This window comes from Onychomys torridus, chromosome 1, assembly GCF_903995425.1.
Source record: "Onychomys torridus chromosome 1, mOncTor1.1, whole genome shotgun sequence".
Lineage (NCBI taxonomy): Eukaryota > Metazoa > Chordata > Mammalia > Rodentia > Cricetidae > Onychomys > Onychomys torridus.
The window spans coordinates 8,470,057-8,542,145 of record NC_050443.1 but is presented as its reverse complement, the minus strand read 5'-3'; the positions used below and the strand labels follow the sequence as shown (position 1 = coordinate 8,542,145).

General features: G+C 41.2%; 1 protein-coding gene across 1 annotated transcript; it reads left to right on the top strand.

The window, feature by feature from the left end:
* The first annotated feature begins 27,375 nt into the window (after positions 1–27,375).
* Positions 27,376–29,013, top strand: Crx (cone-rod homeobox). The gene is given in 3 exon segments (XM_036171308.1): positions 27,376–28,062; positions 28,430–28,487; positions 28,490–29,013. Coding segments are annotated over 3 exon segments (1,269 nt in total).
* The last annotated feature ends 43,076 nt before the right edge of the window (positions 29,014–72,089 follow it).

Genomic DNA, 72,089 nt, shown 5'->3' with positions numbered 1-72,089 from the left:
ACTGAATGCCCACATAAAAAGCTGGAGAAATATCACGCTAGTGACTTGACAGCACACCTGAAAGCCCTTGCACAGGAAGAAGCAAAGTCTCCCAGGAGGAACAGATGCCAGGAAATTATCAAATTGAGAGCTGAAATCAATAAAATAGAAATAAAGAGAACAATACAAAGGATTAATAAAACAAAGACTTGGTTCTTTGAGAAGATCAACAAGATAGACAAGCCCTTATCCAAACTAACCAAAAGACAGAGGGAGAGCATCCAAATTAACAAAATCAGAAATGAAAAGGGGGACATAACAACAGACAATGAGGAAATCCAGAGAATCATCAGATCATACTTCAAAAACCTCTACTCCACAAAACTGGAAAATCTAAAAGAAATGGATAATTTTCTGGATAGTTACCACATACCTAAGTTAAATCAAGACCAGATAAACCATTTAAATAGTCCAATAACCCCTAAGGAAATAGAATCAGTCATTAAAATCTCCCAACCAAAAAAAGCCCTGGACCAGATGGTTTCAGTGCAGAATTCTACCAGATCCTCAAAGAAGACTTAATACCAATATTCTTTAAATTGTTCCACATAATAGAAGCAGAAGGTATATTACCAAACTCCTTCTATGAGGCTACAATTACCCTGATTCCTAAACCAAACAAAGATGCAACAAAGAAAGGGAACTAAGACCAATCTTCCTCATGAACATTGATGCAAAAACACTCAATAAAACTCTGTGAACAGACTCCAAGAACACATCAAAACAATTATCCACCATGATCAAGTAGGCTTCATCCCAGGGATGCAAGAGTGGTTCAACATACGAAAGGTTTCATTCGATGTAATACACCATATAAACAAACTCGAAAGAAAAAAACCACATGATCATCTCACTAGATGCAGAAAAGGCATTTGACCAAAATCCAACCCCCTTCATGCAAAGGTCATGGAGCAATCAGGAATACAGGGCACATACCTAAACATAATAAAGGCAATCTACAGCAAGCCACAGCCAACATCAAAGTAAAATGGAGAGAAAAATCAACAGCAATACCACTAAAAATCAGGAACAAGGCAAGGCTGTCCCCCTCTCCCCATTCTTATTCAAATAAGTACTTGAATTTCTAGCCAGAGCTATAAGACAACACAAGAGATTAAGGAGATACAAAGTGGAAAGGAAGAAGTCAAGCTTCCATATTTGCAGATGACATGATAGTATACATGAGTGACCTCAAAAAATTCAACCCAAGGAACTGATACAGCTAATAAAAACCTTCAGCAACATTGCAGGATACAAGATCAACTCAAAAAAAATCAGTAGCCCTCCCCATATACAATAGACAAACAGGCTGAGAAGGAAATCAGTGATACATCACCATTAAAAATAGCCCACAAATTGAAATAAAATATTTTGGAGTTATTCTAACTAAATATGTGAAGGACCTAAATGACAAGAACTTTAAGTCCCTGAAAAAAGAAATTGAAGAAGAGATGTCAGAAGTGGAAAGATCTCCCATGCACTTGGATAGGCAGGATTAACATAGTAAAAATGGCGATCTTACCAAAAAGCAATCTACAGATTCAACGCAATCCCCATCAAATTACAAACACAATTCTTACGATCTGGAAAAAATATACTCAACTTCATATGGAAAAACAAAAAACCCAGGATAGCCATAAGAATCCTGTACAATAAAACAACCTCTAGAGGCATCACAATCCCCAACCTAGAGCTCTACTATAGAGCTACTGTAATAAAAACAGCTTGGAACTGGCATAAACACTGACATGTGGACCTATGGAATCGAATTGAAGACCCTGACATTAACCTGCACACCTATGAACATATAATTTTTGACAAAGAAGCCAAAAATGTACAATGGAAAAAAGAAAGCATCTTCAACAAATGGTGCTGGAATAACTGGATGTCAATGTGTAGAAGGCTGCAAATAGATCCATATCTGTCACCATGCACAAAACTTAAATCCAAGTGGATCAAAGACATCAACATAAATCCAGTTACTCTGAAAGTAATAGAAGAGAAAGTAGGAAGTACTCTTGAACCCATTGGCACCAGAGATCACTTTCTAAATATAACACCAGTAGCACAGACACTGAGAGAATCAATCAATCAATGGGACCTGTGGAAACTGAGAAGCTTTTGTAGAGCAAAGGACATAGTCAACAAGACAAAGTGACAGCCTACAGAATGGGAAAAGTCTTCACCAACGCCACATCTGACACAGGGCTGATATCCAGAATATATCAAGAACTCAAGAAATTAGACATCAAAATGCCCACAGTCCAATAAGAAATGGGCTATAGAACTAAACAGAGAATTCTCCACAGAGGAAGTTCAAATGGCTGAAAGACATTTAAGGGATTGCTCAACATCCCTAATATCTGGGAAATGCAAATCAAAAGGACTCTGAGATACTACCTTACACCTGTCAGAGTGGCTAAGATCAAAAACACAGAAGACAGCTTATGCTAGAGAGGATGTGGAGCAAGGGGAACTCTCCTCCACTGATGGTGGGAATGCAAGCTTGTACAGCCACTTTGGAAATCAATATGGCACTTCCTTAGAAAATTGGGAATCCATCTCCCCCATAACCCAGCTGTAGCACTCTTGGGCATATACCCAAAGAATGCTCAATCACACCACAAGGGCATTTGCTCAGCTATGTTCATAGAAGCATTGTTTGTAATAGCCAGAACCTGAAAACAACCTATATGCCCTTCAACTAAAGAATGGATGAAGAAAATATGGTACATATACACAATGGAGTATTACTCAGCAGAGCAAAAACAAAGACATCATGAGGTTTGCAGGCAAAAGGATGGATCAAGAAAAAAATCATCCTGAGTGAGATAACCCAGACTCAGAAGGACAAATGTGGTATGTACTCACTCACAGGAGGATACTAGATGTAAAACAAAGATGACTAGACTGCTACACAACTTCAGGGAGGCTACCTACAAAACCCTAGGAAAGAACCAGGGATCACCCAATGACAGAGAAATGGATGAGATCTACATGAACAACCTCGATGACAGTGGGATTAATGAAGGGCAAGATTTGAGGGAAAGACAGTTTAGGGGAGCAGGAGATCCCAGCTGGATCAAGAACAGAAAGGAAGAACAAGGAATAACAGACCATGACAAATGAAGACCACATGAGAACAGGAATAGGCAGAGTGCTCGAGAGGTCCCCAGAAATCCACAATGATACATCCTCTGTGGACGGCTGGAAATGTTCGAGAGAAAGCCTGATCTGACCTAGACTTGTGATCAGATGACTAAACACCTTAACAGTCGTCTTGGAACTCTCATCCAATAACTGATGGAAGTGGAGGCAGAGATCCTCAGCCAGGCCCCAGGTAGAGCTCCAGGTTTCCAACTGTCAAGAAGGAGGAGGGACTGCAAGAGCATGAATTGTTGAATCCAAGATTGCAAAAAGCACAGTGATAAATAGCCAGTTGAATGGAAGCACATGAATTATGTACCAAGGGCTGTGTAGCCCCCAGCTGGATCGGGCCCTCTTGATAAGTGAGATAATTGAATAGCTTGGTCTTTTGGGAGACTCCCAGTCTGTGGGACCGGGACCTGTCCTTGGTGCATGAGCTGGCTGTTTGGAACCTTGGGCTTACACAGGGACACATGCTCAGCCTGGAAGGAGGGGACTGGACCTGCCTGTACTGAATCTACCAGGTTTAAATGAGTCCCCAGGGGTGTCTTGGTCCTGGAGGATATGGGAATGGAGGGGAGGGGCTGGGGAGAAGGTGGGGTTGGGGATGGAAGGGGGGAGGACAGGAGAAACCATGGCTGATGTATAAAATTAAAACACATAATAATAAAAAAACAACTAAAAATATAAATAAATAAATAAAATGTTTTAAGTGATTTCAAGGATTACTACGTTTCAAACTTGATCCTAAGTCTCTACATATCACAGTGATTTGGAGCTAAGATAATACAACTGAGCAGAGCAGTGGTAGCCTATGCCTTTCATCCCAGCAGGAACAGGTCAATCTTTATAAGGTATTTGTTTTCCTCTTTTTAAAAGATTTATTGATTGATTGTGTATACAGTGTTCTGTCTGTATGTATGCCTGCCGTTCAGGAAAGACTGCTAGATATCATTACAGTTGGCTGTGAGCCACCATGTGGGTGCTGGGAATTGAAATCAGGACTTCTGGAAGAGCAGCTAATTCTCTTAACAGCTGAGCCATATCTCCAGCTCCTTTATTTGTTTTCTAAATTCGAGAATTACCATGAACATAGTGATGGTGGCACATGCCCACCACCCAAGGAGAAATCTTAGGTACAGATCCTAGTTTATATGTTTACACACTAGAGAAATCAGATTCCATATGTATAGATTCTCATCAAAGGAGTTTGTGCCTTCCCACACTGACATGGCTCATTTTCCCATATTACTCATCCCTAAACCACTCAACCCTTCCTCAAAAAAGGCACCTATCCAACTGTGGGGACCAATTTATTGGTCACAACATTTAGATAATGCACTTTACAATGGCTCATCAAACACAGATGGACCCAAACTTAATGAAAAGTGACAGCCTGTAGACTTGAGGATGTAATGATCAATAATGAGGAAGGAATCAAAATATCAGTGCATCATTATTGGGTATAAGGTAAACAACTAGGAAAGCAAAAGGAAAATCTCCACCTTCTCCAAATTATGGTTCATGTGAAATGGTATAGGTATATATACGGTCATTACAATGTTAAACCACTAACTGGCAGATGAATGGCAAAGATTTCTAGTCATGGGAGGCATGATTGATAATTGCAAAACCTAGGAAAACTTAGCAAAGGTATCAAAATATATGTGGCTCATACAGGCAAGACATATAAAATATCTGCAAATAATGAAATAGTGTGAAAGTTACAATCATATTTTTTAAAGATTTATTTATTTATTATATATACAGAAGAGGGTGCCAGATCTCATTACAGATGGTTGTGAGCCACCTTGTGGGTGCTGGGGATTGAATTCAGGACCTCTGGAAGAGCAGTTGGTGTTCTTAACCTCTTTTCCATCTTTCCAGCCTGTTACAATCATATTTAGTTAGAACTAGAACATTAAAATTTTCCAGGGAACAAATTCAGAATAAATCAGCAAGAATGATAGATTACACATTTGAAAAGCTTGAAATTTTACACATGAAACTAAAAATTAAGGACAAATGGAACCCATATTAAAACAGGACAACCATTTGAGAATAACTATTATAAGAATTCCATAAGCAAGCAGTGGTTCACCCTTTAATCCCAGCACTTGTGAGGGACATGCCCTTGATGACAACACTTGGGAGTCAAAGAGAAGCACATAAGAATTAAAGTGAGTTAAATTTAAAAGCTGATTGCAAAAGGCTGGCTGAGCCGGGTGTGGTGGTGGATGCCTTTAATGCCAGCACTCAGGAGACAGAGCCAGGAAGATCTCTGTGAGTACAAGTCCATCCTGGTCTACAAAATGAGATCCAGGACAGGCTCCAAAACTACACAGGGAAACCCTGTCTCAAAAAAACAAAAACAAAACAAAACAAAATTGGCTGGCTAAAATTCAAAGTGAATGTCCATTGTGATCTAAACATATATACACTTAAGCCTTGAATTTACATGTAAAGAGAAAGGGGAATATAAGTATATTAATCCACACATACTAAGGCATATTAATTAAAAAAAAAATTTTTTTTTTCGAGTCAGGTTTTCCTCTGTGCAGCATTGCACCTTTCCTGGATCTTGCTTTGTAGACCAGGCTGGCCTCAAACTCACAGAGATGCACCTGCCTCTGCCTCCCGAGTACTGGGATTACAGGCGTGCGCCACCACTGCCTGGCTAATTTCAAAAATTTTTTAAATAAATAAAGATATTTATTTTTTAAATAAATAATATATTTATTTTGTAAATAAATAAATTTATTTATTTACTATGTATACAGTGTTCTGTCTGTATGTATACCTGCAGGCCAGAAGAGGGCACCAGATCTCATTACAGATGGTTGTGAGCCACCATGTGGTTCCAGGGAATTGATCTCAGGAACTCTGGAAGAGCAGCCAGTGCTCTTAACCTCTGAGCCATCTCTCAGCCCTAATTTCAAAATTTTAAAATAATTTTTAAATTGAAAAAAATTTGTTGCTGGCTCTGCAGCTGGGGTCATGCTGTCTCTGATCTCCAGGATAGGGAGTGAGCAGATGCAGAACCAATGACACAGGCTCTGGGATGTTTGTAAGCAATCTCATTTATTAAACAAAGGGCTGAAGTTTACAGATGAGGCTTTTCAGAAGTCTATTGCACCTAGCTACTGTGGCATTTCTTGGTTGGCTCCAGGCTGAATATCATTGTTTCCAATCCATGCCTTTAATCCCAGGACTCAGGAGGCAGAGGCAGGTGGATATCTGTGAGTTCAAGGTCAGTCTGGGCTACCAAGTGAGTTCCAGGAAAGGCACAAAGCTACACGGAGAAACCCAGTCTCAAAAAAAAAAAGAAAGAAAGAAAGAAAGAGAAAAAAAAATCCTTTTTCCAACTTCATGTGGAAAAACAAAATCCCAGGATAGCTAAAATAATCATGAACAATGAAAGAATATCTGGGTGTTGGGGATTTAGCTCAGTGGTAGAGCGCTTGCCTATCAAGCACAAGGCCCTGGGTTCAGTCCTCAGCTCCAGAAATTAAAAATTAAGAAAAAAAAAAGAAAGAAAGAACTTCTGGATTCGCCATCTCTGATTTCAAGCTGTACTACACAGCTATAGTAATAAAAACATATGGTGTCAGTAGAAAAAGAGACACTTGATTCAATGTAATTGAATCAGAAACCCAGATGTAATTCCACACACCAGATTTTTTACTTTATTTTTTTATTTTTATTTCTTAGAAGCATAAATATTTATTTGTAACAAAGGAGTTTGTGTACAGTGTTGAAAATCTATAACTTCTTGTTAAATTCACATTTGTATGTCATTTTTTCAAACAAACACTTGTAATCATTATTTTATACAGATATAGATATGCAAAAACAACATTGAGTTCAGTGGGCCTCCAGCATTTTCCACTTAAATGTGTTTTTTTTTTAACATAAAAACAGGTTACAATTCCAAAGTCCAGAGTTATTTGAAACTGGAAAATATTTTCTCTGTAGAAAATAGTAAAAATGATAACATTTACACTTAGTGTTGCATTGTTGGTAGCCCCTTTCAGGTTGTTTTGAGCATATGGAAATTAACTGGCTAAACTGTATTGGAGAAAAATAAAATTGGCCTGAGGCGAAGGGAAGGTGCTTCAGTCCTTCACCCCTTGCGGCCATGAAAGGGTAGATTCACTCTTAAGATGCCTCTGAGTCTTCATTCCATGGATCCACTTAAACCCACACACTGGTGTCACTAAACATGATAGAAGAGAGAGTGGGAAATAGCCTTGAGCTCCTTGGCACAGAAGACTTTCTGAACAGAACATCAATAGCACAGGCACAAATATCAACCATTTATAAATGAAACCTGAAAAACTTCTGTAAGGCAAAGGATACCTTCATTCACACAAAGCTGCAGCCTACAGAAAAAGGAATGATTTTTGCCAGCTGCATATCTGATACAGGTGCAAAATGCAAAATACACATAGGACTCATGAATCTAGATATCAAAAAACCCAAGTATCCAATTAAAAAGTGGATAGAGTTCTAAACAGAAAATTCTTAAAAGAGGAGCCTCAAATGGATGAGAAACAAGGAAACATTCAACTTTGAGCTATCAGGGAAATACACATGAAAACTACTTTGAGATTCCATAGTACACCTATCAGAAAGGCTAAAATCAATAATCATAAAAGTGACAGCTCATGTTGGCAAGGATATGGAACAAGAGAAACACTCTTCCATTGCTTGTGGGGATGAAAACTTGAACAGCCACTTTGGAAATCAATATGGCTTTTTCTCAGAAATTTGAGAGTCTATCTACCTCAAGATTCAGCTACACCACTCATGGACCTATACCAAGGAATGTTTCATCCTATCACAAGGACACGTGATCAAGCAAGTTCATTGCTTCTCATAGCCAGAAATTGGAAATAACCTGTGTCCCTCAAGAGAAAAATACATTTTAAAAATGTGATACTGATGAACCAGCCTTACTCCATCTTAAGGACAGAAGCCATTTTGTTACAAGGGTTGAAAGAGTTCCTTTCTGTTTGCTGCAAAATTCAAAAATGACAGTGCCTTACCCTCTTTCTGGAATTTGACATGCTAGCCACCCTATGGTAATCATATCTTGAATATCCTTCTAAGATGTTCTGTCAAATAATTTTAAATATCGTTGTCTCTTAGAAGCTTATTTTTTTTTTGAATGCTGAATGTGGTTTACTGAAGGAGGGAGGAGTCCTTAAATGCAGTCTTACAGCACAATGAGGGAACCTGGAAGGCAGAAGTTTGCTTCTGGTGTTTTATAATCTTGCATCTAAGCTGTTAACGCCCAATATGCAAGATACATAGTCAAGGAGCTTCCCTTAAGTATTCAGGAGGGTGGAATCCTGCAGGGGATTAGCATAGGGAGGATATCAAGGTCAAGGTCAGCAAGCAAGGCAACAGTTACCCAAAACAGGGGCCAGGACCCTACAGGTTAGAAGCTTATTCTTTACTAATGAGAGACAGAAATGGAGTGGATCCTGATGGAAGAGGAAGAGGGGAGGAACTAGGAGAAGTAAAGTGGCCAGAAATTTTAGTCACAATATATCGAATGAGAAGAGAATCAATGTTTAATAAACGGGGGAAGGAGAAGTATAAAAACAATTCAATGTTGACTGCCTGTGATCTGCTCACCACTTTTTTAGATTAATAATGGGTTTATTCAAGATTAAAGAGTTAGCTAGCCAGGAGCTAAAGCCATATGCCATACAGTTTGTAATTATTTTATAAGCAGTTGTGGGATCATGGGTGGGAGAGATTTGTCCAGACTGCAGGCGAGGCAGAACCAGAGAAACTTCCTGCTACAACTGGCGCCCACTGTCAGGCATTTATACACATAGTCCTAGTTTCTATGTAGCTTTGTAGCCTGTCCTGGAATTTGCTCTGTAGACCAGGCTGGCCTTAGACTCACAGAAACCCACCTATTTATGCATCCTGAGTGCAGGGATTAAAGGCATGTGTCACCACTGCCTGGCTTTAAAAAAGGATTCTTAAGACACTGAAATGGAGCCATACTGGGCTTCCTGGTCTTGCAGTCTCATGCCAGCAGGATTGCAAGATGGAGCTGGATGCCAGCTGCCATGAGCTAAGTGGCATGGTGAGCTCCCACAGTCTCTCCTACAGGCTGTGGTACTGAGAGGATTCTCCCAGCCACTGTTGCTGCCTGTGCTCACCACTTTAAAACAAAAATTAGTATACAGTGTTCACTCTGCAGGTATGCCTGCTGGCCAGAAGAGGGTGTCAAATCTCATTACAGATGGCTGTGAGCCACCATGTGGTTGCTGGGAACTGAACTCAGGACCTTTGGAAGGGCAGCCAGTGCCCTTAACCACTGAACCATCTCTCCAACCCCTGCTCACCACTTCTGTGCTCCTTCACTATTGGCAGAGGCTATGATAGAAAAATAACCAAATCCAGGCTTCAATAGGAAGTCGTTATTTCTCTTGTTCTGCCTCTTCAGCACACACAGCATGTCTTCTGGTCTCTGGCTATCTCCACTGCACTATTGTGGTCATCCCATGGTCATCTCCAAAATATTGGGGTCTTCTGCTACAACTGGACTGCACTTTCACCAATATTCACTTCTGTACTTGCTTCAGAGACACCATCAGTCACACAGTGCCAAGCATCAGCTGCTCTCAATGACCGCCTCACACCTTCAATACCAGTATCACCCATGTGACTTTTACATTACCAAGTTCAGCTGCTAGCACAAGGTACAACCTTGGCCACATCTGACACACAGTGTGTGGAAACGCCCAGGAAAAACACTTCCTAGAAGATTTCACCTCAGTGATGCTAGTCTTGTTTGTTTGTTTGTCTGTCTTGTTTTTCTGTAGCTTTACTCCTTTCCTGGAACTCAGTCTATACCCTAGGCTGCCCTTGAACTCACAGAGATCCCCTGCCTCTGCCTCCTGAGTGCTGAGATTAAAGGTGTGTGCAAACACCACCTGGCATGGTTTTTTCTTAATCATTGCTAATTTCTCAGCTCTAGCTGACCAGCATTGAGTATCCCAGCAAAGCAAAGGTTTCACTGGTTTCGTGTGGTAGCTGCTTCTTCAGCTTCCTCTAATCAGAACCAAAGAATCTTAACTGAAAATAACAAATGGCACCTGTAATATTGAGACGCACTTTAAGTGTCTCTCTGAAACTTCACAAGCCAGGCCTCTGTCTTCTGCATTGCTCTCAACATCCTGACCTACCAAGCTCTGACAAAAGAGCTCACTGAGATATCAACACCCAATGCTTTTCTAATCCCAAGTTGAAAAGTCTTTCAACAGTCTTCTTCCAAACGTGGTCAGGTCTTTCATAGTAATATTCCACTATGCTGTTGACAACTTGTGTAGTTACAGGTACCTCTTGCTAGGACAAAATACCATGACCAAAGCATTTTGGGGAAGAAAGTGTTTATTTGGCTTATATTTCCATTTGACTATTCACTATCAAAGAAAGTCAAGAAAGGAACTCAAACAGGGCAGGGACTAGGACGCAGGAGAACTGATGATGCAGAGGCCACACATTAGGGCTGCTTATTTGCTCACACCTTAAAGCTTGCTCAGCCTGCTTTCTTTTCCCTTATTTTCTTTCCTTTTTCTTTTGTTTTCCAATACAATGTTTCTCTGTGTATCCCTGTCTGTCCTGGAACGTACTCTATAGACTAGACTAGTTTCAAACTCAGAGAGATCCTCCTGCCTCTACCTCCTGAACACTAGGATTAAAGGCGTGGGCCACCAAAACCTGGCTAATCTTGCTTTCTTGTGGAAGTCACGACCACCTGCCCAGGGGTGGAACTACCCACAATAGGCTGGGCCCTCTGCCATCTATCACTAATTAAGAAAATGCCCTTTGCCTTGTGTCAAATTGACATAAAATTATCCAGGGGGGATACAAGGTGGAGGAGCAGCTGAAGGTAGTGGTACACACCTTTAATCCTAACAATCAGAGGGAATAGTAGGAGAGTTTGCAGCCAGCCTGGCCTACAAAGTGAGTTCCAGGAAAACCAGAGCTGTTGTACCTAGAAATATTGTCTTGAACCTAACTGCAAAAGTAGAAGCTTAATGGTCTTGGTTGGAGAAGGCATTTAAGGCCAAGACCTTGGAGTAAAGCTTCAGTCATCAGGAGTGCAGAATGGGAGGGCCTACTGATATCCAGGGTGAGGTGGTCATTAATGCTCCTGTATAGATGGTGAGGATGAGATGGGGTGACATTGTCTTGCCTGTCTCTGGGTTCTGTCACTCCTTGTTTAGAGTCAGTGGGCACCAGGGTAAGGAGAGAAGACCTGAGACTTTTGAATTCTGAGTATGGTTTCTTCCCACTGCTAACCTCCAGGTTTCCAAATGCCTGAAGAGCCTGCAAGGAATCCACATCCAATAATATCCCCAGAAGTCCTGTGTAATCAAGCCCCCAAATGTATCCATGCCCTACAAGAAAACTATGACCTCCAGTGCACCCTGGAGCACCAATGTAACCAAGTGTTGGAATGCATCCAAGTCCCTCACAGTAGCCAGATCTCCAAGCCCAACACCAGGAAACAGTAATATGGAAACATATCTTCAGGTGCCCTCAGCCTCTAAAGGGAACCCCAATGGTCATGGATTCTAGGTGCTCTGGTTCCCTCAGATTTTCAATTGCTGCAAGTTTTCCCAAATGCTCTGAGATGCCAGCACAGGGAATACTTCAGATACACAACAAAGGATTCAAACGCCAGGTATACGATCAAAGTCTGAATCTCCTTGAACCAGAACAGCCACTCTTCCTTCAGTCCCTTGCATAGTTAACCAGAATCTCCACTCCAAGTGCTGCTACGTTGCTGTGGACAGGTAGGGGATGTTGTGGAATGGGGGCGTACATGAACCCAGGGCTGGACCTCACATTCTCTTCCACCTAGGTATAGCCTGGATCTATGCAAGAGCCCCACAGTGGCTCATGGACAAGGATAATAGGTCTCCAGTGAAACCCTGAATTTTCTACTGAAGTTTCTTTAGTTCCTGTTATGTCAGGACATACCCCCATCCTTTCTTCATAATTCATTTTTGGCATCAGGTTTCCTAGAGCTCTGAGTGTATGTGGGGGTCATTGACTAGGGCCAGCCTTTCCATTCATCACCTTGACATTGTGGTCCATGCTAGGGCACAAGGGTCTTCCTCAGATTCTTTCCATTATCCCTCCATATCTGGATCAGGAACCAACAAGCAAAATACAATCTGTAAAATCCCCAGAATCTTCAAAAAGAACCACCTGAAATGCATAGGTGCCCTTGACCTGGTATTGGGTCTGGCCATACCTGTGGCCACTGATCACTGCTCTACCAATGTACATTCTGAGAGTCCCAGAAAATCCATGAAGGACTCCATTCCCAAACTCATCCCCAGCCTAGAAACTTCACATGGTGATCAGGCCTGTGGCGGTGTTGGGCTTGGTTCCTAAGTATAGGTGCTGGATGGTCAGGGTCCACAGCAGCAGCAGCTGCCACCCCAAAGCTTTTGAAACAACATCTGTGGCAGCAGTAGCTGTAGGTGCATCCTCAGCCCAGGCTTCAGTTCCCACTTCAGCTGTAGCCTAAGCCCCAGAGGATGCTAAAAGCTCAGGCTCAGTGCTGAAGAGCACTCCCTAAGAGTCCTTCAAGATCTGGCCACTCTTATAGACCTGGTGATACTTCTTCACCACTCCCACTCATCCTTATCATAAAAACTCTTGGGTCAAGCCTAGAAATCAGTATAGCAAGGAAGAGGTGGAAGTGCAGACAATGGCCAGGACATTGCTGAATCTGAGGTATTGGGGGAATGAGTGAATGCTCCTAGGGACCACAGGTCATCTCCTGGTGTTGGTGTGTAGAGTTCAGCAGCTCAGACGAGCTTTAGAGTTTGTACACTGCCAACTTCACTGTGCTGTGCCTGAGATTTTACTTCACATTTTAGATGGATGGGTTGTCCTGTAGCTCCTAGCATTCCTGTCCTCCTGACAGAGTGAAGGACCTACAGGAATGTGCCAACACCACACCCAGATAAATTTCCTTTTTTTTTTTTGAGCTGAGGCTCGAACCCAGGGCCTTGGACTTACAAGGCAAGTGCGCTAACACTGAGCTAAATCCCCAACCCTAAGTTTGCTTTTTTGACACTGAGTCTAAATCTATGTTGCCAAGGCTTAGCCTTGAATTTTCTGTTAGCTACTTGCATTTCTCTCCTAATTCTTGGGATTCCAGCTGGTGACTGAGAATTTGTACAGAATTAGAAAGAAACTCCACATGCCAATCCTAGGGAGGAGGGGGAGGAAGGATTGTAGAAGTCAGAGGGGTCAAGGAAACCACAAGCACAAGGCCCACAGAGTCAAATAACCAGGGCTCGTAGGGGCTCACACAGACTGAACCAACAATCAGAGAGCCTGTATAGATCAGAAAAGGTCCTCTGAATATATGTTACAGTTGTGCAACTTGGTGTTTTTGTGGGACTCCTAACAGTGAGAGTGCTGTGAATATCGTTCTGTGTAAATAAAGTTCTGATTGGGCAGTGGCCAGGCAGGAAGTATAGGCGGGACAAGAGAGTAGAGCATTCTGGGAAGTAGAAGGGTGGGGAGAGACACCGCCAGCCGCCAACATGAAAAGCAACATGTAAAGACACTGGTAAACCACAAGCCATGTGGCAAAGTATAGACTAACAGAAATGGGTTAATTTAAGATAGAAGAAGGAGATAACAAGAAGCCTGCCACAGCCATACAGTTTCTAAACAATGTAAGTTTCTGTGTGCTTTCTTGGTTGGGTCTGAGTGACTGTGTCCTTTTCTAAACCCAGACATATTGCTAAAAGAAAAGGTTAAGAGCTTCTTGTGTCCCAAATCAGAAGAGCCCTCTGGTGTGGGACAGAGAAAAACCACTATTTTATTTAAAACAGGTTGATTATAAATGCAATCTCTTTCTAAAGATAAAAAGGGGGTATGATATAGATATGATAGGATGAAAGGTTAGATTAATGAACTTACTTCTAAAAGAGCAACAACTCATTTAAAATGATTTACATTGGTATAGATTTTAGTCTATTAATACAAACTTAAAGTTAATTTTGTTATACTGTGTATATATTTCTAATTGTGTTTAAGGTATTATGTTTGTATAGCTCATTTTAAATTGAAATGGATAATTAAAAATAGATTAATAATTAGTCATCTATGATAATCATACTTGAAGCCATGTTAGTTAAGTCTTCTAGATATACATAGACACATTTCAGATAGATAGGTAATCTTCAAATACTTCAAAGACCTACAAAATATGGCATTTAAAATACTTTCAAAATTTAGACTTTCTGGACAGTGCACCGATTTACTTCAGAGAGGAGGATGGGCATTTAAGACACTTCATATCTTATCTTCACCTTTGCAAAAATAGGCATTTGGGCAAGAAACTGTTCTTGCCTGGACTGCTTGATCAACTGGACATGCAGGACCCATAGAAAGGTGACCACTAAACTTTTCTTGACAAAATGGTCCTTCAGGTTCCTGCTTCGCAGAGGAAACTGCCAGACATTCTACAGGACACTGAGAGAAGTGACCAACAGACTCTAGCCCGTGGGCTAAAAACAGATGCCCCAACTTTACAAAGGAACATTAGGTGACTGTCCAGGCTACCAGCTGTCTCTGTCTACTCTTACAAGACTCCCAAAAAATGCTTGCATCCTTCTCCCGGTTCTCAGGTAATATTATATCCTTCTGAGGTCTTTGATGTGGTTAAAGACTAGATAGTTATAATTTCCTCAATTATGATAAAAGATAAGTTAGATATAAAACCTTAGACTCACAAATATAACAAGAAGCCTGCCACAGCCATACAGTTTCTAAACAATGTAAGTTTCTGTGTGCTTTCTTGGTTGGGTCTGAGTGACTGTGGGACTGGTGGGTAAGAGAGATTTGTCCTGACTGGGCCAGGCAGGAAAACTCTAACTACATGAGAGTGGGACTGTCTCTGACTCTTTTGCTTACTGCTGGGGCCCCCTGTCCTCCTACTGTGTTGCCTCATCCAGCCTTGATATGAGGGTTTGTGCATAGTCTTCTTCTAACTTGTGCCAGGTTTGGTTGTTATCCCGGGAGGCCTGCTCTTTTCTGAAGGTAAACAGAACAGAGACAGAGAGATAGAGAGACAGAGAGAGAGAGAGAGTTTGTAGTCCATGAGAGTCTATGTGAAGAATAAAAGTTAATGAATAAAAAGTCTGTCTGTCCTGGAACGTATTCTATAGACTAGACTAGTTTCAAACTCAGAGAGATCCTCCTGCCTCTACCTCCTGAACATTAGGATTCAAGATATGGGCCAGCAAAACCTGGCTAAACTTGCTTTCTTGTGGAAGTGACCACCACCAGCCCAGGGGTGGAACCACCCACAATGGGCTGGGCCCTCTGTAATCAATCACTAATTAAGGGCTCTAGGCATGCCCATGTTGTGCTGAAGAAAAAACAAACAAACGAACACAAAGAACAAAAGTTGACCTTGAAGCCTGGAATTTGGTCTAGCACCTTGTTAAGGAATGCCATAAATTTCTTTATCCAAGTTCCAGGGGCTAGGAAGCCATTTTCTATTCTAGGGGCACCCACATGCTGGACACAGACATACGCAAGCATAACTGGAAATGGAAATGAACCAGTGATAAAACATGATTTAAGATGCGTGTGGTAGCTCATGACTTTAATGCCAGGATTTGTGACAGCAGCAGTCCAACCTCCAGTTCAGCCTAGTCTTTTCTCCCAAAGCAACAGCCGAAGAGGTCATGGCTGTGGTGCACACCTTTAATCCTGACTCTCGGGAGTAGAGCCAGGTGGATCTCTGTGAGTTAGAGGCCATCCTAGTCTACAGAGCGAGATCCAAGACAGGCACCAAAGCTACACAGAGAAACACTGTCTCAGAAAAAAAAAGAAATTGAGTCAGGTGTCTTGGCACAAGCCTCTGATTCCAGCACTTGAGAGGCAGAGGCAAAAGGAGTTCTGTGAGTTTAAGGTCCACTTGGTTTATGTAGTGAGTTGCAGTATAGCCAGGGTTAGGTAGAGGCATTCTGTCTCAAATCAGTTTCTCTCTCACATTCTGTCTCAAATCAGTCTCTCTTTCTCTCTCTCTCTCTCTCTCTCTCTCTCTCTCTCTCTCTCTCTCTCTCTCATGCATCATGGTCATTCTCTATGGTTCTTGCTGACTTGGAACTCAGAGATATCTCTGCTTCTGCTACGTGAGTGCTGGGATTAATAGAATGCAATAACAGGTACGTTTTGGCAACTTACCCCTGGTTGATCTCAGTGTCACTCTGTAGCCCAGCCTGCCCTCAAACTTGCAACTCTCCTGCTGCAGCCAGCTTCCCAATAGTTAGGGTTACAGGTCTGTGTCCTCAGGCCTGGCTCTTATGTAGCATTAAGGTCATATAATTATTCCCGTCTCTTGAAAGCCTAGAGGCTCATGGGGAGTTTTGTCTGCTTTTTGGTGGTTTGTTGGTTGCTGGGAGCAGGGTCTTCTGTAGCCCAAGCAGGCTCTGGAACTGCTATGTAGTAAAGGCTATCTTGTAAGTTGATCATTGCTCCTCCTTCACTTGGTTTTTTTTTTTTGAGCTGAGGATCGAACCCAGGGCTTAGTGCTCTACCACTGAGCTAAAGCACCAGGTTTTTTTGTTTGTTTTGTTTGTTTGTTGTTTTGGTTTTTTCACATAGGGTTTTGCTGTGTTGCACCCCTGGCTTTTTTGGAACTTGTTTTGTATACTGTGCCGGCCTAGAATTTCCAAAGATCCATGTGCCTCTGCCTCCCAAGTGATGGGATTAAAGGCGTGGCCCACCAAGCCCAGCGTGAATTGTAGTAGGAATTTTAAAGGTACTTGTTGATAAAAATCAAACCCGAGGCCAGTTATTGGGGTGATTGCTGGAAATCAGAGAAGCAGAACAAGCCACAGTTTTCTCACCTCACCAGTTCCTCAGCTGGTCTTGTTTCCTCAGACTGCAAGCTTCTGAATCCTTATCCCAAAGGCTCTCAGCTGAACTGTGCTCGAAAGCTTGAATGCTTAACCAGCCGAATGCTTTACTCACTACATGCTTTTTTCTCCCCTAATTCCTGGTCCTCACACCTTAAATACTTTTCTCTTTCTGCCCCCACTCCCTGGGATTAAAGGTTGTGTTTCTGGGATTAAAGGCGTGGGTCACCAGGCTTAGCTGTTTCTAAATTGGCCTTGAACTCAGAGATCCAGCTAGCTCTGCCTCCCAAGTGCTGGCATTAAAGGCGTGCACCACCACCGCCCAACTTCTGTTATGGCTTACTCTTCCCATTTTCTAGCCACCATTTCTGGCTCTGTTCTAGTGGCTGTCTATTCTCTGACCCCAGATATGTTTATTTCAGGGAACACACAATATTTTGGGGAACACAATACAACCACATTGAATAATTTCTGTTTCCAAAATATGTTAATTCACTGTAAAAGCCCCTAATATCAGGCATATGGGGAATAGTCAGTCTTTGGCATCTGCAATACACACACACACACACACACACACACACATATATATATATATAGAGAGAGAGAGAGAGAGAGAGAGACAGAGACAGAGACAGAGACAGAGAGAGTTTGTAGTCCATGAGAGTCTATGTGAAGAATAAATGTTAATGAATAAAAAGTTAAAAGATAACAAAATGCCAGGAATGGTAGCTCACGGTTGTAATACTAACACATAGGAGGCTTATTCAAACCTCTGCAAATTACAGGCCTGTGTGAGCTCTGGACTGATACTTTGCCTTAGCAAAACCACAGAACCCAAAGAGATAAGGTGTACTTAAGTGGGCAGAGTAAAGCATCCTCAGCATCAAATCTATTCTGTGGGGGGCCATGCTGTTAATTGCTAATCACAACTCATATAGGTCATTATCAGCTTCAAAAAAAAAGTTATGGAGTAGTGATGGGGCATGCCTTTAATTCCAGCACTTGAGAGGCAGAGACAGGAATATCTCAGAGTACCAATACAGCCTGCTCTACAGAGAGAGTGACAGTACAGCCAGGTCTACTCAGAGAAATTTTTTCACAGAAGGAAAAAAATGATGAAAAAAGTATCACTAAAAGAAAAAAAAAACGTATCACTAGAGATATCACTCATCACATCTTGCAGAACAGAATTGCTCTCCTATCTCTGGCTTATAGAAAGAAAAGCAGCGGAGCCAGTGTATTCCCAGATGCTAAAGAAGCACAGATGAATTGTCCATATAGCATACAATGTTTCCAGAAAGGAAGCAGAATAAATATTCAATAAGGAAAGACTGTGGCAGCTTGGTAAAGGAGGCACACTCACATGTTCTGGGCCTCTAATCTTAGCATTTCTGAGATAGGGGATTAGAAATTCATGGACATCCTCAGACATACAATGAGCTTCACACCAGGCTGAGCTACAGAATCCCATGTGAAGTTATACTCTCTGGGAGAATACAAATCTTTGAGGAGAAATTTTGGGAGAAAACAAAAAGAATTGGAAGATCCAATTTTCTGAGAGATGACTCTGCTGGTTAAGGTTTTGTCACCAAATCTGAGAACCTAAGGTTTTTTTCTCAGGACACCCATGGTGGAAAAATGATTGCAACATCCACATGTTGTTCTCTGACTTTCACAATGAACCTAGAATGAATGTGTCCAGGATATATACACAGAATAAAAACATGTAAACACACCCAAAGGATTTTTCCATGTAATGTTGGCCATTCTAGAATTATTCTGTAGACTAGAATGCCCTCAAACTCAGAGATATACCTGCCTCTGCCTGATGAGTTATGGGATTAAAGGTATGTGCCAGCACAGCCTGGATGATTGTTTTTATTTATATATTTATTAAAGTATTTTGAATAAATACATTTTCTCCTTTGTTCATATTTCACCAAGTATTGGGGTTTTATCCCAGGATCTCTCACAAAGTAGGAAAAACGCTGTTACTGAGCCTCACCAATCCCTGCTTGATTCATTTTGCAATAATTTGATATTATAGTTAATTTTATTCCTCTGCAGATATCCAGAAAACTTCCAGGGAGTTGGCCCAGTAAACTGATGTCTTCCCTCACAAAGGTTTCCAGAACCAGTAATAAATCTTATGCAGTTTCCATATCACTGTAGGTGGAAGTGGCTAAACACCTGGGAAACAAGCTGAGGGGTCCCAGGTATATACAAAATCATTCCATTCCCTCAAAAAACATACTAGCAACTGTGTCTTGAACACCCCATTCATTTCAGGGCAAACCTGTGAACAGACAAGGCACTGTCAGGCCTGTGCCTTGAGCATTCTGTACAGAAGCATAGAGTTAACACTGGGACTTGGGTACTTCCAAGTGACCGGGTGGAGAAGAATGATGATCTAGATAGCCCAAGTGGTGGAGAAGTGTGGTGGTGCTATCATGACTAAAGAGATTCATAGTCAGGACCCTTCCACATCAAGAACGGGTAACCAAGCTTGGTGTGGTAGACCATCCTCACATACCAGCAGAAAGGAGACAGAGGCATGCAGATCTCTGTGATGGAGAAGCCAACCTGGTCTATATAGAGATTTAATACAGCTGGGGCTATGTAGAGAAACCCTGCATTAAAAAAAAAATCAAAAGCAAACTTCTTCCCTCTGGGGTTCTACCGTTGTGCTGTAAGCTGTATTTAAGACCTCCTCCCTCCTTCAATAAACTGCATTCAACATTCAAAAGAAGAAAGAGGAGGAGGAGAAGGAGGAGAAGAGGGGGTCAAGATCATGATGGGGAAACCCACAGTGATGGCTGACCAGTACTAGTTGGAACTCACTGATTCTGGGCTGACAGCTCGGGAACCTGCATGGAACAGAACTAGGACCACTGAATGCGGGTGACAGTTGTGTGACTTGATCTGTGTGTGGGGTCCCAGATAGTGAGACCAGGACTTATCCCAGGTGCATGAACTGGTTTTTTGGAGCCCATTCCCTGTGGTGGGATACGTTGCTTACCACTGATACAATGGGGAGGGGCTAGGCTCTCCTTCACCTTGGTATGTCAGACTTTGTTGACTGCTATGGGAGTGGATGGGGGTAGAGTTGGAGGGAGGTGAGGAGGCATGAGGGGGGGAGAGAGGAGCTGGGGTTGGTATGTGAAACAGAAAAAAATATTTAGTAGACTGTTCCATAGTGCAAGTTCCAGGACAGCCAGGGCTACACAGAAAAAAACGCTATCTCAAAAAAAAAAAAAAAAAAAAAAAAAAAAAAAAAAAAAAAAAAAAAAAAGCCGCACTGGTGGCACATGACTTTAACAGAACCACTCAGGAGACAGAGCCAGCTGAATCTCTGTTAGTTCGAGGCCAGCCTTGAAACCAAATGAGTGCCAGGAAAGGCACAAAACTATACAGAGAAACCCTGTCTCCAAAAACAAACAAACAAAAAAAAAACAGGAAGGAAGGAAGAGAGGAAGGAAGGAAGGGAGGAAGAGAGAAAGAAAGAAAGAGAGAAAGAAAGAAAGAAGGGTTGACACCAATGGGAGGTTTAGTAAGTATCTAGGCAGCCTGAGTGGAGGCTCATTTACTGATGATGATCACAAAGTAGAAAAGGCCAAAATTCAACTGGGCTCAAGTCCCAAGAGTAGAGGCGAGATAAGAGGAAGTGGCAAAGGATGTGTTAGTGTTTTAGGTCTCAAGAAAATCAGCACTGAGTATATCTACTCCTTAATGAAAGATATCCTCACCTATCAAGCCTCCATAGGGTGGGCCTGTAAACTGAGTGAGGCTACAGGGTGGAAGGTTCTGAAAGAGGTGATGGGATTAAAAGGTGGAGGATGTGGGAGGGTCCTGGGTAGAAAAGAGATTTCAGGCCATGTCCTTGGAACAGAGTTTCAACAACCAGCAAGGATCTGGTCAAGATGGGAGAGCCAGCTGATATCCAGGGTAAGAGGGCCATTATGTCTCATGGGTAGACAGTGAGGGGTGGCTGCCCCAGTTTGCTCTCCCAATAGCAATGAATAAGTGTTCCTTCCCCTCCACATATTCACTTCAGGGGCTGTGGTTTGTTTTATTTATCTCAGTGTTTCTGACTGAGATAAAAATCTCAAAGTAATTTTCATTTACATTGATTTGGTGGCTAAAGATATTGAAGGTTATTTTGTCTATTTGTTTGTATTTTTGAAGCCCGGTCACTGTAATTTAGTCATGGCTGCCCTGGAGCTTTCTGTGTAGACCCGGCTGTTTAAGACATAACAGATATCCTCCTGCCTCTGCCTCCTGAGCACTGGGAGAAGGCATGTACCATCACACCTAGTCTGTTTTACTTTCTTTCTTTCTTTTTTTTCTTTTCTTTGAGACATTGTTTCTCTGTGTAGCTTTGGAGCCTCTCTTGGAACCTGCTTTGTAGACCAGGCTGGCCTCAATCTCAGAGATCTTCCTGCCTCTCCCTCCTGAGTGCTGGGATTAAAGGTGTGTGCCACCTTGGCCTGGCTTAACATTTATATCTGATACTTTTGGTTTTTGAGACAGGGTCTTTCAGTATGGATCTGGATGCTCTGTATCTTTGTCTTTGTGACAGTTGTTAAATGGGCCTCACTTCTGTAATACTTCAAAGATTTGTCAATTAACTGTGAAATCTACCAAGGGATGAATATGGGGAAGCTTCACACAATGTTTCCTTCAGTTCATGTATGTTTCATACATATATTTCTAATGAGACCTCATGAATAGAATAAAAATTAGCCAATAAATTAAAAATATAATAAAACTAAAATTCTAGTGCTGTGGCCCATAGCAGTAATCACTGTACAAAGTGGCTCATCAGCAAGACCTCTGCATATCCCTGGCCAGAATAGACTACAGACTGACATTGTGACTCAGAAATACAGTCCAAAATGGGTGAGTTGCAACCCACTGGGCTGAGTGGTCTCCAACCTCAGAACCATGTCTGTTCCTGGCCTTACTGCTAATTTCTAATCTCAGCTCCTCAAGATTACTTTGAGCTACACAGGAATTTCAATGTCAGTTTAGGATACTAAACATTCAATTAAAGAAAAAGGGGGCTGGAGAGATGGGTCAGTGGTTAAGAGCACTGGCTGTTCTTCCAGAGGTCCTGAGTTCAATTTCTAGCAACCACAATGTGGCTCACAACCTCTTGTAATGAGATCAGATGACCTCTTCTTTCCTAAAAGTACACATGCAGCCAGAATACTGTATGCATAATAAATAGATAGATAGATAGATAAATCTTTAAAAAAATGATAAAGGAGTTTTAAAAACGTTCTCAATAAAGAGAACATTGATCACCTCTTCTAGAACAGAATTGCTCCCCTGTCTTTGGACTATAGAATGAATTGTTCTAGGACTAGTGCCCTCCAAGTTGTCCAAGAAGCAGTACAACATGTCACCCTGGACCCAAGGTTTCCCGAAAGGAAGCAGAATAATTATCTAATTAGAAAGAATGTCACCATGAGGAGGAGCTTAAGGGTGTGGCAAAGGTACCAACAAGGGGTCTGATTGTCTTTCTCAGAGTGTTTGAGGCCAAGGGATGAGAATTTTATAATCATCCTCTGTCATAGAGTGCATTTGAGAGCAGCCTGAGATACAAAAACCTGGTGTCAGTCTCTGCTCTCTCTGGAGACATACATAACCCTTAGTATCAAGAGCTGTGAAGCTTGGATGTTGGTAAAGGGAAAACAAAGGCCATGTCACCAAGCCTGATAACCTGAGCTTTATTTCCATGGTCCACAGGGTAGAAGGGGAAAACCAACATGATTTTTTCTGACCTGCACAAATGTACTCTCTGGCAGGATCCTGTATTTGGGGATGATGCCAGGATCTCCACAAAAGCTGAATAAGCACTCTGCCAATGAGTCTCAACTGATGCTACTTCATTAAACTGGGGAATCTGGGTAGAGACCACAGGGTCTATAGAAAGCTAGGGGACTTGTTAGAGTTTCTGGGTAACCCAAGTAGGGAGAAGGTTGTTGGGAAATGTAGCCAACTGTGAGCTCAAAGAATAAGCAGGCACTTGGCCTCAAAGAAATGGTGCCTAGCGAAAGGAAGAACTGTGTAGGATCCCTGGAAGCATGCTAAGACAGTTCCATTTCCTGAGATGGTGACTCACAGGTAGTGTACCAGTTTCTTCTGGCCTGAAGTCTCAAAAGGGAAAGGCCAATTACTGAGAGCCACTGGTAGCTAAAATCCATGAGACCAGTGAAAATTAGAGTTCAGAAGGTCAACCTATCAGAACTAAGGGTTCTGTTAGAGGAAACCCTCATGTAAAGCATTATGGAATTACTGCCTTTTGAATGAATTGGCTGTCTCTTGTTGTAAACTTCTTGTGTAATAACAGCTATGATTCTCCCCATTTACTGTGCATTTACATGTTATGTGTACAGGTAATCTCAATTCCATCTCAATCTTGGGTACAATTTTCCCTACAGATGTGGGGTAATTGGATACCTGTCTCCAGCTGTGTTTATTTGTCATTAAGATATATCTGGCCAGGGCCATTCTCCAGACAAAAGTATTTCGGCAAAGATACCTTGTTTTCCTCAGAGACAATACTGACATAGATCAACATTAACTCATCTCACTCACAGATTCAAAAAAAGAACTCTAACTATGAAATCCGCAACTCCTTACCTTCACCCTGGTTATTTACACGAGACCCTAATTTAAGAGGTTTACTGCCCATATTCCTGGGATGAAGTTTTAGTCATTTGCTAGTTACTGAGTTAAGGCAGTTACTTCCCACTGACCCAAGGAGATTGCCTACAAGCCCAGGCAGGTGATAGGTGCCAAGCTTCTTTCTTGTGCAAATTAAGTATTAATTCCTCCTCAGCCAGGTACTATTCCTAGATTTTTCTCCTCAGCAATTACTCTGAAAGTGTTTTACTAACCACATACTACACGCTCTGACATAGGTTGCTTAGCCACCTAGCATATGTCCCCCTCCCTATGAGAAAGCAGCTGCAGCCTGGACCAGCAGAGAAAAGCGGTGCTAAAGACGGTTGACTTTCTTGTGACTTATTGACACCTTTCATTCTTCCTAGCCATTTCTAGATTATAGTTTGAGCACACAAATTCCCTAGCTGATCTTAGCCTGTACTTGACGCTACCAGAGAACTCCCTTTAGTCACTCCCCTTTGGGGTTGTAACTGGAAGCTGACAATTACTGCTTTATGTGTGGATCCCTATCACCTCTCTCTGTGACCCTGGAAACTTCAAGCCTCACATTGCTTTGCTTAAGAATGACTGTTTGGGTGTATATACCAGTTCTCTGAGTGCACTGGGGAGAATTGATGGAGAAGAACAAAGGAGAGGATGGAGATGGAGAGAACTAGGTAGAGATGAGAGAACAGCAGGAGGGACCAAGAGCAGCTAGCTAAGCATGAGAGCAGAAAAGAAACTGTGGAGATAGAATTGACTTAGACGAAAATCAATGGACTGAAGACCTCAGTGTGCTTAGATTCATTGAATATCCCTCAGATTAGAACCCTCAGCTGGTTGTTAGACTCTTCCATGGACCCTGGGTGCAAACAATCTAGGCTGGACCTATTATTGTTTGCGTGAGCCAGTTTTCCCTTAGGTTCATTTTCACACAAACCTGTCACTATTGAATTGTTACATAAAACATGATTGAATAGCAGAGGGTCTGGGAGACCCACTCCTTTAATGCCAGCAATCAGCAGACTGAGGAAAGTAATCACTGTGAGTTATGAGGCCAGCCTGTTCAAAACACTGAGTTCTTAGTAGCCTGTAGTAGTAAGTACTACAAAATATTTAAGTAGTTCTTAGAGGGCCTGACTCAAAAACAAAACAAAAGCAAACAGCTAGAATAATTAAATCAATGAGATTACTCATCCAATGGAGGGGGGCAGCAACCTGAGTGGCACAAGATAATGGATCTGAGGGTCTGCGTGGTGGGAGGAGCCAGAGAATGGTAGGAGATTTGAGTTTTCTGTTTGGAGAAGATATTTGAGCTGAGATTTTTTTTAAAGGGGATAAGAGGTGGTTTATTCTCTTTTTTTAAATAAGATCTTTATTAACAGTTAATTCACATAGTATACAATTTTCCTGTGTGCACAATTTGACAGACTTTAGTCCAGCCTCCTCAGGCCCATCATCACTTCGTTTTTTAGAACATCGCTGTGGTCAAATTCTTTCTTTCTTTCTTTTTGTTTTTTTTTTTTTTTTTTTTTTTTGTGTGTTGTTGTTGCTGGTTAATCGAGACAGTGTTTCTCTGTAGCATTGGAGGCTGTTGTCCTGGAACACTCGTTGTAGACCAGCTTGGCCTCGAACTCACAGAGATTCACCTGCCTCTGGCTCCCGAGTGCTGGGATTACAGGCGTGCACCACCACTGCCTGGCCCAAATGCTGTTTATTGAAGGAGGGAAGAGGTCTTTAAATACAGGCTTATAGCACAGTGGGAGAACCCCGGAGGGCAGAAGTTCACTTCTGATGTTTTACAATCTTGCATCTAAGCTGTTATCGCCCAATATGCTGGATACACAGACAAGGAGCTTCCCTCACAAATTCAGGAGGGTGGAATCAAGCTGAGGTTCTTAAAGTAGAAGTCCAACAGACAGTGGGTCCAAGCAAAGTGCCCTAACCTAGTGGTCCCTGGTTGAGTTGGTGGCATGAATGAAGTGTGCCTCCACACATATGGTGGGTGTGTGGAGAAGGAGGTATCTTGGTGGAAAAGAGTGGGTGATAAGGGAGAAAGAGTTTTTGGTAGAATTTTGGAGCTAGTATGTGTGTTTGGAAGGTGAGGTCTACCATATGCCCTGTATATGGGAAGAGGGTCAGATGTAACCTTGAAGCTGTTTGCAAGTTTATCCCATCGATGTGAGAATTGAGGACCAGAGAAGTACAGAGATTGGGGCATCCTTGGGAAGAGTGATTGTAAGACACCAGGGTGCTGGCCCGGGTACTATGCTTTTGTGCACTGTTCTCCTATCAAGACTTAAGCCTGATCCCGGTCTTGTATAGAAAGCCTAAAGTAATTTATGTGGAGCCTTGACTGTAGGATCTAGGGACTGTTATGCTTCTGATCTGTTTTCCATTAATCCCAAGCGCTCCAGCATAGGAGGAACACCCAAGGGTACCTCCAGTGACCTTGGGGACAAACGGGAGGCTCCAGATGGCACAGATAGACAGGGCTGAGTGTTGGTATTATGGCTGAAAAGAGTGACACCCAGAAAGATCTAAGGCTGAGAAGGCCCTCCCCTATCAAGAAGGGGTAAAAATGTTGCCTATGTATACAATACTTTCCATTCCAGTACTCAGGAGGCAGAGGAAGGGGATCTCTGAGTTATTTGCCAGGCTGGTTAATATAGTGAGATCCAGGTCAGTGTGGGCTATGTAAAGGGGCCCTGTTCCAATTTTAACAAAAGAGAAAATGAATGAGTGAATGAATTAAAGGATGGTAGAAGTGGGAGGACCACTTGGCAGCTAGTTGAGATAGTCACTGATCAATACAGGCCAAATTTGCTCTGCACAGGAGCTCCAAGTGGGCAGGAGACCCAAGAGGATGAATCCCTGTTAGTTTTTCAGCCTCTGGCCAAAACAGCCCTGTGTATATCTGCTCAGTAAAGAAAGACATCCTGAACTGGGCCAGAATTCCATAGGATGAGGCTGCAGACTGAGTGTGGCTACAGGGTTGGAGATTCTGCTGGATAGGAGGGGATAAAATGTGGAGGAGCTGGGCATGTCCTGGGTGGAGATACATTTACAGCCATGCCCTTGGAATACAGATTCAGTACTAATAGGGATGTGGGTTAGATGGGAGAGCTTGCTGATATCCAGGGTGAGTTGGCTACAAAGGTCCTGTGTACATGGTGAGGATGGAGTCAGAGCAACTTGACTTTGCCTGTTGCAGTGTCCCTTTACTGCTTGGTTGAAGAGAGAGGGAACCAGAGGAAGGGAAGAGGACCTGGAACTTGTAAACATTGCACAAGTTTTTTTCCTCACCGCCAGCCTCCTTGTGCTGACAGTGTCATATTGACAGAACTGTTTATACATTTTTTGTGATGTGTTGAAAACTTAGAGGCACAGGAGACATAAAGACAGGTAGATAGAAAGGTTGAGGCTCAAGAGAAAATGCTCCAAAGGTTGAATGTGTAAGAAATGGGGTGTGTGTGTGTGTGTGTCTGTGTGTCTGTGTGTGTGTGTGTAGCTTCTCTGATCCATTTCTCTTCTCCCAGGTTGTTCAGCACATGAACTTACTCCAATAGGATCATATTCCAGCATGCTTCCATGTCCACCAGTGTACAGGTATCTTCCAAAAGACCCAGCAATTTCTAGAAACTTAAGGCTGCATACTCCCCAAGTTTCTTCCTTGTATCCAGATTCTAATCTGCCTTCAAATGCACCTACAAAAACAGCTATCCAGGTTCCTCAAGAGCCTACAAGCAACTTAAGTCTGCAAATGTCTCAAAATCCCCTAATGCACCCAGGAATTCCAATGCAATCAAGGTTCCAAAATCATCTATCATCTGTAAACCAACTGGATTCCCAAGGTTCCCCATTTCATCCAGGAACACCAATGCAATCAAGTCTCCAATGGCATTCATATCCTGAAAGGAGCCAAGGCCCCCAAGTATCCCCAGGACAATCAATGATATCAAGTATTCCAATGCAACCAGATTTCTCAACACAGGAAACTATATCAGTGTACCCTAATGACCAGATGCCCTCAAGTTCCTTTGTGAGTTCTGGTTGTAAGGGTTCACTAGGTCTTATGGTGCCTTCAGATAAATATGGTGACCAGGAAGTTCGTCCTAAGGCTAAAAAGATTCAACGGAAGGAACGCACTGTGTACTCTGAGGAACAAAAGCTCCTCCTCCAAAAGTATTTTGATCAGAACAGTTATCCAAGCCCGGAGCAATATGAAGAACTGGCACAAAAGATTAATGTGACCAAGTGTGAGATCCAGGTCAGTCCGTCTGTCTCTCTCTCTCTCTCTCTCTCTCTCTCTCTTTCTTATCCCTCTCTCCTGTAGTCAGAATACCCAAGGTTCTTGTACACTTCTTAGAATCCCACACTCAGTGATTCTTCGATGCTTGGGGCAGCTTAGGACATATGTACATCCATGGCTGGCCCTTGTTATTCTTCTTCAATCTGGGTACTCAGAAATTCTTTCTAGCTGAATATTCTCTATTCCTTTTTGGTCAGACCATAATCAACTCTATCTTCCTACCTCCTTTTAGAGCCCCAAACCTCTGAGTTTATGTGGGTAGTTGCTAGAGCCAAAGTTTCCATCTACAGGGTACTCAGTACTTACTCTGACATTTTTTTTCCAGACCTGGTTCAAGAATAAACGTGCTAAGCACAAACAGATGAATCTAAAAAAGTTGAAAAAGAACTGCTAGAGTCAAGTGGAAGCTCAAAAGATGTTTCTGTGTCTACTCATTCAAGTCAAGAGCCCAAGTCTCCAGGCACATCTACTATGGCCTTCAAATCCAAACTCAACCCCAGCCTGGAAGCTTCTCTCCATGATGATCAGGACATAAAGGATGCTGGGTGTATTCCCCAAGAGGACTCCCTTGAAGTTGCAGCTCCGGACCCTGGTCAACCCACTGTAGTTGAAGGTCAGCCTGATCCAGCAATGGCTGAAGGGCCAGCCTCAGTGAAATCTCCTGTTCCCACCACAGCTGGAGCTCCTGACCTTGGTCTACTCATATTAGGTGAAGTCCAGACTGACAGTTCAGTGGCTGAAGAGCCAGCCTCTGTGGAAGCTCCAGTTCCCAGCACAGCTGCAGCCCAAGGGCCAGATGATGCTCAACACATGTGTCTATATTCTGATCAGCTCTGGCATTGGATAAGTGAGGATCTGGACACATGGAAAGACTCACAGTCTCAGTTACATCCCGAGTTCAAACAATAACTGGCAAAGCCCTGGACCAGTCCAGGCTGAGACATCTTTATAGTAAGGAATAGGTGTTGTGGATCATGTCCTTAGTTTAAGGATTTGTTAGAATGACGCAGTATAATCTGTATTGTTTTAGGCCAGTGTGATTCATATACTCAAAAATTTCTTTTTGAAAGACTATTAAGAGTCTTTTCAGCAATTTAAAAAATGATTAAGTATTTTCCTGTTACATCTCAGTTAAATAAAAGTAGAAAATATTTTCTGCATACATTTTTAACATTTGTTCTTTCCAGGATAGTTGTTTGTATGACTTTTGTGATTTGGTTTTGTTTTTAAAATATTTGTACATGTGGATGCCTGTATGCACGTATGTGCCATCTAGGGACTGGAGGCCAGAAGAGGGTGAGGATCTCCTAGGAGTAAAACTTCAGACAGAGTTGAGAACCCACATCTGGGGGCCTAAAACTGAACTCAGGTCCTCTGCAAGATTAGCAAGTACTCCTAACCACTGAGCTCTCTATCCAAGCCCATAGAACAATAATGGTTTAAAATCATGTGTGAGAATCCCTGTCACTGCCCATAATACACAGATATCATTGAGATAAAATGCTACCTTTTTTATATATTTCAGGTGACTGTGGATTCAGGTTGCATGGCGGCACACTCTAAGGGGTAACTTTGTTTCTAGGGACATAGCATATATCTAATATACATATTTGTCAGCACAACACGCAATCATATATATCTGTGGTGGGTATTGTATTCCCCAAAATATTGTGTGTTCCCTGAAATAAACATATCTGGGGTCAGAGAACAGACAGCCACTAGAACAAAGCCAAAATTGGTGGCTAGAAAATGGAAAGAGAAAGCTATAGCAGAAGTTGAGCGGTGGTGGTACACACCTTTAATCCCAGGGAGTGGGGACAGAAAGAGAAAAGTATATAAGGCATGAGGACCAGGAATTAGGGGAGAAAAAAGCATGTAGTGAGTAAAGCATTTGGCTGGTTAAGCATTCAGGCTTTCGAGCACAGTTCAGCTGGGAGTCATTGGGATAAGGATTCAGAAGCTTGCAGTCTGAAGAAACAAGACCAGCTGAGGAACTGGTGAGGTGAGATAGCTGTGGCTTGTTCTGCTTCTCTGATCTTCCAGCAATCACCCCAATAACTGGCCTTGGGTTTGGTTTCATTAATAAGAACTTTTAAGATTCCTACTACATATATCTAATACCCATTGATGCTATGAAGCACCCCACCACAGAAGTATATCCCGGCTTTCTTTAAAATAGGTTTTTGTGGCCAGGCAGTGGTGGCACACACCTTTAATCCCAGCACTTGGGAGGCAGAGGCAGGTGGATCTCTGTGAGTTCGAGGCCAGCCTGGACTACAGAGTGAATTCTAGGAAAGTCTCCAAAGATACACAGAGAAACCCTGTCTCAAAAAACCAAAAAAAAAAAAAAAAAAAAAAATTAGGTTTTTGTGTCTTCCAGTATTCAGATCACTATAGAGGTGGAGGTGTCAAAGGAGAACTTGTAGAAGTTGGCTTTTTTTTGCCCCACCCTCCTAGTCTCCCAAGTCACTAGCCTTTGTGGAAGCTCCTTTATTAGAACAGCCACTTCCTCAGCTTGGGGATTTAGCTCAGTGGTAGAGCACTTGCCTAGCAAGCACAAGGTCCTGGGTTTGATCCTCAGCTCTGAAAAAAAAAGCCACTTCCTGGGGCCACCTTTCCCTTTCTACTTGTTATTTTGACACAGGGTCTCACTAACTTGCCCAGACAGCTCTGAACTGCAGTCTGGCTGCCTCAGGCCTGAGAAACTGGCATTACAGACCTGTAACCCAAACCCCATTTTGTCAGAATTTTAGTAATTTGCATATTGTTTCTTTAGTCACTGCACTAGTTTAGACTCCCACCAGCAAGATATAAGTGTTCCTCATTGCCCACATCTTCACCAGCATAAGATTTCCTTTTTATTGGTCTTGGCCACTGACTAGATAAGATAAAATCTCAAAGTAGTTTTAATTTGCATTGGCTTCATTGCTATATGTGTTGTATACATACTTTCTGAGATAGACTTTCTGAGTGTAGCCTTGGCTGCCTAGTAAGCCAGGTAGACCTGGCTGGACTTGAACTCAGAGATCTGACTATATCTGCCTCTGCAGTGCTAGGATTAAAGGCATGCACCACCACTACTAGGCCCTTATAGGTTGTGAAAACTGGATAAATCAATCACAGTATTGTGTAGGCCCCACGTTCAGATCATAATTATTTGTCTTAAATGGACTCCATTTATTTTTTTTGTATGTGTATGACATTTCATTATGCCTATTTACCAATTTTTTTTGTTTGTATTTTGAGACAGGGTTTCTCTGTGTAGTTTTGGTGACTGCCCTGGATCTCTCCCTCTAGAGACCAAGCTGGCCTTGAAGTCTGCCTCCCAAATGCTGGGATCAAAGGCATGTGCCACCACTGCTCAGCCTATTTACCTATTTTTATGAAAGAGAATGGGACTGAAGTTGCATGGCCACAATGAGGGGAAGACCTGAGGGAGTGGAAAGAATATGATATTATGTTATTATAATATATGATATTATATACAAGCATCTATAAATGCACATTTGAGTATTTAGAACATTTTTTTTCTGTGTAGTTCCAGCTGTCCTGCAAAGTTATGTATACCATGCTATCCAGGAAGTCAAAGAGACCCTCCTGCTCCTGCCTTTTCAGTTTTGGAATTAAAAGTAGACCTATGCTGGAGTGATTAAAATATTTTATATAGCTGTGTGGTGGCACACGCCTTTAATCCCAGCACTAGGGAAGCAAAGCCAGGTGGATCTCTCTGAGTTGGAGGAGAGCCTGGTCTACAGAGTGAGTTCCAGGACAGCCAAGGTTACACAGAGAAACCCTGTCTTGAAAAAAACAGAAAAAAATATGTTGTATTTTTCTCGAAAGCCAGTAACAGCTTTTCTGTGTAACCCCCAGTGGATAACCATGTAGCAGCATTTGTAGAAAAAAATCTGCAATTTGTCTACTTTCATCCACTTGTGACTCCATAAACGTTATATGTGATAAAATATAATTTAAACAGTGTGAAGTACTCTTCTTGGACGGAACGTGTCTCTGAGGTTTAGAGAGCACTCATGAGAGAAAGGGTAGGCCTGAAGGTCCATCTCCACACATATCAGACCTTTGCTGTCATGCCTCTAGCCATGACTTTTTGACATAATCTAATCCTGGGCTGTTTTCTCTCTTTTCTTTGTCTCATCAAGACTGGAGAGTGAATCAGAGACCTTTTCATAGTAAAAATGTGTGGTACTCATATAAATTTCTTTTCTTCATCCCACTTTTGTTAAAATTACAAGTTCTGGTCACATATCCCTGCTTGACATCAAAGTCACTCTGTAGTACAGGCTGTCCTTGAACTTACAGTTCTCCTGGTGCAGCTTTCCAAGTAGTTGGGATTACAGGACTATGCTCACAGATTTTCCTCTTATATAGTCCTTGATAACATTAAGAGTGTATGATTATTCTTCTCACTTGAACCTAGTTACCCACATAGAGATTTTTCCTGTTTCATATTTTTTTTTCCTTTTGAGGCAGGAACTCCTGTAACCCAGGCAGTCTTTGAAGCTGCTGTGTAGTCAGGGCTAACCTTCAAGTCCTGAAGCTTCTTTCTCCATTTCCAAGGCTGTACAGGCATTTTGTACACCTTTGAGTATAGAGGCATTAAATGGGCCTGACTACTATAATGTTTCAAAGATCTGGCTACTAAGTGTAAAGAACATTTAGTTGGAGGCTATACATGTTTTAAATTTTTAGTTAAAATGAGAACCCTGCTGTCAGCCTCTACTGTCTCCAGAGACATAATCATGCAAGACTCTGAAGCTTGGAAGATAGCACATCTAAAACCTCTGTCTCAATTAAACAAAGAAAAAAGAAGAATGAAAGAAATAAGGAAAACAATGAAGTCAGAACAAGCAAGCAAAAAGGAAAGAAAGCAAGAAATAAATGCAAGGAAGCCAGGCAATGGTGGCGCATGCCTTTAATTCCAGCACTTGGGTGGCAGAGCCAGGCAGATCTCTGAGAGTTTGAGGCCAGCCTGGTCTACAGAGCAAGATCTAGGACAGGCACCAAAACTATATAGAGAAATCTTGTCTCAAAAAAACAAAAACAGGCTGGGCAGTGGTGGTGCACACCTGTAATCCCAGCACTCGGGAGGCAGAGGTAGGTAGATCTCTGTGAGTTCGAGGCCAGCCTGAACTACAAAGCAAGTTCCAGGATAGCCTCCAAAGCTACAGAGAAACCCTGTCTCAAAAAAACCAAACCAAACAAAACAAAACAAAAACAACAAAACAAAAACAAACAATGAAACAAAAAGATATGCAAGGAAGCAATCAAGATAAAAAGACAGCAATAACAGGACCCCTGGGCCACAAACTAAGTACATTCACATTTTCTGAAAAGGACAAGAATAAGTGGAGGCCATGTTATTTCTGAGCTGCAGCCCCAAGAGGGCACGAGTTCCATGCTTTGGCCAAGGCCCTGTTAGTTTGTAGGTTCCCTAGGAAACTAGCATTTATTATATCTGCCCAATTAAAAAAGATGTTCTAAATTGGATCCACAAGGTTGAGGTCACAGTGTAGGAAGATCTGCTGGATGTGAAGGGATAGAGTGGAGAGGCTGTGAGGGTCCTGGATGCAAAAGACATATAAGGTCAGGTTCTTGAAGTAGAGCATCCATCACCAGGAAGATAGGAGAGCCTGCTGATACCCAGAGTGAATTGGTTACAAATTCACTGTGTTAATGGGACACCTGGAATTGTCTGTCCCAGGATTTCTTCACTATTTGGTTGGAGACAGAGGGCACCAGGAAAAGAACAGAAGAACTCAGATGTTCACTCTGCGTGAGCTTTCTCTCCGTTTCCAGCCTTCCCCTGCTGACAGTCTTGTATTAACACAGGAGCTGTTTGTGTGTTCATTCCACTGTTTAGAAAACTTAGGAAACAGAATGTTAGGTACAGAGAAAAGATGAGGCACTGGTGGCATCCCTGCCACATAGGAAGTCTGGAATAAGCTTGCAAATGTTGGGAAGACTTGATGAGCAAAACCTGAGGATTGTGGCACTATTCTATCCATTTCCCACCTTCCAGGTTCTTCAGTACAAGATGGTACTCCAGTAGGATCACATGCCAATATGCTTCCATGCCCACCGGTATTGGTGAAATTATTAAGGCCACTCCACATAGTTAAAAGGGAGGTTTATTTGTGGGATAACTTACAAATGAAATAATAGGTAGGTTGTAGCATCTGGCAAAGGTAAGGCAGAGTCTGGCGGTGTTCCCTGGAGAACTCTGTTCGGTCTACCTCCACCGTCCAGGGTCCAGGAACCAAAAAGAACCCTTCCATCTTGATCCTGTGTCTTCAGTGTCCTCTCTCAGCCCTGCCTTGTAGGTGTGACCATTACCGAAGCCTCAATGGGTGTTGTTACTTTCAGGTGAAAGCTGGAATGGCTACCCACTACATCTCCCCCTTTTGTCTAAATAAGAAGGTTCTAACCTAATACAAGACTATATACAAAGGGATGGTTATCACATATTGTCCAGGAGTAATGAGGGATAATGACTTAGATAAGATGGAACTACAATCAATGCAAACAATATCAAGCAAGAAACACATACTAAAATCCAGGGAAGTCTAGAGTGTGAGTAGGTGGCATGTTACAAAGATCATTCCAAAAGGTGTCCTAAAGAACCTGAGTCTAATACTTAATATAGTCTATTTAAGATTACACACACACACACATATATGTATATACATATATGTATAGTAACTATAACTGCTAGTCTTTAACCTTATCAAAGACCTGAGAAAGAATATAATAATACCTGAGAAATGGGAGAAGGACGCAAGCAACTTTCGGGAGTCTTGCAAGAGTAGACAGAGACAGCAAGCAGCCTGGACAGTCACCTAATGTTTCTCAGCATCGTTGATGCATTCAAATTGTCTACAGGCATAGAGTATCTGACAGACTATTTTCAGAAGCAGGAATTCTAAAAGACCATCTTACCCTTTCTTGGCAGAGTACAGTGGTCACTGTCTTTGTGTCCTGCTTTTCCAGAAAGGACAGCATTCATACTGTCAGCAGATGAGGCAAGGGCAGTTCTTTGCCCAGTAGGCCATTTTGTGCCAAGAAGACGAACTTTCAAATGGAAATGTCTTAGAAGCCCAACATTCTCTTGGGATCAAATTGGTGCTGCCAGGAGCAATTGTGTCTCATATCAACAGAATTACAAGTTATTTAAATAGATCCATGAAGTTTTTGAAGATTATCTGTCTATCTGACCTATGTATTCATGAATCTGGATAACCTAACTAACATAACTATAGAGATGACAAGCGTAGGTGACTATAAATCTAGAAGTCTTGTCTACCTAAATAACCTAAGGACTAAGGCTTCATGTGAATGAGGCAAACAGTCTGTTAGCAAATGTACAGTAAAAGGACAGTGACTTTAAAATTGTGATAATACACAAAATATCTTTAACAGAGGTAGGAATGTATAGTGCTATATGCAATATGACAATAACCCTATATATCATTATACAGAATATCTTAAACAGAAGTAGAACATACATACAGTAAGACAGACATAAATTTACATTTATATCAATATACAAATATTTCAAATAAGAGTAAAAATATGTGTACATTATGACAAATATAGTTCTGTATTTGTATCAATATACAAATTATCATAAACAGGAATATAAAAATAGTTTATATTTGTATCAACATAAAAATTCATAACAGTGCAAATTATCTAAGGCTGCTGTTTTACTAAATTAGTTTACTAGTGTATACAATAATCTACCATAATAGCTTATACCTATCCATTCCATTTCTTCTTTTCCCTTTTTTTGAGACATTTTTTCTTTCCTTAAGGAAAATACTGAGTTTAATAGTTTCTTCCACCCCCAACACTAGAACCATCATCCATACCCCTGAGAAATATGAAACCTTAGGGATAAGTGGCATCATTTTCTTAGAATTGCTTCCTGCTGTTTAGGGGGAAATGTTATCTCTGTTAGGTACTGTGAGATAGCTCAGATAGTTAAATCTCAGTTAGACTAACTGCAGATTCTTCAGCAGGTCTCAGAGTAATGGGTAAGATTGTCTGATGATGATGATTACCATGGCATCAGTCTGGATTGGGTAGAGTTTTTATTATGGCCCCATATTCGTTCTGGAGACTTCAGAGATTGCTATTGGAAAAACTTATTTTTTATCAAAATGGAAAGTGTGGATTTAAAGATGAAATGACATGTAAGAATGGATTCCAAGAAATCAAGAGTGAGCATAGAGAGAATTAGAATCTTGAAGACAAGGTACCTTATTATTGGTTTCCTTCTGTCTCTCATCAGAGGGCTCTTCTGATATGGGACTGAAGAATCTCTCAAAGTTTTCTTTTATCAGTATGCTGGGTTTAGAGAAGGAGTGAGCCAATTCCATCTCCAAAGACAGCTTGGTTTATAATTGAATTGGAACCACAACTATTCTAGATTGATAAAGATATAGATGTTAGACAGTGAAATTTTACCTTGTGTAGATTGGTACCAATAGATACTTTCTGCTGTAAACATCCGGATATCCAAGGCCTTATGATTTCTGCAAGATGGGTATTTCCTGGAAAGACAAAAACAGAACCCTACCCCAACCTTTGATTGTTAAGTTTTTCTTACAACTTGAAGAGATGTCACATTGGTGGATGATCTTTTACTTCTCATCAAGGGGTTTCTCCTGTTTGAATCCAATTTTTATTAATTTTGTTGGTATCCATAGCTTTTTTTCTCCTGCAGAAACAAAAGCAAAACCCCTTCCCCAATGAAGGACATATCCAGGTTTCCATCCTGAGGTCAACACATCTTTGAAATGAACTGGTTGGTTTAGCTCAGGAGTTTTGTCTGTCATCCAATGTCTCTCCACAGCTGTTGTTCCTTTCTCATCAGCATTGAGAAAATTCAAGGTTAATAAAGCACTATGCAATCTATTTCTAGGAGTCATTGTTACCTGTTGCTGTTTATTTACATATCCTTTAAAGTTCGATTGGATCTTTCTGTGACTGCTTGATCTGTGGGATTGTGTGGGATTCCTGTAACATGCTTTATATTGTAATAAGCAAAGACCTGTCTCATTTTATTGGAGACATATGCTGGGGCAATGTCAGTGTTAATTTGTACAGGTATTCCCATGATGGCCAATGATAGAAAATTACATGTCCACACGTAGAAAATTACATGTCCACATGGTTGGGCTTGCCCGGTGGACCACCTAACTATTTCTGGTTCAAAATAGCCATCTCTAGGTCAGAAATCTCGTGGGACCAGGACTCTGTGGCTTTATGTGGTTGTGTAAAGCCTGCGCATGCAGCCATGTAATCTACACGCATATGTGGAATACCCACATGAGTTCCTGTACGCATGCGCTGCCCAAACTTTATAAAGCCGGCGCCATCTTGCATGAGCCCCCCTTATCTCCTCACCCATGTGTGTTTCACACAGGCCTGTCACATTTCTGTCCTCTTTAATAAAAACTCTTCTGTGGTCTTGTTGTGTTCAGGATGTGTTCCTCATGGGTAAGAGCGCTGAAATAACTAACATTGGTGTCATAACTCGTGTGACTAGGACTCAGTGGCTTTACATGGTTGCATAAAGCATGCCACATGCGGTCCTGTAAGCATGCGTGGCTCACTCTTTAAAAAGCCTGCGCCATGTTGCACAGGTCTCTCTCCTCCTCTTCTCTTCTCTTCTCTCCTCTCCTCACTCACATGTATGCTTCCCACAGGCCTGTCACCTCTATTCTCTATCCTCATTAATAAACAGCTCTTCTGTGCATTTGTCATGTCTGGGACGTGTTCCTTGCAGGGTAAGAGTGCCAAAATAACTAACATTGGTGCTGTGAGGGAACGGGTGCTTCCGGGCACTTTGCGCCTGGAAACCCGGGAACTGGGGAGGGAAACTCTGCGCTACACTATCCGGGAACTCTGCTCCATTCACAACAGATCACTCTCCATTTGCCTGGTCGCAGAAATCTGCATGCAACACAGCTACTGATTGGTGAGTGTTCCCCTTTTCGGCTAGCATAAACTGAATCCATGAGAACGACCATTGAGCATCTGGCGCCTCACTGGTTATTCTTGAGACCAGAGAACCCCCTGCCGGCCATGGTCTTCACTGGCTACAGTCAGCCCCCATCACAGGCCCAGATTTCCAGCCACCTCCCATGTCTGTAGCTTGAGATATTTTTTGCGATTGGACCACCACCTTCAGGTGCGTCCTAGGGCTGTGTGAAACTGGCACGTTCTTTGTGCCCGACCAGGCAGCTGGGCGTTGAGGGAGTCTGCCTCACACAGCACCCCTCCCCTCCCCACTTATCGGCTGACGAGCTGATAAGGTGGCTTGTGTCTAAGATCCGTCAGACTTCCGGGAAGTCTTAGCTGGATCATGTTTATTTTTTTAATTTTTTGTTTTTGCCTCTCTGCTGCAGACATGGGAAATAAGGCTTCCAACCCGATCCTTTAGGCTGCCTTCTTGAGGATTTGAAACCTCTTACCTTAATGCCTTACTTAAAGATTCCTAAGCTTATCCATCTCTGTACTGAGAGATGGCCCAAGTATGCTTTAAAAAATAACAAAAATCCCAATCTTTTACGGGAGTTATCTAATTCTGGCCAGTGAACAGGCAAATGGAAAGAGTTGCTCTTTATCTTAGCTTTCTCTCTCTCAATATAGCTCTAGAAAGGTAACCATGGCTTGTGATTCTTCCGCCAACCAGCACGCACGTCCAGCTGGCCGCTGTGGGTGGTGGCCAGCCATGAGAAGCACAGCTTTCCACTATTGATACTGCCATGATTTTTTACAGTGAGTCTGCTGTTCTAATGGCTGAAATCTGAGCTTTATGTTTGCAATGGACAATCCCAGGGGTTGTCCAGGTTGTGCTGGCATCGGTGGGCATATTTTTGCTCCTGACGAGAAGGAGCAAAAATGGCATCTGGGGTCTACTGGGTGGACCCACAGCAGCAGAGTCGCAGATCTTCCCATCCCTTGACAGGGGGGGGGGGTTGACCTGATCTTAGATCTTACTTCATTCTCAGGATGCCTGAGTTGAAGTCTGATTCTGGTTTGTTATTTTAATTTTTTATTTTCCACTCAGCTACAGCCATGGGACAGAGGGCTATACCACCCACTTACATTGGCAGATGGGGCGGGTACCAGTAAAGCCTGTTTTGTAAATTCTGGTTAGAAGATTGCAGAGAGAGAATATTTTTATGTAAGCCTTCATTGCTATCTTTTAAAGCCTATAAATCCTCTTTTAAAGCCTATATCAGTCCCAATAATGACTCATCTTTGTTCTTATTATTAAACCAGTGTTTGAACACTGTGTGAATCTGGATAATCTAACTAACATAACTATAGAGATGATAAGCATAGGTGACTATAAATCTAGAAGTTTTGTCTACGTAAATAACCTAAGGACTAAGGCTTCATGTGAATGAGGCAAACAGTCTGTTAGCAAATGTACAGTAAAAGGACAGTGACTTTAAAATTGTGATAATACACAAAATATCTTTAACAGAGGTAGGAATGTATAGTGCTATATGCAATATGACAATAACCCTAAATATACATTATTATACAGAATATCTTAAACATAAGTAGAACATACATACAGTAAGACAGATATAAATTTACATTTATATCAATATACAAATATTTCAAATAAGAGTAAAAATATGAATTATTACGATGAATGCCAAAATGGTACAGGCTAGATATGCCTTAGGGAGGTCGTATATTTCCAGGAAAATGTCATTCATCATACAGGCAAAAAGGTTTTTTAATTCTTGTGAGGTAATGTCATCAGCCATATTACAAGAATTACTCAAAATATGTTAGTCAGTTTTAAGGTATAGCTTTATCAAGTACTTTTATTTGAAGTAAGATGCTTGTTTGCCTAGCTTACCATTCTGTGGTTTTGGGGATGCAGTAGCACTTTTCAGCCAGCAGGAGGCATTGGTATAGCTCCAAAGCAGGGCCTGCTGGCAACCTTGGCTGGTGGCAGCTGAAGGCAGGAGCCAAGAAGGTGGGGAGCCAGCACTGAGGAAGGAGGGGGAACGCCTCAGTCACAACAGTTTTTCCACTGGTCTGGGGGCTAAGCTAGGGAACTGAGACCAGAATAGCTGCTCTCTTTTTTGGGAATGGGACCGTGTAGGCATTCCCTGGTTATATAGAACTTTGCAGGTGGGTTTAGGGTTTAGGGGAGGAAGCTGAGGGTAGGAGCCTCCCAGACCTTTGGAATTTGCCCTATGTGAGCGTCAGATATTGGTGAAATTATTAAGGCCACTCCACGTAGTTAAATGGGAGGTTTATTTTGTGGGGTAACTTACACATGAAGGTATAAGTAGGTTGTAGAGTCTGGCAAAGATATGGCACAGTCCAGCGATATTTTCTGGAGAACTCTGCTCAGTCTACCTCCAGTGTCCAGGGTCCAGGAACCAAAAAGATCCCTCCCATCTTGATCCTGTGTCTTCAGTGTCGTCTCTCAGCCCCACCTTGTGGGTGTTGGAACTTCCAGACCAAGACTGGAATGGCTACCTACTACACACCAGTTCATTGTTAAGTTCCAAAAGATCCAACCCATTCAAAAAACTTAAGGCCCCATATTCCCAAATTTCCCCCATTGCATCCAGATTTTTAACTGCCGTCATAGGCATCCATGGATCAACTTGGCTATTCTACTAAGACCTGGGTACTGCTAGGGAGCCATATGTTCACCTTGGCAGGGTCTCAGGGACTCAGACATAAGGGACCCTTGTAAAACACCAGACTTTCTAGCTGAAGCTTCCCTAGACCCTTTGTGTCAGATCTTTTTCTTTTTTGGTTTGTCAATTGTGTCAGATCTTAACCATCCTACCTTCCTACCTCCTGTTAGAGCTCCAGCCCTTTGTATTTATGTGGGTTGTTGCTAGATTTCTATCCAGCACTTTCACCCGGGCACACCGGTCTTCCTCTGACATTTTTTAAAAAATAGATCTGGTTCAAGAACTAACATGCTAAGTACACAGTTGTGAATCCCCAGAATGTTCAAGACGTACTGAGATGGTCAAGTGGAAGCTCTTAAGATATTTCTGGGTCAATCCATTTTCCATGGTAACTCATTTGCCCTTTCCTCTGCCAATGTAGAATCCATGTCTCTAGGCACATCCACTTTGGGCTTCATTTCCAAACTCATTTCCTGCTTCAAAGCTTTTCTCCATGATGATCAGGCTGTGAAAGATAATGGATGTAGTCCCCAAGAGGTCCTGCTTCATGGTCAAGCCACTGACATAACTCCTGACCTTGATAAACACATAGTAGTTGAAGTCAAGGCTGCCCCAGCAGTGACTGAAAGTCTAACTTCATTGAAAGCACCAGTTCCCACCACAAATGCAGCCTGAGGACCACATGACGCTCAGCACTTATATCCAAATTCTGAGCAGCTCTGGCAATGGATAGTATTTGGACACATAGAACTCCTAGGCCTTGACTTACAACCTGACTTCATTCAATTCCTCTCACACTGGAGCAGTCCATACCAATAAATCTTTGTAGTAAGGAAGAGGTAGGTGTACGGTGGTTCATGACCTTAATCTCAGGATTTGGGAGACTGATAGATACACTCTAATCTGTATTAGTTTCAGGTCACTGTGGTGCATATACTGAGATTGTTGCAAAAACATTTTAAAACACTGATCAAGTATTGTTGTCTTACATGTTAATTAAATAAAAGTATATAATATTTTCTGCAAACATTTTTAACATTTGTTCTTGCTAGAATGTTTGTTTGTATGACTTTTGATTTTTGATTTTTGTTTTTCAAATATTTGTACATGTGGATGCCTGCATGCATGCATGCATTGTCTAGGGCCCAGAAGGCCAGCAGAGGGCTGAGGATCTCCTAGAAGTAAAACTACAGACAGAGTTGAGAACTCACAGCTGAGGGCCAAGAACTGAACTCAGGTCCTCTGCAAGATTAGCAAGTGCTCCTAACCACTGAGCTCACTCTCCAGTCCATAGAGTAATAATGTTTTTAAATCTTGTGAGGGAATCACTGTGTCTGAAGGTACCTCTCTTGTTCTAACTGATAGTCTTGGTCCACTAGGAGTTTTTGGTCAAATTGGTGCTGTTGTGCTTTGTTTCTCTGGGAGCAGCTTAGTCTAATCAGTGTTAGTGGGTTCTGTCTCAGGGAGCACTTGTTCCCAATTGATGTAAGGTGGGCTTATGGCTCCAGTGGTTGTTGGGTTCTCAGTGGCTGTTTTTGTTTTTGGTGAGGGAGCAGGGAAAGGTAGCTGTCTGGTCTTTGAGGCTCCAATGGCTGGGGCCTAGGGCCTAGAGATCTGGTCTGCCAGACCGGAGATGGGGCCTTACCTGTTCCCTGTCAGTGTAGGGTAAGCTTATGACTCTGGTGATCTGGTTGGGTGGCTGGGCATTCTCAGGTTGTGTTTTGCTCATTTGTTGACTCCTCAGCTGATCGTGTTTCCTCAGATTGCAGGTTATATGCTTCTAAAACCTCTTCTGAATAGATCTCAGCTGAGCATGTTGATCAGTAGGGCAATCTCACCAGCACCTCCAAGTTGTTGGGTTTCCGAAAATTGGCCGCTTGGCCCTGGGTTGGCCTTGGGTAGAATGTTTGGGTCCATTCTGGTCATGTCCCACAGAGGGGCTATTTTACATTATTTAAAACTATTTCTCAGGCACTTTTGAAAATTTTCAATTTAGTTTTTTCCCCCATTTTTAAATTTGGTAACTTTTTTTCTATTTTATTATTATAATTAAAAAATATTTTATTATTATTTGTTTCTCTTTGTAGCCCTAGCTGTCCTAGAATTATTTATGAAGACCAGGCTGTTCTGGAACTCACAGAGATTCACCTGCCTTTTCTCTCCTAGTGTTGGGATTAAAAATGTGTGTCACCACGCGGTGCTAGGCAGCTTGTTCTTGCAGTTCATATTCAAAAAAATTGTCTGTGTATTCTAAATATTACCCACATGTCAGAACATGTTGTGTGAGAAAACTTTTAATGGAAAGACAGAACACACACACATATCTACTCAATCCAGATAGGGAATTCATGACAGAACAAAGGATGGATATCACCAAAGTCCAATTGGAGCTCAGCATGGTGGTACATACCCTCAATCCCAAATCTTGAGAAGCAGAGGCTGGAGGATGTCTGTGAGTTCACACCCGACCTTGGCTACAGATAGAGTTCCAGTACAGCCAGTGCTACACAAGGACACCCTATATTGAAAATGAGGAAGCGAAGACAAGAAGAAAAAAATATTACAATTTGGTGAACCATTAGTTTTATAGGTTACTTGTAGGTTCTTGAAACAACCGTTCCTAGTGCAGGCCACAGGGTCAGGTCAGGAGTTCATGGTTTCAGTGGACTCTATTCGTTTATCTCTTATGTGTGTTTGTGTGTGTGTAACTTATTTATTTTAAATTATTTATTTATTTTTATTAAAGATAATTCTGACACCTTTGGTGAATTTTATGTGGATAAGAACTGGGCTGGGGAAGGAATATGATTTGTGTATTTCACATCTATAAATACACATTTATTGTATGAGAAGGGTATTCCTGTATAGCTCCAGCTCTCTAAAATACATTTAATAAATTTTCTCCTAATAAGCTGGTAATTGTTTTTCTGGGTCCACCAAGATGACTCACTAGGAAAAAGCATTTACAGAAAAGAAATTCAAGAACATTGTCCACTGACCTCCATAAGTGACCCCACAACCATCACACTTTAGAAACTGTAATTTAAAAAGTAAATAGAAAAAAAGAAATCTTCTTAGACCGGGTGTACTACTGAGTCTTAGGCCGCTGGCATAGAAGCAAGGATGAGGCTGGAAGGTCCATCTCAAGCCACCTCACAAATTCCATCTCATTTGCCTCTTATCATGGCTTCGTCACAAAATATAATCAAATTCTGTTTTCTCTCCTCCTGCCTTTCCTTTTCTTCACAAGAATTGAAATTTAATCAGGGTCATATACATAGGAAAAATGGGAAAAAAAGCATCTGTCTCATTCAGATAAATTTCTAGTGTTCATTCCCTATTTTTCAAATGAAAACTTCTAGCTTCCTATCCCTGGCTACCGTCAAAGTTACTCTGAGGTTCACGGTGTCCTTGAATATTCAGTTCTCCTAGTGCGGCTTCCCAAGTATCTGGGTTTGCAGGTCTATGCCTGCAGAGCTGGCTCCTTTATAACCTCTGATAACATTAAGAGTGTATGATTATTTTTCTTATTTGAACACCTAGAGACTCATGGAGGCATTTTGTCTGTTGTTGCTTGATGGCCTTTTTCCTTTTGAGAGAGAGTCTCCTGTAGCCCAGGCAGGATTTGGAGTTATTATGTACTTAGACTAGGCTGACCTTCAACTCCTGATCTTTCTTTCTCTATCTCCAATACAAACATGTCACAACCTGGTGTGTAGAAGCAACAAATGGTCCTAACTTACATAACTTTTCCAAGATCTGCCAGTTGATTTTAAAGGACGCAAAAGTGGGCAATGTGTGGAGCCCAAATTCCTTCTGGACTTGTGAACCAAGAGGGCAGGGCCAATGATTCTCTTAGTTACCATTTTCCACACAATCCTGTCACTCTTTAACCATTTGGAAAATAATGATTAAACTTCAAAGGGTCATTGTTACCCACATCTTTAATGTTGGCACTCAGGAGAATGAGGCAAGGCAATGTCTACTAGTTTGAAGCCATCCTGGTCAACATAGTGAACTACAGAACAGCCTGGGCACATGGAAAGACCTGGACTTAAAACAAGAAAAGGAAACAAAGCAGTTATGATTGAATCAGTAAGATTAGGACTCCCTAGGGTGGAGCTCACTCTGAGGGGCATACAGAGTGGGTGTGGATAATGGATTAGAGGGCCTACAGGGTGGGAGAAGCCAAGACTAGGTGGAACTTTTTGAATTTCCACCTGGAGAAAGATATTTAAGCCCTGGTCCTGGGATAGTGGTCAAACACATAGAGAAATCTGAGCCAATTGCACCAACCTACTGATTTCCTGGTGAGTTGAAGCCTCAAGGAAGTGTGTATATGACAGGTAGTTAGGTTGGGGACATACCTTGATGGGGCAGAGAGGGAGCTAGAAGAGTTGCCTTGGTAACAGTATGGAGCTGGTATGTGTATTTGAAGTTTGAAGTTCACCACATTCCCAACTTGATGGGTAGAGGGCCCTGTGAAAATTTAGCTGTTTGTAAGTTTCCTCCATAGATGTGAACACTGAGAACCAGACTAGCACAGAGATTGTGGTGGCCAGGCAAAGAGTGCTGATGAGACACCATGCTTTTCGAGGTACTATGCTTTTGCACACTGTTCTCCAGCCAAGGCACAAGCCTGAGCCTGGTGTTTAACAAGCCTGTAGCAGTTGATGTGGAGGCTTGAGTATAGGAGCTCAGGTCTCTGGAGCATCTCTGAGTAATTTCTGATTTTAATCCCATGTTCTCCATTGTAGGAAATTCTCACAATGTGACCAAATTCCCATTTGATCACAGGATGTCACGTTCCCCAGGGCTTTCCATTACCACCTGGTATAAAAATGATTGGAGGTCCCATTGTACTTCCAAGTAGCAAATCCTAATCTTCCAGTGAACTCAGACTTGCAAAATTCCACAAGTGCCTCAGTTACACTATGTATACAAGGTCTGCTGGCTTCTAAAGTCCTTCCAAGTTCACAAGATTCATCCAATGATCCCAGGAGTGAGCAGAAGTAATGCAGTGTTCACCCAGGAACAAAAGAACACCCTGCAAGAACATTTTGATGAGTACATGTACCCAAGCTGGGAGCAATGCATGGCACTGGCTCAAAGGTTTGGCTTGAAGGAGCACCATATCAAGTTATGACCCCTCTCAATCCTCCCTGTCTTTTAGTTGATAGTGTCTTCCCCAGCAGCCAACCACACACTTCCCTGACTCCTGTACTTCTATTGCCCCTCCATTATTGAGGCTACTTTTCCAGTAACAGGTTGTAGAAGGGTAAGGGTGATGTATCTGTGGTTGTATTTCAATGTCCTTTAGCCCCTTAGTGCATAGTTCTGGTGCAATGCAGAGGGTCAATGGTGCCCCAGAGTGTCTTAGTGGCATAGACATCAGGGCTCCCCTCTAAACTCTCAGCTTTTGTAGAAGATCAACTAGTCTGTGTGTCTCAGGTCCTGTCTTCCTCCTTCTTGGGTCTAAGAACCTTTGATATCTATGACAGGTGCTGGGTATAGATGAATGTCCAGGCTTTTCATCTAAAATCTTCAGACGTGGGACCTAAATAGAGCACCTGGCCTCTCCTGATCTTCTCTTTCCTTTTCTCTCCAAATCCCGTTCAAAGAGACAAACTAAGGGTAACTGGCATAAGGCTCAAGAACTTCCTGGGAAGCCTAGCCCTGCCCCAAAGGTTGTGCCACTGTTGTCACCTCAACCAGTGTAAAATCCCAGTGCCAGAGCATTTCCCATGCCAGCAATCTAACTCTCTATCCTTGATCAGGTCCTTGAATGAGTCTGCTTCAGGAAGAGCCCAGCGAGGCAACAGAGGGAAAGACAGACAGGGAGAGAACTACCTGCAAGGAGAGTGCACCAATCACATGGTAGTCTGGCCTTCCCAAAGTGTGTGTCCCACTTATTGGATAATTTAGCTCAGATTCTATGCATGAGAGACCATAGGGTGCCAGCCCTTCTCTTCTACTCAGCCCTTCAAATAATGCCCTAAAATCAGAATCCAACAAAATAAATAAATAAAAATAATAATAAAAGCAACAGCTGGGTGGTGGTGGCACACACCTTTAATCCCAGCAATCAAAGGGAGGCAGAGCCAGATGGGTCTCTGTGAGTTCTAGGCCAGCCTGGGCTACCAAGTAAGTTCCAGGAAAGGCGCAAAGCTACACAGAGAAACCCTGTCTCAAAAAACAAAAACAAAAACAAAAACAAAAACAACAACAAACAAACAAACAAAAAAACTCAAAAAACAAAAACAGAATCCATCTCCTTATGTCAGAGAAAATCACTTGTGAGCTCTCTTCCTCAATTCAGTCCCTTGAGCAATTTGCTAGACCAGAAATCCATATTTTCTAACGTTGACTGGACCTGTGAGGAGATCAACAAAAAGAATAATAGATCTTGGGAGCAGAGGCTGCAGAAGAAGGGACACCAGGATTCCCATGCTAAACAGGCTAGCCTTAAAGGCTCTATCTTTCTCATGGCCTCTGCTTGTGAGGATTCCTTGTCCAAGAGACAGTCTGGTGTTAGGTCCTCTCCTCAGATCAACTCCTTTATTATTTCTCTAGGCATAGAATCCATTTTCACCTTGTGGGAGAGCCCATCCCATGTCAGCTCTCCTCCTTGACTTATCCCAAGTATTTTCCCACAGCAGAAATCCATCTCCATTAAGCATACCAATGAGTGTCTCTTACATGAAAGCCTTAACTGTGCACAAGCTCATCAAGCCCTAGCAGAATCCCTTGCCATTCCACCAATTTTGTATCATCTGCACATCCACACCAGCTCAAGATCTAGACCCAGCTAATTCTCATGTTTCCAGCACATCTTAGAGAGGAAAGCTGGGGGCAGCCACTAACATTGCTCAAAGAGTAAGGGAGACTCCATCAGTCAACACCATTCAATCCACAGAGAGTGATCAAGGCTCTACTGCCATCTAGAGGCAGCTCTTTATTGAATATATTTGTAAACTGAGTGCCTCTCTAGACTAAGTGTCCCAACCTGACCTCTTTGAGCACACCTTACTCTTCAATTTCTTTTAAAAATTTTTTGATCCTGAGGGTCCTGACATTCCTGCCTTTAACAACCAGAGTATAGGGATCACAGGTAATTGCCACCACAAACAGTTTGGTTGTCTTTGCTGAGATAAATTCCAACTTTTTGTAACCCAGGCTATCCTTTAATGTTCAATGAACTGCCTGCATTTGTCCTCACAAATCTGTGATTACATTTCTGGCTGAGAATTTGGACAAGACAGTAGAAATTTTTCAGTGACAGTAGTTTATGTTGGTTTTGTTTCTTTTGGGAGTTAACTGTGTATTATGTATATACAGTATAAAAAATGAGCATATATTTTGGTAGAGCATTTCTTCATGTAGTTTAGGCTGGTCTGTATATCCTGACTATCCTCTTTCTTCCTCCTGAGTTAAGAGATTCCAGGTTTGAGCTATTACATCTAGCCTATGAGCTTCTTTCTTGAATTAGTGAGTTGTATTAATCTATTGTTTTTCATACTTTATCTTCAAATCAATAAAGTGCTTTTAATCAAATTCTACACATCTCTCTTACTAGTTTATAATGTGCCACAACATTGAGAAAATTAAAATCCTGTGAACTTGAGATGGCTCAGAAGTAAAGAACATGTATTCTGGATACAGGTCAGTTCCCAGCATCCATGTTCTGTAGTCCCATACTTCCACTGCTAGGATCTAACATACTCTACTGGACTTTCTGGGCACCTACAGTGCCAGGTGCATATACTGCATTCATCCACACAATTAGAATGGGGGAAGACTGATCAGGACCTAGGCTACCTGAAAGGATTCATTAAGCAGAGCAGGGTAGCCTAAACTTTTAATCCTAGAAGAAATGATGTAGAAGCAGGAGGATCTGTCTGAGTTTGAGTCTAGCTTAGTCTATATAGTGAGTCTAGGGCAGCCAGCACTATGTAGAGAGACCTAGCCTCAATTAAACAGAAGAAAGAAAGGAATAAAGAAAAAGCTCCTGTGTAGATACTTGAGGAGGAGTGAGATACCATATTGCTGCCTTCACCAGCATGCCTTAATTCCTTGGTCAGAGACAGAGGTCACCAGCATTTGGAGAGAGTACTTAGGAATTGTAAACTCTGGGTGAGCCAGTCTTCTGTTGGGCTGACAGTCTTGTATCAACACAGGAACTATTTGTATACTTATTCCACTGTTCAGAAAACAGATATACAGGAGATAGAGTGACAGGTGAAGAGAAAGAATGAGACACCCGAGTCCTACCAGATGCATAGGAAATCAGCAGCAAATGCTGTTAAAACTTGATGGGTAAGACCTAGGGAGTGTAGAGCTATTCTGGTCCATTTCCCTCCTCCAAGTGTTTCCAATATAGGAAGGTACACCAGTAGATTCCCATCCAAGTACGTTTCCTTGTCCACCAGTGCCTGAAGTTTCCTTAATAAATCCATGTCACTCAAGGACCTTAGTTCCTTAAGGGCTTTAATATCATTCCTTGCAAGTCTGTTGCCAAATGTCCTTATATGTACCCATGGAACCAGTATCCAAATGCTTTAATTGCCTGAAAGAAACTTATGTCTCCAAATGTCTCAAAGTACCCTCCTGCTCCCAGGAAACCAAATGCTACCAAGTCTCCAATGGCATCCAGATCATGAAAGGTCTGCAAGTACTCAAGTGTCCCCAGATGTGAAATACCCTTTTCACGTGCAACCATGTGGCATAATTTTCCCATGCTCCCAAACATTGGGTAACCTCCAGGTGTACCCAAGTCTTCCAATGTCCTTGGGATGTTTGTTTGGCAGGGTTCCCTGGGCACTCTACACTTGATCTTAGCCAAAAGGCCGAGAAGTGATCCCCTGGGCCCTCTAATGCACACTACAAACACTGCTACTGGCAAGTTTGTCTAACGACTCCAATGAAATAGTGTGTACACCAAGAAACAAAATTTATGCTGCAAGAATATTTTGATATTCAGTGCATGTATCCCTGGTTGGAGCAATGCATGGAACTGGAAGATAAGATCGTCATGGTTGAGTACCAAATCCAGGTCTGACCCTATTATGTCCCTCTCTCTTTCAGCTGGAATGGATGCTTTTCCCTTAGCCACCAGTACACATATCAGAATCTTACAGCCTTTGTGATACTTTACTACATAGGGGTGGCAGCTTGGGACAGTTGGAGAATGTGTATATATGTGCATCTGGTGCTGTCACTTGCCTTCTGCTTCAACTGTGGTACAACCGTGGAGTCAATTTATTGCCATACAAGGTCTCAGAGATGTAGATGTCAAGGCATCTAGTAAATGCATGGATCTTGTAGCTCAGTGGTTTTCAATAGTCATAATGCTGCTACACTTTAACTCATGTTGTGGTTACCTCCAACAACAAAATTATTTTTGTTGCTACTTCATAACTAATTTTACTACTGAAATGAACCATAAATATCAATATTTAATGCTTCCATGGTCTTAGGTCATCACAATGAAAGGGTCATAAACTCCAAAAAGGAACCCAACACACAGGTCCCTCTTCCCCCCACCCCAAATGAAGAACAAACCCAGAGCTCTACCACTGAGCTAAATCCCTAAACCCTACACACAGGTTTAGGACCACTGTTTTAGCTGAAGCTTCCCTAGTCCTTTCGTGCCAAGTCATACTCATCCTCCCTTCCTACTTCCTTTTTGGCATCAAGAGCCTCAGAACTCTGTGTGTATTGGGGGGTACACGATAGTCAAGCTATCTATCCAGCATTTTCACCATGTGACCCAGGTAGTTCTTCCTCTGACTTTTCCTTTGTCTTTCTAGATTTTGATCAAGAACCATGGTGGTAAATATGAAAGTGAGAATTCTCAGAATGTTCCAGAGCAGTGTCTATGATAAATTGAAACTGAAAATATTTTCTACATCATCCCATTTCCTTAATTGATTAACTATCCTTGCCTTTGTCAATGTAGATTCCAAGTCTAGACACATCCTGAGTGGGCTCCATTTCTAAACTCAAATTCATTCTATAATTTTCTCACCATGATGATCAGACCTATGTGTGTGCTGTGTATCGTCCCCAGGAATACCTGTTGAGTGGCTTAGCCACAAATATAGCTGCTGTCCCAGTTCAACCTGCAGCATTTGAAGCTGAGACTGACCTATCAATAGCTGAAGATCCAGCCTCAGCTAAAGCTCCAGTTCCCACCTCAGCTGAGCATGAATCCCAGGGGATGTTTAAGACTCAGATCCATCTGCGGAGGGCTCTGGCCAAAAGTCCTTTATGACATGGTTACTCTTCTAGACCTGTTGTTAAATCCTGATCCCACCTGGCCAATCTCATCTCTCCAATCTCAAGGACCAAGAATTTTGTTCTTTCCAAAAAATCAGTGGGTAGCAAGGAGGAGGTGGCCAGCCAGATGGGTGTTTCCGTGTCTTAAGAACTCCAGAACTTTCTGAATCATTAACTCTCACTTGATGCCTGGGGCATTTTAAATTTTCATTCAGGCAGTCTAGATGAATGTCTCTACTGGCCACTTTTAGGAGTGGTCACATTCCTGTGGATTTCTAGGACATGCAATGGAGAATTTGAACACTCAGAGAGCAATGTGCTGGTAGTAGAGAAATCTTCCTGCAGAAACCATTGCCTAGAGTTCCATCAGGTCATGGTCTGGGGTTTCTCAGTTGTGGGTGTTGTTCCACTCACAACTGGGGCTTTATCCTTCATCACAGGCAACGTAATTTTGTCCTGGTTGTAGTTTTATTCTCATTGTTATTTTTTTCCATAAGGGCAGTTCTGAAGCAACATTCCACAGTATCTTGCCACCACACTCACTTTGGTTTTGATTTCTAATACCACATATGAATCTTTATCCATGTTATGTGAACTATTTGAAACTCTCTATTTCATCCACTGGAGGATGAGCTTCTAGCTGCTAACTGAGAATTTAGGTTTTAGTATTAGAAATTTTTGCTGGTTTGTGGTGTCCCATGCCTTTAATACCAGCACTTGGGAGGTAGAGTCAGCTGGATCTCTATGAGTTTGAGGCCAGCCTGGTTCTAAGACAGTCAGCGCTATACAGAGAATCTGTCTTAAACCACCCTCCAAATTAGAAATTTCTCATTTTTTATATGTAAATTCTGTGATTTTTAATATATATTAAAATTATAAAATATATAAATCATATACAATATAAATATATAAACATATTTACATATCTTTTCATTATTGACAGACTATTCTTTTCTAGACTGGAGAAGATGAAAGAGGGGAAACTGTGAACCAGATGGAAAATTTAAAAAAAATAAGAAAATTGTGGTAAAAATGTAAAAAGTTCCCTATTGCATGTTTTGCTATCTGACTGACATTGTGTTTAAACTATAGGAAATACTGAAAAACAGCCCTGATTCCAAGTGTCCACAAAAAGAGATTCCTTTTATTTATGATGATGGTACTGTGAACTCAGACCAGTGCTTCAGAATTGTTATTGAGGATTGCACTACCCAGCTCCCTTTTTGTAAATAATAATAATAATAATAATAATAATAATAATTATTATTATTATTATTATTATTATTTAAAAAATTAGCCAGATATGGTGATGCACACCTTAATCCCTTCGCTCTTTGTAAGTTAGAAGCTGGTCTAATCCACAAAGCTAGTTCTAGTCTAGCCAGGACTACACAGGGAGACCTGTTTCAAAAATATCTATGTGTTCAGGGGCCATAGCATGCATGTGGAGGTCAGAAGCCCACTGACAGGGGTAGTTTCTCTGGGGAGTGAACTAGATTCCTTGACCAGAGCTCTGGTTACCTAGGCACATTCAAATCTCATGGTTGATTATTGGGAGAGATAGAGAGGGGAGAGAGAGAGTGAGAGAACGAGAGAGAGAGAGAGAGAGAGAGAGAGAGAGAGAGAGAGAGAGAGAGAGAGACTAGCCTCAACAGTCAGGAAGCTCATGCTTGGCCCTACTCTTTCAAAGGTCATGTCCATGTCACTGATCCTATCAGTGGAGATCCTGTGTACCTAGATGCATAGAGTCACAGTTATCTCCCTGAAGTCTATTACCTGTCAAGTATCTTCTCAGCCTTGAGACCAACCTCCTCCAGTCTTTATCAGGCCTCAGTTGGGTTGGGGTGTCTCAGGTATATTGTTGAGGAGTGCTGACTAAACCCAAAGTTGTATCAGCTGTAGTGAAACAGAAACAATCTTTGTAGAAGCTTCAGCCTCAGTGAAAACCCACAGATGCAGCTGATGACCCTATCATAGCTCCAGCTGCAGATTTATCCCAGTTCTGGGCTCAAGCAGACTCTAAGTCTCCATGTCTACAGACAGAGCCATTATTATTATTATAATTAATATAATAATAATTATTATTGTTATTAATTTTTTTGAGACAAGGTTTCTCTGTGTAACGTTCTTATCTGTCCTGGAACTCACTTTGTAGACCAGGCTGGTCTTGAACTCACTGAGATTCTCCTGCCTCTGCCTCCCAAGTGCTGGGATTAAAGGTATGTGCCACCACTGCCTGGCTCTAGACAGTGCCTTATATACTGACTCCACAGAGCCCTTAGGCCCCTGTACCCACCCATATGCTACTTCCTGGTGCTTTGGTCTTGAGAAGACTTAACTGGAGCAAAGAAAAGGTGGCATTGCCGGTGAGGAATGATGACTCTGGGACATTTTTGAATGTAGGAAGGGGGGGTCTCTCCCTGCTATATGCTTCAGATCCCCAGCCTAGGATCTTGTGTTAGGTCCCTTCTTTTTAATGCACCAGCCCTCACCATAGTGGGTGTGGCCAATGAAACAGCATCTAGTCCTTGGTGCCCTAGGAAGTAGGTTGATATTACCAGCAGTAGGGGGGCTGGGCATGGGGAATTTCCTGAGATGTTGTTGGTCAGACTTCTACCTGGTGTTGCTCTGAAGTTCCTCAGATGGGTGGTGTTGTGCCTACTCAGAACTGGAAGTTTTCCTATTTGTACCATATGTTTTAGATTTATTTAGTTTATGTGTATATTATATGCTCATATATGTCAGAAGCGGTCATTCGATCTCCTGGAACTGGTGTTACAGTTGTTTATGAGCCACCATGTGGGTGCTGGTAATCAAACCTGGGTCCTCTGCAAGAACAACAGATGCTCTTAACTATTGGCCATCTCTCCAGTCCTAAAAATTGGTATGAACTAATAGTTGAGGATCTCCTATAGAACTGGATCAGGCCCTCTGGATAAGTGAGACAGTTGATTAGCTTGAATTGTTTGGGAGGCCCCCAGGAAGTGGGACCAGGACCCTTCCTTAGTGCATGAGCTGGCTTTTTGGAACCTGGGGCCTATGCTGGCATACTTTGCTCAACCCGGGTGAAGGGAGGAGGGAACTGGACCTGCCTGGACTGAATCTATCAGGCAGAGCTGAAACCCCAGGGGAGTCCTTGCCCTGGAGGAGATGGGAATGGGGGGGTGGACTTGGGGGGGCCGGGGGGGGGAGGAAGGAGGACGGAAATCCGTGGCTAATATGTAAAATTAAATTAATTATAATATTAAAAAAAACTTTAAAAATATGGCAGGTGGTGGTGGTGGCGGCGGCGGCAGCGGCTGTGGTGCACGCCTTTAATCCCAGCACTCAGGAGGCAAAGGCAGTTGTAAGTTTGAGTCCAGCCTGATCTACAGAGCAAGATCCAGGAAAGGCACAAAGCTACACAGAGAAATCCTATCTCAAACAAACAAACAAAATAACTTTAATACATTATTTTGAGATTATAATCACACTATTTTACATCTCTACTTCTTCCTTCTGAACCCACCCATGTATCTCTTCTTGCTCTCTATTGATTTCTTCATTACTTGTTGTTATATGTGTATGTGTATATTCTTAATTATATGAGTACAACCTGTTCTATCTATATAATTTCCCTTGTATCTTTTCAAAGATACTGGCAAACCAAACTGTGAGCTCTACTATAGGGAAGACTATTCCATCTGCTCTCAGCATTCCTTAGTTGCCTGCTGTTCTTTGTGTAGGGTGGAGGTCTCCTGAGCTTTCCTTTGTGCGTGTTTCTATGTACAGTGTCCACTGTGTTCAGCTCATATTTAGGCAGCTGTGTTGGTGAGAGTTTGAAGTTCCCCAAATTATATTAATATCAGATGTGAAAGGAGAGGCTGAAGAGAAAGTTCAGTGTATTTGGTTTCATTTCTTAGCATGTACAGTGTATCTCACAACCATTCAGTTTTACAGATCTGATGCTCTCTTCTGGTCTTGGTGACCACCAGGCATACACATGGCACACAGAGATACATGCAGGTAAAACACTTACACACATGAAGTAAACAAGTCTTAAAAACTATTACTGCTCTTTCAGGAGACATGGGTTTGATTCCTTGAACCCACATGGTGGCTAATAACCATGTGTAATCCAGTTCCAGGGCATCTGACGCCCTCTTCTTATTTCTGAGGGCACCAGCCACACAATTTGCTTGCATGTGTTCACACATTATTAATTTTTATAATTGTCCATTAATATATATTTTATACAACCAAGGCTTTATTTACTTATTATTTATTTGTTTGTTTATTATGTGTGTGTTGATGGATATATCCACAGAAGTACAGGTATCCTCCTAGATGATGGGGGTATTGGATTGTTTTCTGACATGGAAACTAGAAAAAGAACTCAGTTCTTTGCAGTCTCTAATGACTGATTTTTCTTGTCACTTCCTGTTCCAGTAATACCAGATGGAAGACAAAACCAACTCATCTGCCAGAGCACAAGGGAAGCTTTAAGCATTCATAGATGATGTGATACTAATGGCCACTAGGAGGCAGAAACAAAAGAACCCATATGCCAGATCCAGTGAGAACCCCCACCATGAGCACATAGTCTTATGGTTCCTAGTTACCACCTAAGTTTTTTAGAGGGCCCAAGATGTGGAAAAGGGAGGGAGATCACACTTCTTTTTTTCTCTTTCTTTTTCTTTTTCTCTTTTCTTTCTTTCTTTTTTTAAAGGGTTTCTCTGTGTAAATTTCAGTGCCTGGCCTCGATCTCGCCCTGTAGACCGGGCTGGCCTTGAATTTACAGAGATCCACTTTGCTCTACCTCCAGAGTGCTGGGATTAAAGGCATGCACTACTCCTCCCTGGCTAGAACACACTTCTAAGTGGGAGAAAAATAGGGAAAAGTTGCAGAGGGTTTTCAATTTGAGCTAAATCAGACAATACTAATTTTGGTGATGCTTTGTTAAAAATGACATAGGAACAAATACTTTGGGGTGAGTTTGGCAGCCTGAACTAAAACCTGTAGTGTTTGTTTTCTGTTGTCTTTTGTTTTGTCTTTTCTAGGTGCTAGAGATGTGGGGGTCCTCTTTCCCCTTCAGCTTGTTGGCCACCAGGTTAAGAGGGCAAAGAGGTAGAAGGTGCAACAGAAAGCTTTGGCAGCCCAGAAGTATAAATAGAGACAGCCCCCCAGGAAATTTCAGTGAGTAGCTTAACTTTATTTCAGAGCATAAGGAATATATAGGACCAGGAAGCCTATTCTATCACAAGGCTTAGTATGTTGCAGTAGGTCCTATAGCAGAGATCCTAGCACAAGTCTCCTTAGCAGTGATCGGTGCCAAGTGTCAAACTAAAGATGAATCAGGCATCTACTTTAGAGACAGGCATCTGGTTTAGAGACAGCTTTCAGCTAAGTTCAGTCCTCCAGGCTTAGGGACATTCTCCAGATAAGGGCAGGTAGATAGCAGGAAGCTTTGTTTGAGGGAGGGAGCTCCATGTTGACAAGATATTGAGACAAGCTGCTAGATCTTGGGGAGGCTGCAACCATTGACCAACCAACCATGTCTTCCAGCATTTAACATTGAAAATAACACCTAATATGACTTCAAGTCTGATTATTATAGATGAATAACAACTATCCTGAATTTTGAATTATATGGTACCCTTTTAAATGAGTTGCATAAGCAAGATACCCCAAATGAGCAGAAACATACATACAGTATAACAAAAGTAACTTTAAGTGTAAATCAATAAAAATCCATACCAATGTAAAATATTTTGAGATTAATAGTTGGGGTTTTTTTTGGATTAAAGTAGGTTCAATAATCCACTTCTTTTATCTCAACATTTCTATATCATACCCCCCCCCCTTTTTTTAGAAATAGATCTTTGAATTTAACTTCTTTGTCAAGCTTTTTTTCTATTAGCAATAACAACTTGTAAACAACTACCATTTGTTAGTTATTTAGGCGGCGCTTTTACCCCACGAGGAACACGTCCCAAACACGACAAATCCACAGAAGAGCTGTTTATTAATATAGGGTAGGAAGAGATGTGACAGGCCTGTGTGAAGCACACACGTGAGTGAGGAGAGGAGAGAAGAGAAGAAGAAGAGAGAGAAGAGAATAGAGACCTGTGCAAAATGGTGCCGGCTTTTTAAAGAATAGGCTGCACATGCATACAGGACCGAATGTGGCTACTCCACACATGTGCATAGATTACATGGCCACGTGAGCTTTACGTGTAACCATGTAAAGCCACAGAGTCCTAGCCACACGAGATGTTCTGACCTGGAAATGGCTATTTTGAAGCGGAAATAATTAGGCGGTCTGCCAGGCAAGCCCAACTGTGTGGACATGTTGTAATTTTCTATCACCATTAAATGATGACAAGCATCCATACCCCAAACTTTTCAGAATATAGGTGCTATTTTCTCTGCACTGATTCCTGATGTCTGGGGGTACTGGCATCTTTAGGATACCCTGAGAATATTTAAAATAATGAATAAGTCTTGTGTGGAATAGTCTGTGAGGCTGGACCATCTTAGCAAGCAGATTTCAATCTGTTGTGGATGCACAACTGTGAGCAAACTGTAACAGAGGAATTCTGATATGTTAGATCATTTAGGCCATCCATTTCCATTGGTGTCTGGTCCCCTTTTTCTGTATTAATACAAATATAGATTGTTTTACACAAGTTAGACAATGATGATTTTTTGTTTTATGTTTGAGTAGTTAAAATATACACCAAGTGTCTTGTAGTTTTTCTAGATTCATTTCTTTATGTCCATAGCCAGGATTTGAGGGGGTCTTTCCAGATCAAACTTGATCCATATCAACCTGGAATGAATGCACAGCCTCTCATTCCTTGTGGAAAGGAAAGCATAACCTCTTCCCCAAAGTAACATATCTTTTTACTTCCATTTTGAAGTCAAGACATTTTTAAATTATATAGGCTGGTTTAATCCAGCGGTTTCCATAATCTAATATGTTTTATCAGCTTTGTTCCTTCATTAGTAATCAGAAAATCTAAAGACATCACAATAACATACAGAATGCAGACTCCCTGTGTATTTTTCATCTTTATGTGGCTTATTATTATTTATATTTTTAATTTTTATTTTACTTTACTCCTTTTTAAAGACTTTACTATTTTAAAACTATTATATATATATATTCTCTCTCCCAAGCCAACATATATTTTTAAACACAGTGTAACCCATTTAGAGGTTTATTTCCATCTGGATCTATCTTTACTGAGCATCTGTATTGTTTTTTAATCACATGAGATGAATCGTAAACTGCTATATCTGTCACCAGCATGGCTCAGCTTAGTGAATGGCACTAACACACAGTAGTTGGTAGCTGGCTCCATCTATCAGGAAGTTGCCAGGAGACACATCTCTGTACTCCAGGTGGGATAAGAGACATAAGCCTAGGAAGCTTCATTTTACTAAATTTTTGTATATTTAGAAATTTTTTTAGCAGGGCAGTAGTGGCACAGGCCTTTAATCCCAGCACTCAGGAGGCAGAACCAGGCCAATCTTTGTGAGTTCGAGTCCAGCCTGGTCTACAAAGTGAGAACTAGGACAGGCTCCAGAGCTACACAGAGAAACTCTGTCTCAAAAAAAAAAAAAAAAAAAAAAACTTTTTAAAGCTTTCTCAGGTCTTATGTGGATATAGGTGCTGGGATGTTTGGGTATTATTTGTAGGCAGGCTTTTCTGTTGGCCATCCCGTTCCCAAATAACCACATAGAGTTATTCTTAATTATAAATGATCTTCCAATACCTCAGGCTTGTTACTAGCTAACTCTACATTTTAAATTAACCTGTATTTCTTATCTATGCTCTGCCATTTGGCTTCGTACCTTTTCTCAACACAGCAAGTTTATCTTGAATCTCTCTGCATGTCCCCATGACCCCAAGACACTACCGTTCTTCTTCCCAGTGTTCTCTTAGTCTCATGCTTCTGCCTAACCTTATCATACCTAGCTACAGGCCAGCCAGCTTGTTATTAAACAAATATATTCTCACAGTCTAAAGAAATATTTCACAATTCCCCACTAGTGTTGTTCATAAGTCAAATTAGATAGGTGTTGATTAACACCAGTATTACTGCTCCCTTAAAGTTATCGTGTCATGCCATCATTTTGATGCGTAGGTATTAAGGCAGGTAAGACTATTGGTTGTTTCCCCTCTTTGGAAGCTTGTATGCCTCCTTCTTGTACAGTGAAAGCTGATACTTAGGGAGGACTCTTTCATATGAGCTGGTAACTTCTGGGCCTTGTGTCTGGAGTCCATGATGTCTTCAGCAATCAGGACTTACTTTCCACCTAGGTGGAGGGCAACAGGAATATCTTATAAGTTTGAAAGTATCTCAGTCAACCCTGACCAACAACTGAAAACAGGGCTTCTCATGCCTGGTGTTTGTATTTTTGTCAGAAAGACTGTGGTCCTTTTGAAGAACATTGTTATCCCAAATAGTAAGTTTTCATTAAAATTATATATGTATATTCATTTTATGTTGATTATTTATAGTATATTTTTGTGACATTTTAATACATACTCTTAATTTATTGTCCTTTCTCTTTCTGTATGTATCTACAGCCCCTCCCTAATTAGAACACATCTCTGTTACCCCTTTTTCCCTTTCAGATTACTTGTAACCTGATATTTATAATAGTTTTAATTACAAAAAGTTATGTGTATTCATCAAACACTGATACACCAATTTAAGAATAACACCAATGTGGGAAAAAGTTTGAAAGTATTTTCAATTTTTTCTTCCGGTATAATATGTCAGTATTTCCAGGAATTCTCAGAACTTTCAAAATTTGGATTATTTTAAATACATGTCCAACAGGCTTCATGCTCTTTTGTTTTAATAGATAAAATTGTCTAAGGAATAAAATATGAGACTGGATGGATGACTAAGAGGTAGAGATTGTTTGCACTTTCAATGGTCCTGAATTCAATTTCTAACACCCAGGATGGATAGTTTAAAACCTCCTGTAAAACAGCTTGAGGGGACATTAGGTCTTCTTTTGGCCTCCTTGTGCACCTGCACTCATGTGTATATATCTACTCCCAACACCCCCTCAACCATGTAGATATAATTAAAAAATAGCACAACCTGGTGGCACATTCCTTTAATCTCTGTACTTAGAATGCTGAGGTGGGAGGATATCTGTGAGTTTAAAGGCAGCCTGTCTTCATGGAGATTTCTTGGTCAGCCAGGTTTACATAGTTGATCCCTGATTCAAGAAAACTTTTAACAAAAACAAAACCCAATGGATAAACTATACTCTCTGCAATGAAGAGAATATAGCTAATTAAATTTTACAAAATTAAAGGAACTAATAGAATTAGGATGATGTAAAGATCAAACCTATGCTTAGAGTTCTGGATAAAGAGAATATTTATATTATGGATGTTTAATAAGAAAGGGTTAAGGGACAAAGGTTACATAGGAAAAGCAAGAGAAAACATTTACTGAAAATTCATTTCCAAAATTTCTCATAGCATATCTTAAAGGGTTCATCATGATAAAGCAAATAAGAAATCACAGCAGCTTTAGATACCTGCAGGAGATCAAGTAACAAAAATCTGTCACTAATGGAGCAGAAGACCTCTAGGACCAATCTCATACTGAAGAGCTCTAACTGCTGTGGGAAGGAAAATTGTTCTCTTTTGGGGATGTGGCCACTGTTAGGACTTCTATGCTACAGTGGATAGCCCCACACAGATGAGAAGCACTCACTGCATTTAGTGGGTTATTTTTAAAAGACATGAAGTTGGGAGGGTACCTGGTGTTGTACAGTGTGCTATCTTCCCAGCCAATATCAGCCATCTGTACTCATTCTGCTGTGCCTATTTGAAAAAATAATTCCATCAAGGCTTGTTGACTATTGATATTCCCTCATATTTCAAGAAGTTGAGGAGCTCAGCTGCTTATCCAGTCACTCCTGCCAGCCAGTTGTACATAAAGCTGCTCTAATGGGATATGGTTTGGGGGTCTCAAGGAGAGGCTGGAAAATAGGTTATAGAAGACTAAGGAGAAGGGCTTCCATTTGAGCAACCACAGAGAAGCAATTATCCATTTGGTTCAACTTTCCTGTGAGGATGCTTTAGGTTGACACAGGCTTCTGTTGGCAAACTTTCACCCAGTTTTTGTTTGCAAGCCTAATAAGCACAAAGGTACTTAAGGGTCAACTTTGTTGAGTTTAAGTTTGTGTTATTGAAGCTGGAGAGTTGGCTCTTCAGTTAATAACATTGGATGCTCTTTCAGAGGACCTGTGTTCAATTCCCAGCACCCACACTACAGCACATGACCAACTTTGACTCCAGTGCCAGGCCATCTGATGTCTTCTGCTGGCCTTTACAGGTAATGTATGCATGTGCTGCATAGACATTTTCAGGCAAATACACATAAACATACACTAAATATAAAATAATACATCAATATTTTTCCTCACTTTTTGTTATTGGGACCTTGCAAGGAAGGGTAAATGATGCTTAGCTCCACCTGCCCCTGTGATAACTCTTGTGAAAGAAGAACATAGGGAATGAATTTGAAGGGGTAGATATGTTTTTAATTTGTTGTATTCATGTCTGCAATTCTCAAAAAGAAAGAAACATTTAAAAAGAATTTCTGCTATGTACTGAAAGAGAAACAGAATGAGGGATATTTCTTTCTCTTTTTGTTTTTGTTTTTTTTTTGTTGTTGTTTTTTTGAGACAGGGTTTCTCTGTGTAGCTTTGTGCCTTTGTGTCTTTCCTGGAACTTGCTTTGGACCAGGCTTGCCTCAAACTCACAGAGTTCTGCCTGCCTCTGCCACCGAGTGCTGGGATTAAAGGCGTGCGCCACCACCGACCTGGCTAAGAGGGATATTTATAATTCCATGAAAAAAGCTGGCTTTGGAGTCTATTAGCTCTTCCTGGGACTCTTGGGCCCTCCAATTAGACTAACTAACTAACTAACTAACTAACTAACTAACTAACTAACTGACTGTGTTAGGCCTTGTGAAGTTTTCTTATATCTTGTCTACTTTATCCAATATTTATCCACCTTTAAATGAGTGATTTTGGCTTGTTTCCAAGGAAATGATTTCATAAAACTGAGAAACAGGGCCAGCAGAGAGTTCAGTCAGTGGGACTACCTGCAGCTAGGTCTGATGAACTGAGTTCAATTCTCAGTAACAGTGTGATGGAAGGAGAGCCCAAGTTCTGAACATCTTCCTTTGACCTTCACATGCTTCTTACAGCAAATGAAAAAAATAAAAAGCCAAAGCAACAAAGCCAGTGCCACATGCAAGGTAATGGATCTTCAGTCAAAATATTTATATTTACATTTATTTTAATTAAATTTTTAGATCAGGCTGGACTTGAAATCATAGAGATCATCCTATTTCTACTATCTGACTGCTGGGATTAAAAGCATTCACCACAGAAGCAATTGGCCATGTGTGGGTTCTGAACTCTTGGCATGCTTTGCTGATGATCTTAACTAAATTTAGGCCAGTGTTTTACCACTGAGCTACCTCCCCAGCCTGACTTTAATCAATTTAAGTTCAAATCATCACCTGTGATTCATGGTTACCATATTTGACAACATAGAGGTATCATAGTTGTCTAGTACAGTGTCAAAATAAATACAGTATCACAGTACCTTAATGAGGTACGTGTTTTATGCTTCACACTTGGGTTGGCAAATGTTAGATTTAATGTAGTTCAAAATGAATTCCAAACCAATTTTAATTGTTTGTATGCACATTCCCATGTGAATTCAGTTTAGATTGTAATCTGAAGAATTTGCATTTCTATGAATTCACATGTCTTCCCATCCATGACCATGGTGTATCTCAGAGCTTACATGGGTTTTTAATGCCCTTCAATAAAGGTTTATAATTTAAAAAAAAAAGCATGCACCACGATACCTGGCCTAATTGAATATTAAAAACAACGCATTATGTTCATTTATTTTGTGTACATGAGTGTGCTGAGATCAAAGACATATTCCATCATACCAAAAATAAAGTCATTCTTTGTTGTTGAATGGGTGTGGGTTCATGCAGGTCCATGGGAAGAAGAGACAGTGCGCCATAAGGATGATTTTTAGCCTTTCCAGCCGCAGAGGGACTCAGCATCTCAGGGACTGTGAAACCCTCTCTTATCCAAGGGCCTTTTTTATTTTTCTCAAATTGACAGTCTTAGCAAATTGATTCCCATACCCCTAAAACATCCTAATTAAGCTTCAAAAGGGATGATACAAAATGCAAATTCTAGATTAAGGAATATCACAGTGTGCTGGATTTTTCCCAGCCAAGTTTTGCATAGGCTTTGTACCCTAGGGAAATTCTCAGATGAGATTCATGTAGCTGGTAACAAGAGAAACAAAAGGTAACCAATAAACAAAAGGTGAATTAAGGTTAGATATTAACAGTCTAGAAGCAAACCAGGTACAGCTCTGTGGGAACCCTTTCCATGTATCTCCCCCCCCCTTTTTTAAAGAATATATCTAGACTCTCTTGGCTACGGGTGTGTTTGGGGGGGTCAGCCTCGAAGGACTGGAACCCCATCCCCTCACCTAGGGCAGTTTTATTTCTCTCTGTTACAGTTCACCCAGTTAATTTCCATATGCTCAAAATAACCTGAAAGGAGCTCCCAACAATACAATGCCAAGTGCAAATTCCTTGATAACAAGGTTTTCTGGGTTTCTTGAATTCAGTTTTGCACAGGCCTTTGTAGCCTTGGGAAACTCCCAGACAAGATTCACACGTTGGACAACAAGGGAAACAAAAGGTGTCTGCTAAACAAAGGACAGATTAGAGCTAGGTGCTACTCTCTGGAGCCAGCCAGGGCAGCTCAGCAGGAATGCCTGCACACAAACCTCAGTCAAGAGATAATGGGAGGGAGGAATCCAGGAGGCTGGCTGCCTCTGCCAGAGTGGAAAAAGGCCTCAGCAATGGCAACTGGCACAGGGCTTACAGGGCTTCTCAGGGGCGGAATTTTTCCAGGGTGGAGATTTTCAGTGTGGGATTTGGTCAGATTTCAATCCCCTTGAGCTTGGACAAGCTCCGATTGGCTAGATTTCATCCTCAGAGATTGGCTCCATGCTCAGTTGTTCAGGGGCAGATTTGGCTCTGGTTTCAGGGCCAGGATGTGTTTCTTTGGCTCTGGGTACAGGGCCCAAGTGTGTTTCTTTGGCTGGCCCTTTATCCCCTGAACCAAGAGCTGGAATAAGCCCCTCCTCCCTGAAAGTGCTTCTGTCAAGTGTGTGGTCAGAGTAAAATTGGCTAATAAACTCCACTCCTCAATTGTTAGCTTGTTTGCTTGAGACAGGCTCCTGCTGTGTAACCAGATTGTCCCTCAGCTTTTGCTATTTCTGTCTTCCAGATGCCAAAATCACAGGCGTGTACCACTCACCTGTCTGATTTTCACCTTTCTCTACAAGGTGATTTCATCATTCTTTGTTAACCTTTCCATTAAATTTATCTCTGCTTTCACATTGTTTAATGTCCAAGGCCTTTTTTATTATTTTTTGAATGTTTCTTTTTTATATAAAATGCCAGTCAGCATTCACTCAATAAAACAGCAACCGCCTTATTGATTTAAATCAAGGAGGTATTGATGGAGGCGACATATAACATCAGGAAGGCAGAAGGTGACAAAGGGGAGGTCAGGAAGCTGCTGTCCCAAAGCGACCATCACTGTGGCTCTGTAGGAATCGTGGCCCCCTCCACCATTGCACTGACCTACCTGTGTGGCTACTGCTGAGCTGTCTGTTCACACTGAGTAAAGCACCACTCTTGGCTGTATCCCTCTATCTTATATACAGCAATTAATTATTGGAGATTATGTTTTTTCTCTTTTTTTTTAAAAAAACATTACGGCAAAAACCACGTGTTCATATGTGCATGGGTTAATGTCAGGGTCTTCATTTCGATTCCATTGCACTGTATGTTAGTTTTTATGCCAGTACCAAGCTCTTCTTTTATTTTTTATTTTTTAAGATTTATTTATTTATTATGTACACAGTGTTCTTCCTGCATGTGTCCCTACAGGCCAGAAGAGAGCCCCAGATCTCATTACAAGTTGTTGTGAGCCACCATGTGGTTGCTGGGAATTGAACTCAGGGCCTCTGGAAGAGAGGTGGGTATTCTTAACCACTGAGCCATCTCTCCAGCCCCGAAGCTGTTTTTATTACTATAGCCTTATAGAAGAGCTTGAAGTCAGGGATCATGATGCCTCCAGAGGTTGCTTTATCATACAGGATTCTTTTAGCTATCCTGGGTCTTTTGTTTTTCCATATGAAGTTGAGTATTGTTCTTCCCCAGTCTGTGAAGAATTGTGTTGGGATTTTGATGGGGATTGCATTGAATCTGTAGATTGCTTTTGGTAAGATTGTCGTTTTTACTATGTTAATCCTACGTATCCATGAGCATGGGATATCCTTCCATTTTCTGATATCTTCTTCAATTTCTTTCTTTAGAGTTTTAAAGTTCTTATCAAAAAGGTCCTTCACTTGTTTTGTTAGTGTTATCCCAAGGTGTTTTATATTATGTATATATAGGAGGGCTACTGATTTTTTTGAGTTGATCTTGTATCCTGCCACTTTACTGAAGGAATTTATCAGCTGTAGGAGTTCCCTGGTAGAATTTTTGGGGTCACTTATATATACTATCATATCATCTACAAATAGTGAAAGTTTGACTTCTTTCTTTCCAATTTGTATCCCCTTGATCTCCTTTTGTTGTCTTATTGCTCTAGCTAGAACTTCAAGTAGTATATTGAATAAATATGGAAAGAGTGCACAGCCTTGTCTTACTCCTGATTTTAGTGGAATCGCTTTGAGTTTCTCTCCATCTAATTGATGGTGGCTATTGGCTTGCTGTAAATTGCCTTTATTATGTTTAGGAATGTTCCTTATATTCCTGACCTCTCTAAGACCTTTATCATGAAGAGGTGTTGGATTTTTGTCCAGCATCTAATGAGATGATCAAGTGTTTTTTTTTTTTTTTCTTTCAGTTTGTTTATATGGTGAATTACATTGATAGATTTTCATATGTTGAACCATCCTTGCATCTCTGGGATGAAAACTACTTGGTCATGGTGGATAATTTTTTGATGTGTTCTTGGATTCAGTTTGCCAATATTTTGTTGGGTATTTTTGCATCAATGTTCATGAGGGAGATTGGTCTCTAATTCTCTTTCTTTGTTGCATCTTTGTGTGGTTTGTGTATCAGAGTAATTGTAGCCTCATAAAGAGTTTGGTAATGTTCTTTTTGTTTCTATTGTGTGGAACAATTTGGAGAGTATTGAAATTAGTTCTTCTTTGAAAATCTTGTAGAATTCTGCACTGAAACCATCTGGTCCTAGGCTTTTTTTTTTTTTTTTTTGGTTAGGAGACATTTTTGAGACAGGGTTTCTTTGTGTAGCTTTGTACCTTTCCTGGAACTCGATTTGGAGACAAACTCACAGAGATCTGCCTCTGCCTGCCTCTGCCTCCCTAGTGCTGGGATTAAAGGTGTGTGCCACCACCCCGGCCAAGTTGGGATACTTTTAATGACTGTTTCTATTTCTTTAAGGGTTATTGGTCTATTTCAATAGTTTGTCTGGTCCTGATTTAACTTTGGTATGTGGTATGTATCCAGAAAATCATCCACTTCTTTCAGATTTTACAATTTTGTGGAGTACAGGTTTTTGAAGTATGACCTGATGATTCTCTGGATTTCCTTGTTGTATGTTGTTATGTCCCCCTTTTCATTTCTGATTTTGTTAATTTGGGTGCTCACTCTTTGCCTTTTGGTTAATTTGGCTATGGGTTTGTCTATCTTGTTGATTTTTTCAAAGAACCAACTCTTTGTTTCATTGATTCTTTGTATTGTTCTCTTTGTTTCTATTTCATTGATTTCAGCTCTCAATTTGATTATTTCCTGGCATCTATTTCTCCTGTGTGAGTTTGTTTCTTTTGTTCTAGAGCTTTCAGTTGTGCTGTTAGATTTCTCCATCTTTTTTATGTGTGTATTTAGTGCTATGAATTTTCCTCTTAGCACTGCTTTCATAGTGTCTCATAAGTCTGGGTATGTTGTACTTTCATTTTCTTGAAATCTAGGAAATCTTTAATTTCTTTCTTTATTTGTTCCTTGACCCATTGGTGTTTCAGGTGGGCATTATTCAGTTTCCATGAGATTGTAGGCTTTCTGTAATTTTTGTTGTTGTTGAAATCTAACTTTAAGGCATGGTGGTCCGATAAGATATAGGAGGCTGTTACAATGTTTCTGTATCTGTTGAGATTTGCTTTGTGACCAAGCATGTGGTCAATTTTTGAGAAGGTTCCATGGGGTGCTGAGAAGAAAGTATATTCTTTTCTGTTAGGATGAAATGTTCTGTAGATATCTATTAAGTCCATTTGAGTCATAACATCTGTAAGGTCCTTTATTTCTTTGTTAAGTTTCAGTCTGGTAGAGCTGCCTTTTGGTGAGAGTGGTGTGTTGAAATCTCCCACTACTTATATGTGGTGTTGAATGTGTGATTTAAGCTTTAGTAATGTTTCTTTTATAAATATGAGTACCTTTGTATTTGGGGAATAAATGTTCAGAATTGAGACTTCATCCTGGTGCCTTTTTCCTCTGATAAGTATGTAATGTCCATCCTGATCTCTTTCAGTTGATTTTAGTTTGAAGACTATTTTATTAGATATTAGGATAGGTACACCAGCTTGCGTCTTAAGTCCATTTGATTGAAAAACCTTTTCTCACCCCTTTACTCTGAAGTAGTGTCTATCTTTGAAGTTAAAGTGTGTTTCTTTGTCTCTTTTATGCAGCAGAAGGATGGATCCTGTTTTCTTATCCATTCTGTTAGCCTGTGTCTTTTTTTTCTTTTAGCTGAGAATCAAACTCAGGGCGTTGAGCTTGCTAGGCAAACACTCTACCACTGAGCTAAATCCCCAACCCCGTTTAAATCTGGTTTTATCATAGAATATTTTGTTTACTCTATCTATGGTGACTGAGAGTTTTGCTGGATATAATAGTCTGGTTTGGCATCCATGGTCTCCTAGTGTCTTCATAACATCTTTCCAGGGCCTTCTGGCTTTTAGTGTCTTCATTGAGAAGTCAGGTGTTATTTTGATGGGTCTGCCTTTATATGTTACTTGGTCTTTTTCCTTTGCAGCTCTTCATATTTTTTCTTTGTTCTGTATATATAGTACTTTGTGTTTACTGTATGTTTATTATGTGGCGAGGAGATCCTTTTTTGGATCCAGCCTATTTGGTGTTCTGTAAGCTTCTTGTATCTTTGTAGGTATTTCTTTCTTTAGGTTGGGAAAGTTTTCTTCTATGATTTTGTTGAATATATTTTCTGAGCCTTTGTTATTCTTCTCCATCTTCTATCCCTATTATTCTTAGGTTTGGTCTTTTCATGGTGTCCCAAATTTCTTGGATGTTTTGTGTTATGACTTTTTTGTCTTTAATGTTTTCTTTGACCGACAAATGTATTTTCTTTATTGTGTCTTCAACATCAGAGATTCTCTGTTCCATCTCTTGCATTTGATTGGTTATGCTTGCTCCTGTGGTTCATTTAGTCAGAATTTCTATTTCCAGCATTTCCTCAGTTTGTGTTTTCTTTTCTGTCTCAATTTTAATTTTCAAATCTTGAACTGTTTCCTTCATCTGAATAATTACTTTTTCTTGACTTTCTTTGATTTCTTCCAATTCTTTTTTTGTTTTTTTTTTTCCAATCCTTTAAGGGAATTTTTTATTTCCTCTTTAAGGGAGTTTTTCCTTTCCTCTTTAAAGGCCTCTATCATCTTCATAAAGGCATTTTTAGGACTGATTTCTTTCTTCTACCTTGGTATGTTCAGGTCTTGCAGGTACAGACTCAGTAGGTTCTGATGTTGTCATATAGGTCTTTATGTTGTTGCCTGTATTTTTGCACTCATTTCTTCCTCTGCTTGGTGTAGGTGGTGTCTGTGTCTGAAGGTGCCTCTCTTGTTCTAATTGATAGTGTTGGTCTACTAGGAGTTCTTGGTCAAATCTGTGCTGTTGGACTCTGTTTTTCCTGGGGCAGCTTAGTCCAATCAGTGTTAGTGGGTTCTGTCTCAGGGAGCAGTTGTTCACAACTGGTGCAGGGTGTGCTTAGGGTTCCAGTGGTTGTTAGGTTCATAGGGGTTAGAATTGTTTGTTTGTTTATTTATTTATTTTTGGTGGAGGAACAGGGAAAGGTAGCTGTTTGGTCCCTGGGACTCCAATAGGTAGGGCCTATGGGTTAGAGACTTGATCTTCTGGTCTGGAAATGGGGGCTTATCTGTTCCCAATTGGTATAGGGTAGGCTTATGATTCTGGTCATCTGGTTCTTTTGTGTTCTCAAGTCACATTTTCCTCATTTGTCAACTCCTCAGCTGATCTTGTTTCCTTAGACTGCAGACTGTAGGCTTCTGAAACCTCTCCTGAATGGATCTCAGTTGAGCAAGTTGTTTAGTAGGGTAATATCACCAACACTTCCAAGTTGTTGGGTTTTGCAGGATCACAGCTGCAGACCCATACCCTGAGAGGTTCTCTACTCTGAGTGCCAGGACCCAGAGGTGGGATACCCCAGAGACTTAGGATAGAACCAAATATGAATGGCAAATATGTCAATTAAAAGCTAATGTTATTCTGCTATTTTCATAGATTGCTGCCTTGCATAACTGTCATCCCAGAGGCTTCATCACCAAGCAACTGATAGAAAAAGATGCAGAAACCCACAGTCAGACATATAGGTGGCACTCACAGTATCCTGCAGAACAGGGCAAGGAAGGATTTCAGGGCCAAGTGATGTCAATGGAAGCAATAAATAAATAAATGAAAAAAAAATAAAAATAATTAAAAAACCTCCAACAAACAAAAAACCAAAAACAAAACAAAGCAAAACCAAACAAACAAACAAACTCACAGAATTAACTAATCTGGGCTCCTAGGCATTCAGTGACACCAAACCAACAACAGAGAGACTAAATGAGACTGACCTAGGTGCTCTGCATATATGTTACACTAAGTTGTATAACTTAGTGTTCATGTGAGACTCCTAATAATGAGAACGTGGTGTCTCTGATTCTGTTGCCTGCTTTTGGGACTCATTCCCAAAATGTGTCATTTACCCTTAATTGAAGTGGAAGAGCCTACTCACACTGCAACTTGTTATATCAATGCTGGCTGTTAGTATTTGGAGGCCCACATATATCTGAAGAGAAACAGTGGAGGGTGAGAAGACTGGGCAGGGGAAAGTGGTGGAGGCATTGGGAAGATAGGAGGGAGAGAAAATTTGGTTGGGATGTAAAATAAAAAAAATAAATAAATCATAAAAAATTTTCTAAAGAAGTAAAAGTAAATGAAATATATAGAACATCAAATGGACTGGATCAGGAATGAGTCCCCTCAGCAATAATGATAATAATAATAATAATAATAATAATAATAATAATAATAATAATAATAAAGGACTAATTACAGTTCAACAGACAAGGACTTGAATGGGAGGTTCAAGTTGGGAGGGGGAAAGGAGGGGAATGTAAAGGAGGTAATATGAGGACAGAAAGCTAAAATTAAGGGATATTTAAAGGAATGTATGGAAACCTAGTACAATGCAAACTTCTTAAAATATATACACATATGATGGCAATATTATCAAATAATGTTAGACATAGTGTCCAAAATGACCATCTCTTGTCACCAAAGGAAGCTTTTAGTACTGGGATTTGGTTACATTTAATTGAGTTGCAAAGAGATACCATAGGAACACAGGCTGTTGCTAAGGCTATAGATTGCTCTCCACAAACTGACAGCAAGGCTCTATTTGTGAAGACAAAACTTTCATCACTCATTGAACCTGGAGATGCTAGGCTGATAACTACAGAGAGCTTTCAAACTCCTGCTTACCAGCATCTTTGTTAAAGGAAGGTACTCTGCACACTATCAAAAGAGAAATGTAAACATGAATCCAGCCACAAATCCTTTTTCTACAATGGTGTCCTACCTGTGAGATATGATATAGTAATGGTGGCACAATGCTCACTGGAGGAACAAACCAATAATTTATTATTTTATTTAAGGCCCACTAAATAAGATGGAACTCATACCTGACACTGCTTTGGTGACCAGAGACTAGACAGCCTGGGGATCTAGGGTAAAATCAAGTAATACTGTTCTAAAACTTTAGTGACAAAATGAATCCTAATTATATTCTGTTATGCTCATATTAGTACCTTGTTCCGCCATCATCAGAGAAGCTTTCTCCTGAAGCAGTTGGGAACAAATATAGAGACTCACAGACTGTCAACTCACAGAATGAGATACTTTTGAACAAACATCCCTAAATGGTATTTTCCCACAAAATCTCTTCCTTTAGTTCAGAGAACATTTAAGGAGGAGGAGGAGGAGGAGGAGAAGGAGGAGGAGGAGGAGGAGAAAAAGAGGTAAAGAAAGAGGAAGGGGAAGGGGAGGGGAAGGGGAAGGGGAGGAAGAAGAAGAGGAAGAGGAAGAGGAAGAGGAAGAAGAAGAAGGAAGGGCACCAAGAAAACAAGGCTTTCCACATCAGCATGAAAAAAGCACACATGTACCCACAGACTGGAGCAGCATGCCTTGTGCTACACATCTGCACCAGTTCTTTGCTTATAAATTAAGACTTCCAGTTTAGTGATTTAATGGACTTCCTGAATGTGCGAACATGTGGGTCTCTGATTCCTGTGCCTTCTCTTGTGCTATTTTCCTTCTGTTCATTTGTCTTGTCCAACTTTGAGGTAATTGTTTCATCATACTGTATTCTATTTTGGTAAATTTTTTGAAAATCTATTCATGAGGTTAAAGGTTATCAACTGAGCTGGCATTTATACATGCTGGGACATGCAGTGACACTATATATATATCAACTACCCCAGGGCAGTCTTCATGTTCAGGAGTAGTTGATTAACATACAATAGACTTTACAGTTGTGTGTGTGTGTGTGTGTGTGTGTGTGTGTGTGTGTGTGTGTGTGCTTTCATTTGGTTACAGTTTGTTT